Source organism: Lolium rigidum, chromosome 1 (genome assembly GCF_022539505.1).
Source record: "Lolium rigidum isolate FL_2022 chromosome 1, APGP_CSIRO_Lrig_0.1, whole genome shotgun sequence".
NCBI classification, from domain to species: Eukaryota; Viridiplantae; Streptophyta; class Magnoliopsida; order Poales; family Poaceae; genus Lolium; species Lolium rigidum.
Genome location: NC_061508.1, coordinates 105312964 through 105383378, shown reverse-complemented (window position 1 = coordinate 105383378; position 70415 = coordinate 105312964). Strand labels below are relative to the sequence as shown.

The following is a 70415-nucleotide window of genomic DNA, read 5'->3' as shown; positions in this document are numbered from 1 at the left end:
TCATACTATTTGTAAAGCATATGTAGTGAATGCAGCGATCAAAACAATGTATATGACATGGGTAAACAAGCTGAATCATAAAGCAAAGACTTTTCATGAATAGCACTTCAAGACAAGCATCAATAAGTCTTGCATAAGAGTTAACTCATAAAGTAATAATTCAAAGTAAAGGTATTGAAACAACACAAAGGAAGATGAAGTTTCAGCGGTTGCTTTCAACTTATAACATGTATATCTCATGGATAATTGTCAATGCAAAGCAATATAACAAATGCAATATGCAAATATGTAAGAATCAATGCACAGTTCACACAAGTGTTTGCTTCTTGAGGTGGAGAGAAATAGGTGAACTGACTCAACAATAAAAGTAAAAGAATGGTCCTTCAAAGAGAAAAGCATCGATTGCTATATTTGTGCTAGAGCTTTTATTTTGAAAACATGAAACAATTTTGTCAACGGTAGTAATAAAGCATATGAGTTATGTACATTATATCTTACAAGTTGCAAGTCTCATGCATAGTATACTAATAGTGCCCGCACCTTGTCCTAATTAACTTGGACTACCTGGATCTTTGCAATGCACATGTTTTGACCAAGTGTCACAATGGGGTACCTCCATGCCGCTCGTACAAAGGTCTAAGGAGAAAGCTCGCATTTTGGATTTCTCGCTTTTGATTATTCTCAACTTAGACATCCATACCGGGACAACATGGACAACAGATAATGGACTCCTCTTTTATGCATAAGCATGTGGCAACAATTATTATTCTCATATGAGATTGAGGATATGTGTCCAAACTGAAACTTCCACCATGAATCATGGCTTTAGTTAGCGGCCCAAAGTTCTTCTCTAACAATATGCATGCTCCAACCATGAAGGTGGTAGATCTCTCTTGCTTCGGACAAGACGGACATGCATAGCAACTCACATGATATCCAACAAAGAATAGTTGATGGCGTCCCCGAAACATGGTTACCGCTCAACAAGCAACTTAATAAGAGATAAAGTGCATAAGTACATATTCAATACTACAATAGTTTTTAAGCTATTTGTCCCATGAGCTATATATTGCAAAGGTGAATGATGGAATTTTAAAGGTAGCACTCAAGCAATTTACTTTGGAATGGCGGATAAATACCATGTAGTAGGTAGGTATGGTGGACACAAATGGCATAGTGGTTGGCTCAAGTATTTTGGATGCATGAGAAGTATTCCCTCTCGATACAAGGTTTAGGCTAGCAAGGCTTATTTGAAACAAACACAAGGATGAACCGGTGCAGCAAAACTCACATAAAAGACATATTGAAAACATTATAAGACTCTACACCGTCTTCCTTGTTGTTCAAAACTCAATACTAGAAATTATCTAGACTTTAGAGAGACCAATTATGCAAACCAAATTTTAGCATGCTCTATGTATTCTTCACTAATAGGTGCAAAGTATATGATGCAAGAGCTTAAACATGAGCACAACAATTGCCAAGTATCACATTACCCAAGACATTATAGCAATTACTACATGTATCATTTTCCAATTCCAACCATATAACAATTTAACGAAGAGGAAACTTCGCCATGAATATTATGAGCTAAGAACACATGTGTTCATATGAACCAGCGGAGCGTGTCTCTCTCCCACACAAGCATGATGTAATCCAATTTATTCAAACACAAACAAAAATAGAAACAAACAAACGGACGCTCCAAGTAAAGTACATAAGATGTGACCGAATAAAAATATAGGTTCAAGAGAAGGAACCTGATAATTTATCGATGAAGAAGGGGATGCCTTGGGCATCCCCAAGCTTAGACGCTTGAGTCTTCTTGATATATGCAGGGATGAACCACCGGGGCATCCCCAAGCTTAGAGCTTTCACTCTCCTTAATCATATTGCATCATACTCCTCTCTTGACCCTTGAAAACTTCCTCCACACCAAACTCGAAACAACTCATTAGAGGGTTAGTGCATAATAAAAATTCACATGTTCAGAGGTGACACAATCATTCTTAACACTTCCGGACATTGCATAAAGCTACTTGGACATTAATGGATCAAAGAAATTCATCCAACATAGCAAAAGAGGCAATGCGAAATAAAAGACAGAATCTGTCAAAACAGAACGATCCGTAAAGATGGATTTTATTAGGCTACCGAGACTTGCTCAAACGAAAATGCTCAAATTTAATGAAAGTTGCGTACATATCCGAGGATCACTCACGTAAATTGGCATAATTTTCTGAGTTACCTACGAGAGAATTAGACCCAGATTTGTGACGAGCAAAGAAATATGTTTCTGCGCAGTAATCCAAATCTAGTACTTACTTTACTATCAAAGACTTTACTTGGCACAACAAAACACAAAACTAAGATAAGGAGAGGTTGCTACAGTAGTAAACAACTTCCAAGACACAAATATAAAACAAAGTACTGTAGCAAAATAACACATGGGTTATCTCCCAAGAAGTTCTTTCTTTTTAGCCATTAAGATGGGCTCAGCAGTTTTAATGATGCACTCGCAAGAAATAGTATTTGAAGCAAAAGAGAGCATCAAGAGGCAAATTCAAAACACATTTAAGTCTAACATGCTTCCTATGCATAGGAATCTTGTAAATAAACAAGTTCATGAAGAGCAAAGTAACAAGCATAGGAAGATAAAACAAGTGTAGCTTCAAAAATTTCAGCACATAGAGAGGCATTTTAGTAACATGAAAATTTCTACAACCATATTTTCCTCTCTCATAATAACTTTCAGTAGCATCATGAGCAAACTCAACAATATAACTATCACATAAAGCATTCTTATCATGAGTCTCATGCATGAAATTATTACTCTCCACATAAGCATAATCGAATTTATTAGTTGTAGTGGGAGCAAATTCAACAAAGTAGCTATCATTATTATTCTCATCAAGTGTAGGAGGCATAGTATAATCACAACAAAATTTACTCTCCATAGTAGGTGGCACAAAAAGACCACTATCATTATCATCATCGAAATAGGAGGCAAAGTATCATCAAAGAAAATTTTCTCCTCAATGCTTGGGGGACTAAAAATATCATGAAAACCAGCTTCCCCAAGCTTAGAACTTTCTATATTATTGTCAACAATGGTGTTCAAAGCGTTCATACTAATATTACTACCAAGCATGCAAATAAGGTTCCATAGGTTTTTTAATTTTCGCATCAAACAATCCATGTTTTAAATCAGGAAATAGAATAAGAAGCTCACTCTTGTACATTATGCCAAACTAGTGTAAACAAGAAACAAAAAGATGCAATTGCAGGATCTAAAGGAAATAGCTTCGAGCACACACACAACGGCGCCGTAAAAATACTTTACCCGGAACCGTAGTATGAGAGCCTTTTACCTTTCCTCCTCAAGCAACGGCGCCGTGAAAAGTGCTTGATGTCTACGGGAGCTTCTATTCTTGTAGACAAGTGTTGGGCCTCCAAGAGCGAGAGGTTTGTAGAACAGCAGCAAGTTTTCCCTTAAGTGGATCACCCAAGGTTTATCGAACTCGGGGAGGAAGAGGTCAAAGATATCCCTCTCATGCAACCCCGCAACCACAAAGCAAGAAGTCTCTTGTGTCCCCAACACACCTAATAGGTGCACTAGTTCGGCGAAGAGATAGTGAAATACGAGTGGTATGAATAAGTAGTAGCAACGGCACCGAACGAGTGCTTTGCCCAGGACGAGTAAACAAACAAGTAGTAACGCAGCAAGTAGTAACGCATAGAAACGATAAACAAGCAGCGATAGCGATATTTAGGAACAAGGCCTAGGGATTACACTTTCACTAGTGGACACTCTCAACATTGATCACATAACAGAATAGATAAATGCATACTCTACACTTTTGTTGGATGATGAACACATTGCGTAGGATTACACGAACCCTCAATGCCGGAGTTAACAAGCTCCACAATAATGCTCATGTTTAAGTAACCTTATAGTGTAAGATAGATCAATAGACTAAACCAAGTACTAGCATAGCATGCACACCGTCACCTTCATGCATATGTAGGAGGAATAGATCAAATCAATATTATCATAGCAATAGTTAACTTCGCAATCTACAAGAGATCATGATCATAGCATAAACCAAGTACTAACACGGTGCACACACTGTCACCTTTGCACACGTGCAGGAGGAATAAAACTACTTTAATAACACATCACTAGAGTAGCACATAGATAAATTGTGATACAAACACATTGCAATCATAAAGAGATATAAGTAAGCACCTCACTATGCCATTCAACATTGAGTAAGTATTCTGTGAAATATGGCCTAAGAGACCCACACGGTGCACACACTGTCACCTTTACACACGTGGGACAAGGAGTCTCCGGAGATCACATAAGTAAAACTCACTTGACTAGCATAATGACATCTAGATTACAAGCATCATCATATGAATCTCAATCATGTAAGGCAGCTCATGAGATTATTGTATTGAAGCACATAGGAGAAAGATGAACCACATAGCTACCGGTACAGCCCCGAGCCTCGATGGAGAACTACTCCCTCCTCATGGGAGCAGCAGCGGTGATGAAGATGGCGGTGGAGATGGCAGCGGTGTCGATGGAGAAGCCTTCCGGGGGCACTTCCCCGCTCCGGCAGGGTGCCGGAACAGAGACTCCTGTCCCCCAGATCTTGGCTTCGCGATGGTGGCGGCTCTGGAAGGTTTTCCGTATCGTGGTTCTTCCTTTCAGGGTTTTCGATCCAGGGGCTTTATATAGGCGAAGAGGCGGCGCAGGAGGGCTGACAGGGGGGCCACACCATAGGGCGGCGCGCCCCCCCCCTTGGCCGCGCCGGGGAGTGGTGTGGTGGCCCTGCCCCCCTTCTCTGGCGGTTCTCGTGTGTTCTGGATGCTTCCGGGTAAAATAGGAACCTGGGCGTTGATTTCGTCCGATTCCGAGAATATTTCGTTACTAGGATTTCGAAACCAAAAACAGCAGTAAAACAAGAATCGGCACTTCGGCATCTTGTTAATAGGTTAGTTCCAGAAAATGCACGAATATGACATAAAGTGTGCATAAAACATGTAGATAACATCAATAATGTGGCACGGAACACAAGAAATTATCGATACGTTGGAGACGTATCAAGTCGATACTCCTGAGCATCCAAGGAAAACCTCTTGTTGAATGTATCTCTTCATTGGTGCCCTTAAATAGGCTCCCCAAACACTGCAATAACTGCCCTGCAAGGCTGCAAGACTTGTAGACAGTCTCGAGGCATGTCGACTCGGGTATGCACATATAGTCATCGGCTGCATCTGAAGAGCTTCGTCTACAAGACAGCGCATAGCAACCGTGCACTTATGAATTGATGAGAACCCCCATGAGCTAGTGCAGTCTTTCTTGCACATTTAGTAGTTAGCGCCAATTTCTGGGCGATTCTTCCACCCCCAATGCATGCACTCGATACTCCCAAGCATCCCAAATCTCTTGCTGCATTTTGTGTCAGGATCCAAGTTGTGTCTTCTTCATTTGGTGCCCTCAAATAGTCTGGCCCAAAGACTGCAACCACTACCATTTAAAACCTTTAGACAGTCTCGAAGCATGTCGACTCATCTATGCGCCGATAGTCATCGGCTGCATCTGGGGGAGCTTCGTAAGGAAGATGACGTATAGTAGCCGTGCACTTCTGAACTGATGAGAACCCCCATGAAGTCTTTCTTGCGCAGATTTAGGATGAACACAGATCTGTTCATGAAGATTGTGTTTGGTGCCGATTTATGGAAAAACAAATCGTGATGCTCTCTTTCAACCAATTCTAGTCTTCTTTGGCAAGTTGACAGCTTAATGTTTTGCGGCTATGAAATCCTGGTGGTTTCACATGGACACTCATGCTTAGCCATTTGAGAGGGGAATTTCACAAGCTGTATCCCCTAGGATGGGCCGTGTTAGCGTGGGCTGGCTTCAAGGCCCAAGTTAGCGCGGAGGGCAACTATAAAAGGGAACGAGATGTGCCAGGAAGCGACGAATAGAATTGAAGACTGAACTCTACTTCCCTGAATCCCTTACGTTTCCTCCCCAACCCCATTGTGTCTCCGAATTTTTTTGTGAGATTCCTTCCATCTATTTCCGAATCTAAGTTCCCCTCTCGAATCCTCCTTCATGTGTATCATGGCGACCAAGGATCGTGACATAGCGCTGCCTCTTGCCACTCGAAATTGCGCCGCCCGGGGCACGCCGAAATCATCTTTCTCGCTTCTGGGACGTTGCCTTCCCTCTCACGTATATTCTCTCCGTCACACCATCTCTCTCACAGACATCGCTCCAGAGAAGAAGCACTTACAAGTTCAGAAAAGCGAAGACAACACACACAGTCGCAATGCACATGTTTAGAGAAGTAAAAAACATCACACACGCACACAACTCTTTCATGCTCCATCTAGCAATCTGTACCCACTTCTAGGATAACACATCACTTGTTTGCCCCTTCACATAGTGCATACCCGCATAAACGTCAAAATGGTATAATCAAGTGTTTTAGGGTTAGTTACACTGTTACAATATGAAAATCTCACATGGCCACGTGTGTATTATAGAACACAAACCATTCCTAGCAAAACCACAGTTTCACAGCTGCCGCAACCAAACAACTTCCAGCATCATAATGGCTTTCCCACATCTCATAGTTGCGTTTTAGAATCCACACCAAAACCAAACATACACTAACATCATTTAGCCTATAACCATTCTAATAGTAAGTATGATAACGCTAACAGTAATAACTTGGAGATTTCATAGAGGCATCGCAACCCCGAACCCCAATCCTTCCTCCTCGGTGTCAGTTTGTCGGGCTTGAGGTATTGGATCGAATTTGCACTTTTAAATCAATGAGTATAATATCCTCCTGGATCAACATGTTTTTTTTGAACGGGGGAAGGGACGTGAGGTCCCATAAGTTGCATTATATTCCAGTGGTGGGTTTACATTTTACAGATAGGTCTAAAGAGAACATGAATTTACAAGGAACTACAAATTAGCACCAAGAATCCCGCAAAAAATCTAGAAAAAGCAATCGGGTCCTTCACCACCGCTCCGACGAGATCCACTTGACGTTTGTGCTAGCTTCGCCGCTGTCGTGGACGAACCACTTGGGGCAACACCATTGAGAAGTGCCAGACGAGTAGACAAAGATCATATGTAGTGGCATTGGGCCTGGAGGATCCACAATCATGTGGCTGAGAAGGGCCGCCTTTGATCGGTCATGAAAAGTAGGGGCGAGATGGCGACGGGTGTCGCGAGTTCCCTCCAGAGGAAATCCCGGGAACGCCCTGTTGCGGTCAGAAACCCACCGGCGGGCAGCGACGGGCAACACCGTAGAGCCGGGAGGCTCCCAGCACTGCGGCTGGCCCTGGTCCCTCCGAGCGACGGCCCGCAAAGACTCGGCACGCACGTCCGATGCTGATGCAAGGGCGTGCCACCCGACCTATACCTGGTCGGGAAGGTGTTGGATGATGCCTCGCTTAGTTTCCTGCATGGCATACACGTAAACATTAAATACGAGCCTCGATCGGCTCTCGAGTTGTCCCGTGAATCGGCTCAAGGAGCCGATCCACCCATGATCCGTACGAGGTGTACGATCGGATGGTGGTCCTGCTTGATCGAAACAAAGCTAAAACGACCTACTACGATTTAGGGTTTTCACCGCATAATCGGAACATCCTACTCGTGATTGAGCTCGGCGGCCACGTACGGTGATCGTAAACCGACCCTAGACAAGGCCTAAAAACCAACACGAAGTTGATCCTCGGAACATCCTGTCTAGGGCTAGCAAACTACACCCTACGCGCCACTCGGATCCTTCAACCCGTTTGTAAGGCCTAACCATGCAGATATTAAACTAATCCTTGAAGAATAAGGAGCAAACATAACGGATCGGATCTACTAAATAATGATCAAGCGGGGTGCCGCCCTTACACCCAAGATAGGTGTAAGGGCGGCTAGATGTCTAAGGGTCGCACGACGATAGCATATGATACGATGAACAGTGCTAACCCTAAAACATCTAAGATAACTACGTTGCTCGCCATAAAAAGGCTTCAAAGACGAGCAACGCATGAACAACGAATAAACGTGTATCGCCTAGATCGCAAGATGCGATCTAGGCAGCATGATGCTTACCCGGAAGAAACCCTCGAGACAAGGGAGTTGGCGATGCGCCTAGATTGGTTTGTGGTGAACGTGATTGTTGTTTATTTCATAAACCCTAGATACATATTTATAGTCCGTAGACTTTCTAACGTGGGAATAATCCCAACCGGGCACGAGCCCAAACTCTACCTAACCGACACGTATCCTACTATGTTACGTGATACACGGGCAAACTAGCCCAAACTTTGTATACAAGGCCGATTCATGTATTTCTTCCATGTATATTCTTCAAGCCCATCTCCAATCGCGGCCCACCTCTGATCCGGTCAAATTCTGGTGATAACACATGCCCCCCTGGTTTTGGAAATGACAATTCCAAAATCATTATGCTTTTCCTTCGTCGGGTCATGTCGTGGCAGAGTAGAACCGCTGCAGAGTCTTTCATCATGTCGCCTCGCCTCCTCAACTTCTCTGCGTGAATTGACAGATTCGGCATCATGTCCTCGAGAACCGTCATGGCATTAAATCTCCACTATACCCTCTTTTATTTAACCGCATCGAGTAATTTGCTTCTTCATCCTCTCCCTCAGTATCAGACACCGAAAAGCCCTCCCCCACCATGGACTCATCCTCCTCCTCTGCTGCATCGGCTATTTCCTTCCAATCCTCTTCCTCAAGCGAGCCGATGCCAGAACACAACCAATGGGAAGACCCGGAGTGGAACTTCGACTTCGTGCCCGACGGCCCACCTGAAGCCCTCGTCGGGTCAGATGGGGAATTGCCCCTGACCAATGGAGAGGACGATCTCCGGTTCTTGATTGACGGAGAACTGGTGGCGGAGAGTGAGGACGACCTCCTTTCTTGGGGTAACTCCGCTTCCTCCGGCGAAGGGGAAGAGGAGGGTGAAGAGGACGATACCTCCTCCGACGAGGAGGAAGAGGAAGGTGACACTTCCTCTGACGAGCCGCTGGCGAAGCGCTTTCGCGGCTGGGCCTGGTCAGATGACGACGAGGACGATGATGACGAGGAAGAAGCCCCCATCGAGGGCTACTGGCAGTAGCGACGAGGAGTTCGCCGACAGCCAGCACCGGCGGCGGCTACAATGGCGACGATGAGGACAGGCGACGGCCCCTAGAGCGAGGGCCAACTAGTATAGGACTAGTAGTAGCAGCAGATTAGGCATCGGATGATCCTTTTGAGAGTCATCGGCTCTTTCTTGTAAAGTCGTTCCTTTGAATCAATAAGAAATGTTCTCCCAATTCGACTCTCAGTTCATCCAATTTCAAGCCTTCCATTTGCCGCACCAAAAACCGATAGCAACGCATCGGACTTTTCGCCTCAAACGCCCATGAAGCCAGACTCAGATACCAATTTTAGACAGTCAATCAAGCACTTCTCAAATTCGGACTCGTAATTTGATATCTGACCGTAATACTTTGCAATTCTATAGCCGATGGCTGTTCATCGGCTGTTTTTTTTTATTTTTGAAAATCCAGACTCCTTCATCTTCTTGTAGCAACAGGAACGGCCCTGACCGTGTAGATGATAATGGCTTTCCCTTTCCAATTCCTTTCAGCAGCTCTAGTGGTCTTCTCTTGCAACAACTCACCATCTTGGAAGAGGGTTATGATGGCGGGCTAGCCGATGAAACCCCAATCGGCTTCTAAAAACAGATCATTCACCAAACCAGCTGCCCCCCGAGCCTCAGTCAAGGCGAGAACGGTGGTGAGGACACACAGTTCAGACAAATGGACCTATGCTCGCGCAAAACTGAGAAAACCACCAAACAGAAGGCCATCCGTGTCTTGAAGTGTAATTATACTAGAGTCGATGGCCGTGCATCGGCTTTGTTCCTTAGCTCTAAAGTCGATGTCCGGGCATCGGCTGTATATCATGAGAATTTTTTTTACGGGCCAATTTTTCTATCGGCCCCCAATGTTTCATTGCACATGTATCGCACATGTTCATCTGATTAGGTGCCCCCCGAGCCGATTCTGCCAGGTAACTGCTGATATCGGCTCTGTGGTTAACCAAGGCACTATATGTGAACGTCGGCTCTGTTAGGTCCAGTGTTGACTTCTTCCAGCTCATCAGCCGACGTAAACCCATTGCGCATTAGATCGACGTTGAACCTAGGCAGAATGCATGGTGAGGATAATTTTGGCCGATTGCTGGAATCGGCCTCCATGTTGACTGAATTGCTCAATGAAGGTTTTGCAATGTTCCTCCATAGATCCTTGGGGCCGATCACATGGATCGGCATCGCCACGTTTGTCCATAGATGTTGCTTTTGTTACACGGTCGAGGCCGGTGGATAAAACCAGCCTAACCCCGTCCTTCGTCACGTCGATGCGCTCGCGAGTCGTCCAAATTGATGCCCGAGAGTGGCTCTTGGCCCGATGTCTCCCAAACGTTCATGCCGGCCGTTGAAATCTCGGCTGAATCATCTGCGTGGACGACTTCCACTTCATATCCATCCCATCGTATTAGGCATTGGTGCATCGTGGATGGAATGCAACAGTTGGCGTGGATCCAATCTCTCCCTAGTAGGACAGACATAGGTGCTCTTGCTTGTCGATAATAAAGAACGTCGTAGGGACGGTTTTCCTTCCTACGGTCGGATCCACGTTCGAACACCTTGTGCGTCGGATGCTTGGCCGTTGAAATCGCTCAATGTCACATTGGTCTTGATCGGATCCGAGCTAGAGCGTCCCAACCGACGTAGCATGGAGTATGGCATAATGTTGATCGCCGCTCCGGTGTCCACCGAGCATCTTGTTGACGAGTGCTGCCCATTGATGTAGCCTCGCAAGTACGGGGCCTTCGGATGCTCGTAGCTTCTTTCTCGTGGCTTCTCAAAGATGACCGGCCGTGGGCCGCGATCAAGTTGTGCCACGGGTGCTTCGTCTAATCTCGGAGCACTAAACTCCGTTGGAAGGATGAACACCATGTTTGTGCCGCCCGATGTCTCATCATCGGCTTTCTTTTGTCCGGGGCGCCACTCTTTCCTTTGTGGCCGACCTTCTTCGTCCAGATGTTCGCTGAATTTTAGCGGCCATATCGGGCCGCGCCTTCCTCAACGTGTGCAGGTATAACCTTTCGGCTTCCTCCAACCCACGTAGTCGCCGAACCCTACGCTTTTGGGAACGGCTGAGCCCATCGAGGCACCACCTTGGCCGATGATACTTGTCTTCTTCATCATCGTCCTCTAGTTCCTCGAGATCTTCTACCCGAGCGGACTCGGCGTGCTTGTTCCGAGGCGGGAGAGGCCCTAGACGTTTGAACACGGACACGTTAGCCGCATCCTTCTTCTTTTGTCTACATTCTCGGACTAGTTGCCGATTGTAGGCAATCGGCTCATTCCTGAATCCCAGCAGTGTCTGAAGAAGGGGCAGTCCCAATGCCTATCCACGTCGTCTTGCTCTCTCGACTTTTCCTTGGCGTGGCGCTCATATCTCTCCTCGTCGAAATCATGCCGACGGTGTCTCCTGGCGTCCCTAGCCAGACGATCTCTTTCATCATCGTCGTTGTATCGCCGGCGTTGGTCGTATTGACCCACATACTTGTTGAGGAGGTGATCGGAGAGAGGTCGCCGATATCTTACGTTCCTCACTTCTCCCTCTCGTGATGTAGCGCTTGCCATCGTGACGGAGCCGATCGCGTGGAGCGGCTTCCTCTGTATCCTTGCTATGAGAGCAGCTGCCCTCATCTCCGTCCTTACCAGAGTGGTGCCCAGGTCCTACCATGTTGATATTGCACGAGAATCCTGGTTGGCAACTTCCATGGTAAGTGCACTCCACCATGTTAACGGCGGGGAAGGGGTGTGTGTCGACCTTCATGGCGTACTGGCTGAAAATTAGACGCCCTTGTTCTATCGCCATTTGGACCTGCTGACGCCACACCCTGCAGTCGTTGGTGGCGTGGGTGAACGTGTTATGCCACTTGCAGTATGGCTTTCCGTTCAACTCCTGAGCCGTGGGGATCTTGTGGCCTTCGGGTACCTTTAGCTGCTTCTCCTTGAGTAAGAGGTCGAAAATTTGTTCAGCCTTAGTGACATCGAAGTCAAACCCTCTTGGAGGACCTAGTGGCTTAACCCACTTGCAGGACACGGGGCTTGCCCCCCCGAGTCCATTCAGCTACTGCTACCTCTTGATCTCCCGCAGAGCCTTGATCTTCATCTTCCTCAACCAGGACCACCGCACGTTTGAATTTATCCTGGTATACATCTGGGTGGCGCCTGTTCATATGCCGATAGCCTTCGCACCATGTGCGCCGGTGAAGGGTAGTCTGCTTGGGAGGCCACGTCCTTGATCGGTGATGCGAGACCCACCACCGCCAACTCGATCTGCTTCTTTTTAGTCACATGAGCCGAATAGCATCGGTTCCTAACGGTCCCGAAGCGCCGGATGTATTCTCGAAACTGTTTCTCCGCGCTTCGTCGTACTTGTGCTAGATCGGCAATGCCGGACTCGGAAGCCTCCGAGTGATACCGCATGTGGAACCGCTCTTCCAAGCTGCTTCCAAGTCCGGATTGAATCGGTGGCAGCGATGTGTACCACCCGAAAGCCGATCCTGTGAGGGACTGTGCGAAGAACCTCACACGCAACTCATCTGATGCTGAGATCGTGCCCAGCTGTGCCAAATATCGGCTCACATGCTCGATGGAGCTTGGAACCATCTGATCCATTAAACTTGGAGAAAACAGGGAGCCGATATTTGGGTGGTAACGGGATCAACTCGTACTCATTGGGGTACGGCTTGGAATAGCCGATTGTCCTCCTTTTCGGCACCATGCCGAACTGGTCTTTTAATATGGTACTAATCTGATCCGCGGTGCTGGCTGTAGGAATCGAACTCTGAAGATTCGCCGGAGTGGCGTACTTAGCCAGCCATGCTTGCTTTTCCAAATCTGAGCCAACTGCAGGAGCTGAGCTCTGGAGGTTTGTCGGAGTGGCATACTTAGCTAGCCACGTCTGCTTCTCGAGATCTGTTCCCGAAGTTCCTCCTGCTGTTCCGGAAGTCCCTGCTGTTGCAGCCTGGTTCGAAAGTGCCCAGTTACTGCAGTCTGGCACGTATGTGCACGTGTATCCGCGAGGGATCTCCTTAGGCGCCTCATGCAAGAACTGGTAGTCACTAGGATCACCACCGATCTTGTAGACGACGTATGCCGGTGAGTTCGGCACTTCTGGTGCTGCCAACGTGAACGGCAGCGGTGGACGGGACTGGAGTGGCATCTCTCCTTGGTGAGTCCCCAGGGCTGGTCCTGACGGAGAATACTGATGGCTCATGATTTCCTGGATCACGCGCAGAGCGACACGCTCCAAAGTGTTCACCAGGCTCTCAGAATGGCGGTGCAGCGAATGAGCTACCATGAAGTTAATCTCCTGACGCAGAGACCGGGTGCGTTCTTCTGACGGGGCGGACAGGTCCACTCCATCGAGCGCGCCTTAAGGTGAGAACCCTTTCCACCTGATGCCATGTGAGCGGGTTCTGTGAAAAGAGCCGATGAGGTCGGCTTCGAGGACCGCTTTGATCTCGTCATGCTTCTTCTTGAGCTCCTCGGTCAGATCCTCGTACGTGACCGGAGTATCTTCCGCCATCTCAGATGTAGATGGCGATGTGGTTGATGTCGAAGATGGTCCCACCGGGCGTGCCGAATGTGTTGCGGTCGAAACCCACCGGCGGGCAGCGACGGGCAACACCGTAGAGCCGGGAGGCTCCCAGGATCGCGGCTGGCCCCTGGTCCCTCCGAGCGACGGCCCGCAAAGACTCGGCACGCACGTCCGATGCCGATGCAGGGCGTGCCACCCGACCTATACCCGGTCGGGAAAGTGTTGGATGATGCCTCGCTTAGTTTCCTGCATGGCACACACGTAAACATTAAGTACGAGCCTCGATCGGCTCTCGGGTTGTCCCGTGAATCGGCTCAAGGAGCCGATCCACCCATGATCCGTACGAGGTGTACGATCGGATGGTGGTCCTGCTTGATCAAAACAAAGCTAAAACGACCTACTACGATTTAGGGTTTTCACCGCATAATCGGAACATCCTACTCGTGATTGAGCTCGGCGGCCACGTACGGTGATCGTAAACCGACCCTAGACAAGGCCTAAAAACCAACACGAAGTTGATCCTCGGAACATCCTGTCTAGGGCTAGCAAACTACACCCTACGCGCCACTCGGATCCTTCAACCCGTTTGTAAGGCCTAACCATGCGAGATATTAAACTAATCCTTGAAGAACAAGGAGCAAACATAACGGATCGGATCTACTAAATAATGATCAAGCGGGGTGCCGCCCTTACACCCAAGATAGGTGTAAGGGCGGCTAGATGTCTAAGGGTCGCACGACGATAGCATATGATACGATGAACAGTGCTTACCCTAAAACATCTAAGATAACTACGTTGCTCGCCATCAAAAAGGCTTCAGCACGAGCAACGCATGAACAACGAATAAACGTGTACTGCCTAGATCGCAAGATGCGATCTAGGCAGCATGATGCTTACCCGGAAGAAACCCTCGAGACAAGGGAGTTGGCGATGCGCCTAGATTAGTTTGTGGTGAACGTGATTGTTGTTTATTTCATAAACCCTAGATACATATTTATAGTCCGTAGACTTTCTAACGTGGGAATAATCCCAACCGGGCACGAGCCCAAACTCTACCTAACCGACACGTATCCTACTATGTTACAGATACACGGGCAAACTAGCCCAAACTTTGTATACAAGGCCGATTCATGTATTTCTTCCATGTATATTCTTCAAGCCCATCTCCAATCGCGGCCCACCTCTGATCCGGTCAAATTCTGGTGATAACACGCCCGTAGCTCAAGCTCCACGCAACGCAGATGGGAGACAGGGCCACACCACCATCACCACGATGGCTACACATCAAAGCCTAGAAGACAAAATATGCCAGATCTAAGTTGCCATCGAGACTAACTGGAGGGGAGGCAGGGGTAGTGTCGCTACTGTCGCTACCTATCTCTAGCTACATCCTCGAAGCACCACGATGATACGTCTCAAACGTATCTATAATTTCATATGTTCCATGCTAGTTTTATGACAATACTCACATGTTTTATATACACTTTATATTATTTTGATGCATTTTCCGGCACTAACCTATTAACAAGATGCCGAAGCGCCAGTTCATGTTTTCTGCTGTTTTTGGTTTCAGAAATCCTACACAGGAAATATTCTCGGAATTGGACGAAACAAAAGCCCACGCTCTTATTTTCCACGGAGCCTTCCATAAGTCCGAAGAGGAGACGAAGAGGGGACGCGAGGTGGCCACACCCTAGGGGGGCGCGGCCCCACCCCTGGCCACGCTGCCCTATGGGGTGGGCCCCTCGGGCGCCCCCCCGACTTTGCCCCTTCGCCTATTTAATCTTTCCGTCGCGAAAACCCTATTACCGAGAGCCACGATACGAGAAAAGTTCCAGAGACGCCGCCGCCGCCAATCCCATCTCGGGGGATTCAGGAGATCGCCTCCGAAGACCCTGCCGGAGAGGGGAATCATCACCGGAGGGCTCTACATCACCATGCCCGCCTCCGGACCGATGCGTGAGTAGTTCATCCTTGGACTATGGGTCCATAGCAGTAGCTAGATGGTTGTCTTCTCCTCTTGTGCTATCATGTTTAGATCTTGTGAGCTGCCTATCATGATCAAAATCATCTATTTGTAATGCTACATGTTGTGTTTGTTGGGATCCGATGAATGGAATACTATGTCAAGTTGATTATTGATCTATCATATATGTGTTGTTTATGATCTTGCATGCTCTCCTTTGCTAGTAGAGGCTCTGGCCAAGTTGATACTTGTAACTCCAAGAAGGAGTATTTATGCTCGATAGTGGGTTAATGCCTCCATTGAATCTGGGACAGTGACAGAAAGTTCTAAGGTTATGGATGTGCTGTTGCCACTAGGGATAAAACATCAATGCTTTGTCGAAGGATATTTTTGTTGATTACATTACGCACAGTACTTAATGCAATTGTCTGTTGTTTGCAACTTAATACTGGAAGGGGTGCGGATGCTAACCCGAAGGTGGACTTTTTAGGCATAGATGCATGCTGGATAGCGGTCTATGTTCTTTGTCGTAATGCCCTAAATCTCATAGTAGTCATCATGATATGTATGTGCATTGTTATGACCTCTCTATTTGTCAATTGCCCAACTGTAATTTGTTCACCCAACATGCTATTTATCTTATTGGAGAGACACCACTAGTGAACTGTGGACCCCGGTCCATTCTTTTACATCTGAAATACAACCTACTGCAATCATTGTTCTCCGCTTTGCAAACAAACATCATTTTTCACACCATACGTTTAATCCTTTGTTTACAGCAAGCCGGTGAGATTGACAACCTCACTGTTAAGTTGGGGCAAAGTATTTTGATTGTGTTGTGCAGGTTCCACGTTGGCGCCGGAATCCTCGGTGTTGCGCCGCACTACACTCCTCCACCAACAACCTTCACGTGGCCTTCATCTCCTACCGATTCGATAACCTTGGTTTTTTCTCGAGGGAAAACTTGCCGCTGTGCGCATCACACCTTCCTCTTGGGGTTCCCAACGGACGTGTGCATCACGCGCCATCAAGACTGTTTTCTGGTGCCGTTGCCGGGGAGATCAAGACACGCTGCAAGGGGAGTCTCTCACATCAAATCTCTTTACTTTGTTTATTGTCTTGCTTTACTTTGTTTTATTTTCTGTATTGTTTGCTTTCTCTATATCAAAAACACAAAAAAAATAGTTACTTGTTTTACTTTAGTTAATTTAGTTTGCTTTACTTATTTTTATTACTGTTAAAATGAATACTCCTGAGAACACTAAATTGTGTGATTTCACTAGCACAAATAATAATGATTTTATATGCACACCTATTGCTCCACCTGCTACTACAGCAGAATTTTATGAAATTAAACCTGCTTTACTAAATGTTGTTATGAGAGAGCAATTTTCTGGTGTTAGTACTGATGATGCTGCTGCCCATCTAAATAATTTTGTTGAACTTTGTGAAATGCAAAAGTATAAGGATGTAGATGGGGACATTATAAAACTTAAATTGTTTCCTTTCTCCTTAAGAGGAAGAGCTAAAGATTGGTTGCTATCTTTGCCTAAGAATAGTATTGATTCATGGACTAAATGTAAATATGCTTTCATTGGTAGATATTATCCTCCTGCTAAAATTATATCTTTAAGAAGTAGCATAATGAATTTTAAGCAATTGGATAATGAACATGTTGCCCAAGCATGGGAAAGAATGAAATCTTTAGTAAAGAATTGCCCTACCCGTGGACTAACTACTTGGATGATCATCCAAACCTTCTATGCAGGATTAAAATTTTCTTCAAGGAACCTATTGGATTCAGCTGCTGGAGGTACTTTTATGTCCATCACTTTGGGTGCCGCAACAAAGCTTCTTGATGATATGATGATCAACTACTCTGAATGGCACACTGAAAGGACTCCACAAGGTAAGAAGGTAAATTCTGTTGAAGAAACCTCCTCCTTGAGTGATAAGATCGATGTTATTTTGTCTATGCTTGTTAATGGTAGATCTAATGTTGATCCTAATAATGTTCCTCTAGCTTCATTGGTTTCTCAAGAAGAGCATGTTGATGTGAACTTCATTAAAAGTAATAATTTCAACAACAATGCTTATAGGAATAATTTTGGTAACAACTATAGGCCATATCCTTCTAATAATAGTAATGGTTATGGTAATTCTTATGGTAATTCTTACAATAATAGTAGGAGTGTACCCTCTGGTCTTGAAGTCATGCTTAAAGAATTCATTAGTACACAAACTGTTTTTATAAATCTGTTGAAGAAAAGCTTGGTAAAATTGATGTTCTTGCTTCTAAGGTTGATAGTCTTGCTGCTGATGTTGATCTTTTAAAATTGAAAGTTATGCCTAATGAAGATAAAGATATCAAGTCATTTTCTACAGCAAATGCTATCCAAGTTCGAATTAATGACAATATTAGATTGATGGCTGAATTGCATGCTATGTGGGAAAGAGAAGAAAAACTAGCTAAAGAGAATAATGTAGCTAAAGTTTGGACTATTACCACCACTAGTAATGTTGATGCTTCACATGTTGCTAAACCTCCTACTATCAATGGTAAAATAATTGGTGTTAGCAATGTTTCTACTCCTAGTACAAAGCGTGCAAAATTGCCTGAAAGTGCTGAAACTGTTTGTGATAAAAGTGCTGAAATTTTTCAGAATATTGGGGACAATGATCCCATTGCTTTAGATCATAATAGTTTATATTTTGATAATTGTCATATCTCTGAAGTTATTAAGTTCTTGCAAAAGCTTGCTAGAAGTCCTAATGCTAGTGCTATAAATTTGGCCTTTACAAAACATATTACAAATGCTCTCATTAAAGGTAGAGAAGAGAAAATAAAACTTGAAACTTCTATTCCTAGGAAGTTGGAAGATGGTTGGGAGCCCATCATTAAAATGAAGGTAAATGATTTTGATTGTAATGCTTTATGTGATCTTGGTGCAAGTATTTCTTTTATGCCTAAGAAACTCTATGATATGCTTGACTTGCCACCGTTGAAATATTGTTATTTGGATGTTAATCTTGCTGATAATTCTATAAAGAAACCTTTCGGGAGGATTGATAATGTTCACATTACGGTTAACAATAACCATGTTGCCGTTGATTTTTTTTGTCTTGGATATTGAATGCAATGCATCTTGTCCTATTATTTTGGGAAGACCCTTTCTTCGAACTGTTGGTGCTATTATTGATATGAAAGAAGGAAATATTAAATATCAATTCCCTCTTAAGAAAGGTATGGAACACTTCCCTAGAAAGATAATGAAGTTGCCTTTTGATTCTATTATTAGAACAAATTATAATGTTAATGCTTCTTCTCTCGATATTACTTTATTTACACTTTCTGCGCCTAGCTGAAAGGCGTTAAAGAAAAGCGCTTATGGGAGACAACTCATTATTTTATTTCTGCAATTTTTGTTTTATATTTGTGTCTTGGAAGTTGTTACTACTGTAGAAACCTCTCCTTATCTTTACTTTATTGCATTGTTGTGCCAAGTAAAGTCTTTGATAGTAAGGTTGATACTAGATTTGGATTTCTGCGCAGAAACAGATTTCTAGCTGTCACGAATTTGAGTAGATCTCTCTGTAGGAAAATTAGAAAAATCTGCGAAAATTCATGAGTAATCCTCAGATATGTACGCAACTTTAATTCAATTTGAGCTTCTTCATCTGAGCATGTTAAGTGCCTCTAAAAAATTCGTCTTTACGGACTGTTCTGTTTTGACAGATTCTGCCTTTTATTTCACATTGCCTCTTTTATCGTGTTGAGTGGATTTCTTTGCTCCATTAACTTTCGGTAGCTTTGGGTAATGTCCGTAAGTGTTGGGAATGATTGTGCCCTCTCTGAACATGTGAATTTTTGATTATGCACTAACCCTCTAATGAGTTTGTTTTGAGTTTGGTGTGGAGGAAGTTTTCAAGGGTCAAGAGAGGAGGATGATATAATATGATCAAGAAGAGTGAAAAGTCTAAGCTTGGGATGCCCCCGTGGTTCATCCCTGCATATTTCAAGAAGACTCAAGCATCTAAGCTTGGGGATGCCCAATGCATCCCCTTCTTCATCGACAACTTATTAGGTCACCTCTAGTGAAACTATATTTTTATTCCGTCACATCTTATGTGCTTTACTTGGAGCGTCCGTATGCTTTTATTTTTGTTTTTGTTTGAATAAATTCGGATCCTAGCATTTCTTGTGTGGGAGAAAGACACGCTCCGCTGTTTCATATGAACACTGGTGTTCTTAGCTTTACTTTTAATGTTCATGGCGAAAGCTTAAAGCCGCTTCATTCATTGTTATTTGGTTGGAAACAGAAAATGCTCCATGTGGTAATTGGTATATTGTCTTGAATAATTTGATACTTGGCAATTGTTTTGAGTTCTCAATTAGATCATGTTTAAGCTCTTGCATCATGTAGTTTGAACCTATTAATGGAGAACTACCGTAGAGCTTGTTGAAATTTGGTTTGCATGATTGGTCTCTCTAAAGTCTAGATATATTCTGGTAAAGGTGTTTGAACAACAAGGAGACGAGTGTAGAGTCTTATAATGCTTGCAATATGTTCTTATGTAAGTTTTGTCTGTACTCGGTTCATACTTGTGTTTGCTTCAAACAACCTTGCTAGCCAAAGCCTTGTACTAAGAGGGAATGCTTCTCGTGCATCCAAAACCTTGAGCCAAAACTTATGCCATTTGTGTCCACCATAACTACCTATCATGTGGTATTTTTCTGCCATTCGAAGTAAATTGCTTGCGTGCTACCTTTAAAAATTTCATTCCTTGTCTTTGCAATACATAGCTCATGGGAAAGTAGCTTAAAAACTATTGTGGTATTGAATATGTCGCTTATGTATCTTATTTCTTATAAGTTGCTTGTTGAGCGGTAACCATGTTTCTGGGAACGCCATCAACCTGTTACACCTTTGTTGAATATCATGTGAGTTGCTATGCATGTTCGTCTTGTCTGAAGTAAGGGTGATTTATCATGATTAAATGATTTGAGTATGCATATTGTTAGAGAAGAACATTGGGCCGCCAACCAAAGCCATGTATCATGGTGGAAGTTTCAGCTTGGACACTAATCCTCAATCTCTTATGAGAATATTATCTCGTTGTTGAATGCTTAAGCATTAAAGAGGAGTCCATTATCTCGTTTTCTATGTTGTCCCAAGTATGGATGTCCTCAAGTTGAGATCTATCAAAATCGAGAAATCAAATGCGATTTATCTCCTTGGACCTTTGTACAGGTGACATAGAGGTACCCCTTTGTGACACTTGGTTGAAACATATGTAGTGCAATGATAATCCATGGAAATCCGAGCTAATTAGGTCAAGGTGCGGGCACTATTGGTATTCGATGCATGAGGCTTGCAACTTATAGGATGTTTTATGCATGACACATATGAATTATTATTACCGTTGACAAAATTGTTTTCATGTTTTCAAAATAAAAAGCTCTAACACATGAGTAATCCCTGCTTCCCTCTGCGAAGGACCCTTCTTTTACTTTATGTTGAGTTAGTTTACCTACTTCTTTCTATCTTAGAAGCAAACACTTGTGTTAACTGTGTGCATTGATTCTTACATACTTGCTTATTTGCATTCATCATATTACTTTGTGTTGACAATTATCCATGAGATATACATGTTGAAAGTTGAAAGCAACTGCTGAAACGTATATCTTCCTTTGTGTTGCTTCAAAACCTTCTATTAAGAATCTATTGCTTTATGAGTTAACTCTTATGCAAGACTTATTGATGCTTGTCTTGAAAGTACTATTCATGAAAAGTCTTTGCTATATGATTCAGTTGTTTAGTCATTATCTTTACCATTGCTTTGAATCACTTCATTCATCTCATATGCTTTACAATAGTATTGATCAAGATTATGATAGTAGCATGTCACTTCAGAAATTATCCTTGTTATCGTTTACCTACTCGAGGGCGAGTAGGAACTAAGCTTGGGGATGCATGATACGTCTCAAACGTATCTATAATTTCTTATGTTCCATGCTAGTTTTATGACAATACTCACATGTTTTATATACACTTTATATCATTTTGATGCATTTTCCGGCACTAACCTATTAACAAGATGCCGAAGCGCCAGCTCATGTTTTCTCGTCGTTTTTGGTTTCGGAAATCCTACACAGAAATATTCTCGGAATTGGACGAAACAAAAGCCCTCGGTCTTATTTTCCACGGAGCCTTCCAGAAGTCCGAAGAGGAGAGGAAGAGGGGACGCGAGGCGGCCACACCCTAGGGGGGCGCGGCCCCACCACTGGCTGCGCCGCCCTATGGGGTGGGCCCCTCGGGCGCCCCCCGACTCTGCCCCTTCGCCTATTTAATCTCTCCGTCGCGAAAACCCTATTACCGAGAGCCACGATACGAGAAAAGTTCCAGAGACGCCGCCGCCGCCAATCCCATCTCGGGGGATTCAGGAGATCGTCTATGGCACCCTGCCGGAGAGGGGAATCATCACCGGAGGGCTCTACATCACCATGCCCGCCTCCGGACTGATGCGTGAGTAGTTCATCCTTGGACTATGGGTCCATAGCAGTAGCTAGATGGTTGTCTTCTCCTCTTGTTCTATCATGTTTAGATCTTGTGAGCTGCCTATCATGATCAAAATCATCTATTTGTAATGCTACATGTTGTGTTTGTTGGGATCCGATGAATATGGAATACTATGTCAAGTTGATTATTGATCTATCATATATGTGTTGTTTATGATCTTGCATGCTCTCCGTTGCTAGTAGAGGCTCTGGCCAAGTTGATACTTGTAACTCCAAGAGGGAGTATTTATGCTCGATAGTGGGTTCATGCCTCCATTGAATCTGGGACAATGACAGAAAGTTCTAAGGTTATGGATGTGTTGTTGCCACTAGGGATAAAATATCAATGCTTTGTCTAAGGATATTTGTGTTGATTACATTACGCACGATACTTAATGCAATTGTTTGTTGTTTGCAACTTAATACCGGAAGGGGTGCGGATGCTAACCCGAAGGTGGACTTTTTAGGCATAGATGCATCGTCGGATAGCGGTCTATGTTCTTTGTCGTAATGCCCTAAGTAAATCTCATAGTAGTCATTATGATATGTATGTGCATTGTTATGCCCTCTCTATTTGTCAATTGCTCAACTGTAATTTGTTCACCCAACATGCTATTTATCTTATTGGAGAGACACCACTAGTGAATTGTGGACCCCGGTCCATTCTTTTACATCTGAAATACAACCTACCGCAATCATTGTTCTCTCGCTCGTTCTTTGCAAACAAACATGATTCTCCACACCATACGTTTAATCCTTTGTTTACAGCAAGCTGGTGAGATTGACAACCTCACTATTAAGTTGGGGCAAAGTATTTTGATTGTGTTGTGCAGGTTTCACGTTGGCGCCGGAATCCCTGGTGTTGCGCCGCACTACACTCCTCCACCAACAACCTTCACGTGGCCTTCATCTCCTACTGGTTCGATAACCTTGGTTTTTTTTTCTGAGGAAAAACTTGCTGCTGTGCGCATCACACCTTCCTCTTGGGGTTCCCAACGGACGTGTGCATCACGCGCCATCACACGACCATCAACATCAGCACGACCAAGCACCGGAGACCACTCATAAACACTGGAGATGAAATCCACATCAACATACCACCAGACACCACGAGAGCAAAGCCTAGACTAACACTAACCCTAGATTTACTACTACTACTATGCACACAAGGCTGACCCCCTCTCCCCCATCATCTCTGGCCGGCGATGCCGCCCGAGAAGCGGAGGAGAGGAGCCGACGGTGGTGGAGCCAATATCAAGGGCTAGAGGAGTGGGATAAGGTGAGAGAAAGAAAAAAAAGGAGGAAATGTGAGCCTTCCTTCGAGCTGTGGCATTTTGGATGCCGAGCTACATGTAGCTCTTTATTTTTAAAGACTCAAAATTCGTATTTGAAAATTTCAAAAAAATCTGAAACAAAATTCTAGAGGTAGCCAATGATGCATGCTACAATGGTGCAAAATATCAATGCAAACTGATTTATATTATAGACTACACGAAATCAACAAAATCTGACAAAATTAATGGTGTTGAAATATGTACTATTCACTATAAAATTTGTCAGAATTTGTTATTTTTGTGTAGCCTAGAATATAAAGTAGTTTGTATTGAGATTTTACACTATTTTAGTCTCTACAATTTTGATTCATATATTTTTAAGAACTTGTAATACAAATTTCGAGTGTTTGAAAATAAAGGACTACGTGTAGCTTGACCGTTTTCCGGTGCTTCGTCCAACGTCCCCATAAAAAATCAGATGAATGAATCAGCAGTTTTTTTGTTGTTGCTGGATCAGCATGCTGGATTGGGCTTCCATGCACGTCTGGGTTTGGTTTTGTTTTTATTTTGTCGTCCATGTCTGATTGACCGGACCGCGTCGGCCCTCGGATTTTTGAATGAATCGCATGATTTTCGGCGAGATGGACGGTTGAGCTCGCGAGCGGCGCCCAAGGAAAAAAAGAACTCGAGCGGTGAGAGAGAGAGACACACTGCCACTCTCCTCCATTTTCGCTCGCTCAGTCGCTCTTCCCCAGCCGACGGCGGCCGTCTCCACCGACCCCGGCGAACCGAACCCTCCATCTCCACTTCCCCGCCGCCGCCCTCCCGCCGCACCGGGCAACGGAGCGCCGCCCGAACCCCTAGGCGCGCGCCACAGCCGCGGGGCTCGGATCTCGTCCCATCTCCCCTCCCCCCCGCCAAGGCACCGGGCCACGGTCGATTCGCTACGCCGCCCCGGCTCAGTCCGCTCAGTCCGCCGCTTCTGTACGGAAACGCCGCATCCGGTCCTCTCCTCGCCGGAACTCCGGCATTCGAGGTACCGCCGCCCGCTCGCTCGCACGCGCGGATCTGCTGCTCCCCCGCGCTTCCTCGCCCGGCTTCCCCGCTGCCTCCCCAGATTCATCCGCCTGACTGCCAGATGGCGGGGAAGGAGGTGGAGGAGGCGCTGGGGTTCAGGGAGGACGACGCCATCCGGTTCATCTTCGGCGAGGGCGTGGCCGCCGCCGGGACGGAGGAGGGCGGCGCCTTCGACAGGTCGCTCCTGGAGCTCCAGGTCTTCAAGGACGTCTTCTCCTCCAGGGGCGGCCACCGCCGCTCGCCCGCCGCGCACGTGGGGGCTGCTGGGTTCATGGACGGCGGTGGCGGGGGTCGTTTCAAGGTGGCCGAGACGTCGCTGCTTCCCGGTGCCCACTTCGCCCCACAGCATGCGGATGCACCGCACGCGCAAGCGGAGGAGCCTCTGTGGTTCTGCGGCCAGCGCGTCGGGGCTGGCCAGGCGCATCGCGGAGCAGCAGGTCCCGGTGCGCATTCACATTCTCCAGGAGAGCAGAACGGGCGCGTGGATGTCAGAGTGGGTCTTGGTGTCGAGGGGCGTGCACATTGTCACAGCGGGCGAGACGGGAACCGTGATCATATGGATGTCGGTGTCCAGGAGCACGCACACTGTCGCAGCGGGGTCGACGGGTTGGCTCTCGAGCTGGATTCTGTGCTGCAGGGCTTCTTGGGATACTGGCCAGGTGAAGCCCCACGTGCAACCGGCGTGGCCGGGAGCTGCAACCAGCAGCAAGCCTTTGGCGCAGCGGCTGTTCAGAACAATGTGGATATGCGCATGCAGGCAATGGTTCAGGACGGCGCAGCTGGGGCGTGCGATGCGGCCGAGTTTGGTGGAAGCAGCAGCACCAGCGGAGTCGAAGATCCCATGCCGTCCTACGTCGACGCGCTGGCTGAGTTCTCGCAGTTTCAGAGTACCGCTTCTCTCTCTGATCCGTTTCTGTATCAGTGGCTACATGATCAGCAGCCGTTGCCAGACTGTCGCCGCCTCGTGCTTAAGTTATGATCAAGGACAGATGGTCGATGCTAGTCAGATGCTGTACACATTTAGCGGGGCAGATTTGTCTGAAAGTGGAGCCAGAGAAGAATACCCGCTCTTCAGCAGCAAGTCAGCCTATGATACTGCAGTGCCACCTTGCCTATCCCATGACTGTGTTGGTTCCGGGCAGTTTGTAGAACCTGAGCGCATTTGTGAGAAGGGCACGCCCGACGCAAATGTTAGTTCACTAGATGATGCTGATGTTGCTCAATGCAGCAGTCTACAGTCCGTTCCACCTGTTTATGCTTACAAGAAGACATCAAGCAGGGACCTCCCCGATCTGTTAGAAGCGCATGCACATTGCCTTTTCAAGGATGCTGGCTGGACCATCAAGCCACGGATAAGGAATGACAGGGCAAAGATTTCATCCTATTTCACAGCACCACATAGGGAAGTGGTCCTTAGCTCACTAACTCAGGCTTGGAAGTTCTGCGGTAACAAACTATATGAAGCTTCTGCAGGCTCTGAACGGGGAAAGTATCCAATGGAATGGTCAGATGTTGATATGTTCTGGAAGGACCTCACAGATACAATGGAGTATATCCAAAAGATACTTGTGAACCAACAAAATGCACTTACACTTCTTCAACGGTGGGAGCTTTTGGATCCTTTCATTGCTGTCGTGTTCGTCGGTAGGAAAATTACTGCTCTGCAACAATGTAAAACTATCCGAGCTGTTGATAGTTCAACCTTTGTCCTCGATGACAACAGGAATATGTCCTCAGAGAATAAAAGTGCGCAGAAAGCGAGTGATCTGTTAACCATCCACAAGGTTCAATCTACTCCTGTAATCATGGAAACTGGCTGCAGAAAACAAGCAATTGAGAGTTGCAGCAGGAGTCAGGCTGTACCGAGCTGTCATGATTTGGAAGGTGGCCTCAACAGAGATATTAACCAAAAAACTGGCCACACACAGAGTCAGAATAGCGGGGCAAGTGACCGAAAGGAGAATCATATCAATGAAAGCACTGAAACTCGGCAATTTTGCTCCACAGCAGCACTCATCAGTAATTCGGTGAAGAAAGCAAGGAAGAAGCCCAAAGTTATATCTGATATTGATGCAAATGGATTTGATGAGCTGTATTATCAGAGCTTTATGCAGCATACTATGGAGAATGTATTTAACCAGGAGAGCAATGTAGCGATTCTTGACTTTTCTAATCCAGAAAACATTAACTTCTCTAAGAAACATGGTATTTCTTCAGCTGCTGGCACATTGAAAAAACGTTTGAAGCCTAAATCCAGATCAGCAAAGGTAAATGGAAACTGCCAAAGTGATAAACCTGGCATGCTGTTGCCTTTAGAGGGCAGGAAAATGAGTATGTTAAGAGGTGAGGGTACTGTAAAAGAATCTACAGAGCATGCAGTCTCAGAACCTGATTCTAATGCAAGGCAGCCAGGTGCCAATGATACCGTCCCCATGGAAATGGTCCACAAGAAGTTACCTTCAGAGAGCAAGCATATGGATATCTTAAGAGGTGAGAGCACCATTAAAGAGCCGAGGGAACATACAGTTTCTGAACCTGATTCTAATGCAAGGGGGTTAGGTGCCATTGAAACTGTCCCTCTAGAAATGGTCCATAAGAAAGTGCCTTCAGAGAGCAAGCAGAGTATGTTAAGAGGTGAGGGTGCTGTTGAAGAACCTACAGAGCATACAGTTTCAAAACCTGATTCAAGTGCAAGGGAGTCGAGTGTCAATGAGATCGCCCCTGTAGAAATGGTCCACAAGGAGTTGCCGTCATTGAAGGAATCATCTCTTGGAATTCACCCTAAGGATTCACATAAGGTTTCAAACTGCACTGATGGTCCTGTTGAGTTATCCCATGAGTCTAGTGCTGCTTTCCTGGAAATTGATATATCTCACGAGTCACAAATCTGCAAGACAGTCACAGCTATAAGGAACCCGGAAGGTTGTTATAAACATGCCAAGAAGAGGCCCCGTGTGTTGCGTATCAACGACGATGACCTTCTGATTGCAGCTATTGTAAAAAACAGGGATGTTGCCTCCTACCACAAATTTGCTGCAAGCTCAGTTTTTTCGGGTGCAAAGTACAAAAAGCTTAAAAGCCAAAAGAGAGATACCAAAATGCTTGCTCGAACATCTGGGAAAGGAGGAACAAACCTATTGGGTGGGAAGAGAGTAAGTTTAGCGCGGAAAACTGTGCTGTGCTGGTTGATTGCAACCGGCTTTCTGACCGTAAAAGATGTTATTCAGTACCGAAATCTGAAGAGCAATGAAGTTATTAAGGATGGACAGATCACCTGGGAAGGCATTCTTTGCAAATGTTGCGCAAAAACCTTATCTGTATCAGACTTCAAGGCTCATGCTGGTTGCTGTCTGCCTAAGTCCTCATTAGGCCTCTTTCTGCAGTCTGGCAAGTCGTATACACTATGCCAGGTAGAGGCTTGGTCTGCTGAATTGATGAGCAGGAGAAGTGATGCATGTGGTAGGAAAGTCGAGGCGATGGATGAAAATGACGATACATGTGGTTTCTGTGGAGATGGCGGTGAATTACTTTGCTGTGACAATTGCCCATCAACATATCATGAAGCTTGCTTGTCTGCACAGGTATCAAGCTTCTCTACTGTGCCATTGGCTGTTTATCCATTATTGTTGCACTGATTTTGTTCCAGAAAATGTTTCTCTGTTGGAACTTTGAATCGACTACTTATATTGATGAAGCTAGGTTAATAATTTATTTTCTTCCTTTTACATCTGCAGGAGCTTCCTGAAGGCAGTTGGTACTGCCATACATGCACATGCCAGAATTGTGGGAATCCAGTTAGTGCAAAGGAGGTTTCAGCCTCAGATATCTTGAAATGTCTGCAGTGTGGAGATGCATGTAATGCTTACTATCCCTCCTCACTCGCCTTGTCATTTCCAGTACTTGTGCTATCATGTAAAGTAAATATTTAGGGATGCAGTAGTACTTAACTGGTGCATACTGTTCTTCAAACTCTTGTATTTATCTTTAAATTGGATAGAGCCCTTTTCACTTCTGTTGATCTAAGTCCCTATATTGAGGATCCATGTTCTCACTTAAGATCCCTCCTCATTTGCCTTGCCATTTGCATTGTTTTCTGCCATCATTTAAAATAAATATTTAGGATGCGGTACTTAATTTGTGCGTACTGTCCTTCCATTCTACTACCTCCATCCCAAGGCTTAAGGCTTATTTTTTTTAAAAGTCAAACCAAATAAAGTTTGGCCAAATCTGTAGAAGAATCTATCGACAAACATGATATTTTGTAGATACCATATGAAAAAATATTTCATTATCTATCTAATGATATTGATTTTGTATTTTGCATGTTGATGATTTTTGATAAAAACTTGGTCAAACTTGACATAGTTTGACTTTCTAAAAAATATAAGCCTTAAGCGTTGGGATGGAGGTAGTATTTATCTTTAAATTGGACAGGTACTTTCCTGTATAATCATCTTGCTGAATATACTAAGTCCCTGTTTGGTGGTAGTTTAGCTCCTCCCAGAAATCCTCAGAGTTTAATACTCTAACTCTAGTTGCACTGTGTTTGTCAGGGCTTAAGTTTTGTTGCCTTAGCTCAAGCTGACGTCACTTAGCCATCATTCATCTCATATAACTTAGTCAGTATTCATAAATCATAATTCATAACGGATGAAATTTATCTTCTAATGTTTATCCTCAACTTCAACTTCACATTTTCTTGTTTCTCACTGGCAGACCATGACACATGCATTAAGCATGAAATGCTGCCCTGTGATGCTAAAGGATCTGACACATGGTTTTGTGGGAGATACTGCAAGGAGGTAATATTTAATTTTATCTTTGTCTACCAGATGCTCAGTAGTACAGGTCTTGCGATGTATCACTTGTAGAAATTATGGTTGATTTTCTGCTCCTGGATTCTTCAGACAGTGGTATATCTCGGGGACTGACAAACACTAGTAAATCTTGGGTTGCTTATTTTCCATGCTCGTAAATAATGTGATTTAGGATATTCATGCAACTGTTGTTACTTTTATTGGTGCATCAATAAAAGGAAACAATTGCATAAAGCTCAGGGTGTGAAATCTTGGGTTGCTTATTTTCCATGCTTGTAATATGTTAAATTCAAATAATATGATCGAGGGTCAAATTGCTTGCTACTTCATGCAACTGTTGTTACTTTTTCACACCCTTTGTTTCCTTTTTCCAAGTTTTCACACCCTTCGTTTCCTTTTTCTGAAAGCATTTCTCTGCTATTGTTGCTAGCAGATATTTATTGGACTACATAGTCATGTTGGGATAGAGAATATTATTGACAATGAGCTTTCATGGAGTATATTGAAGTGCTGCAATGATGGTCAGAAGCTACATTCTCCCCGAAAGATTGCCCATATGACAGAATGTAATACAAAATTGGCGGTGGCTCTTACTTTATTGGAGGAATGTTTCATTCGTATGGTGGATCCTAGAACTGGTGTAGACATGATACCACATGTCTTGTACAATAAGGGGCAAGTTTCCTATTTACTTTGCTCATTATCCTCTGCACCATTGATTTGTCTTCGAAAATATTTGCGGTGCGTCATGTTTTTTGCACCTTCTGAATGATCAAGGTGTATATTGTGAATGTATTCTATTAATCATTTGCGGTATGGAAGTCTGTCAAGGCAAAACATTACAGCTAGTTGCCACATATTTCTTAAATTTAAGGACTAAGCATATTGCTGCAGTGATTCTTTCTTATGTACTCCCTCCGTTCTGAAATACTATACATTCTAGACCTAAAATTTGTTCTGAATTAATCTACATTTTAGCTTGTAATCAACAACACAGTAAACGAAGCAGTCCCACAATTTCTATTGGATGTCATTAATATTGATATAGTTTGGATTGGTTCTTCACATGTCAAACTAGTAATATTAAATGATTTACTAATCGGTCTTAAAATTTGTGGAATGTAGACTAAAAGAGAACGGAGGGAGTATGTCCACTAAAAGACTAAGCATCCCAAACATTTAACCAGTTTAGAATGGACGAATATCAGAGATATTAGACAGCTATTGTAAGTAATCGATCAGTTATATGATTTGTAAAGAAATTATAAGTTAAGTTTCTTATTATACTGGAAAATTTGGATCTGCACTGAGACCTGAGATCCATTGACGGTACTCCATGTGTATTTGGATACACACATATTTGGTATTTGGTTCAATGCTACTCCCACCGTTACTTAATGCTTGTCGCAAATTTGGTTGTATCTAGACATATTTTGTGAATAGATACATCCAAATCTGCGACAATAATTATGGAACGGAGGGAGTATTTGCTAGTTTCTAGTTATATATTTTTGGACCAACTATTTCTCCTGAAGTATGCTCCAGTACTTGCGCATTAACATTTTACCAAACTATTTTGGCACTTACTAACATGGAGCACATTTCGATCAGATCAAACTTCGCGCGCTTAGATTATCAGGGATTCTACACTGTAATCCTGGAGAAAGGTGATGAGATTTTATGTGTAGCATCTATCAGGTAAGTATTTGGCTGATCAAGCCTTCTCACTTTTTTCATTTCGAGAAAACACAAAAAAGCCTTTGTGTTTCATTTCATCGAAAAGGTAGACAGTTCAAGAGCGCACTGCTAAGAGGAAACAAGGTTACAAAACAGGATACATTCTCTAGGCGGTACACATTCATTTCGTTCTGAAGTATGTTTGTTCTTAGCCACTGGCTGCTGTCATAGTTGCTTTACATATTATATACTAAGCGACCATGGATGTGTATGCAACACTGTCCAGTCAATGGCTAACATATGGACTCTTCAATCTGTGAAATGCCTAGAGGCCCACCAGTCATCCACAGTTCTTATGTAGTTTCTACATCTACATCAGTGTTGTAAATTATGCAGAGACGTAATTTTCCCTTGGCTATGTTTCTTTTTGAAGTTAATTTTTTTAACATGTTCTGAAGAACACTTGTACTACGTACATCCATGCTTCTTGACTCTGGTCTTATTGGCTAATATTCTTAATCTGGTAGTGCAAACTTTTCATAAATAAATTTCTAGTATGGAATCCCGACTTGTTAATTCAGGGATTTCGTAAAATATCTTCATGCTGTGAAACTTTCACAGTTCCAACTGGTTCAAGACAGTCGTGAACATAGGTTAATTTTCTACAAAACTAATAATTTTCTAATTTTCATCTCATGAACTTAGCAGAATTTCCAAAAAGATGAAAATAATGTGTTGGAAAACTAATTGATAAACAAATATCATCTGTTGTGGGGGTTGTTTTCCTCATTTGCTGCACAATGTTTACAGAATTGCCTTTACTATCTTGTGCAGGCTACATGGGACCAAAGCAGCCGAGTTGCCTTTCATCGCTACTTGTCTAGATTATCGACGTCAAGGGATGTGCCGGAGACTGCTGGATATCATTGAAAAGGTATGTATACTAGAGTTCAGAAATCAGATACAAGTTCTGATGCAAAATATGGACTTCTCATGACGATGTACCACAATAACTTATTCACTAGAGTTTCAACTATACTATATACAGTATATTTTAGAATGATCTTCCTTCAAAAAAGACCTGTATTGTCCAGTGGGTCTTAATGTTAGTCAATCTTATTTGCATGCTTCAATATCTTGATTTAAACATGTGAATTTCATTTTCTTTTATTACAGATGCTGAGATCGTTCCACGTTGAGATGTTGGTCCTTTCTGCCATCCCAGAGTTGGTTAATACATGGATCTTGGGATTTGGTTTCAAACCTATCGAGGATGATGAGAAGAAACAACTTCGTAATGTTAATTTGATGTTTTTTCCTGGGACATCCTTGCTGACCAAAAGATTGGATGGGACTATAACTGCAAAGCCAGGTTAATTGTCTTATCCTACTGCCATCGCCATTTTATGCTTATAAATGTTATGCGTTTTGAGTCTGCAACTCTGCATCCTGCATTTCTTCGTTCTGTTCTTGCGCCTATAATACTCCTCAATTTTTGACTATGCAGAGAAGGAAAATGGCGCATGTAATGTTTCTGGATTAACTAATGGCAAGTGTTTACCTAATGAGAAATCACACGAGCATCTTGAACTCCATGAACCTGAACTGCTAGAGCAGTTGAATCCTGAACCTGCAACAAATGGTTCTTTCAGAACGCTGAAACGTGAATGTAGCCCTGCAGCTTGGTTCAGTTCCACCAAGGTTTGTTTGATCAGCAATGAGGTTTAAGCTTTTGTTGATGTGAAAACACACTACTGCCAAACATTATGGTTGTGATTTATAAGTAAGGTAGCCACAAGTTTTTATATAAAGAAACATCTTTAGATGATCATGAACAAATACACTATAATTCAATTGTAATGTCAAAATCATTTATTCAACCGGTAGTGCGTTCTTCCACAAGGAAGAAACCCAGATGAAGGCTGAGGATCAGGTTGTTGTGTGTGTAGCCTCAAGCATGATTTTTTGTTCTTCATTTGTAATCTTACCTGTTGCTCTTCAATATGCACAAGGTTGTATGTTCACAATGCTGACTGTTTTTCATTATACGCAGTAGAACTCATAGTGGCACCAAATATAATTTGCAGTCCAGCTCAAAAAAATAATATAATGATTTGCAATCAGTAGACACAAACTAGCAGACCATTTTGAGCCCATTTGCACGCAATCCACTTCCGTCAATAGTGATTGATCAAATCCTAATGTTTTGCAGTTAAAAAGCAGCAGCCATTTTGTTTATGTCCTCGAAATTTGCTGAAGATGTACTATCATAACCATAACTTAATGTTGCCTGATCTGTTCTTGTTGTTCTGCAGCTAGCTGTTGGGGAAGTGTGATCTTCTCACAGAATCAAATATATGTCCTCTATCCTTGGTGGTCGATCCGCGTTAGCCAATAGTCTTGCGGATCTACGACTGAACAATTATGTAGAAGCTTGTCGCTGTGGTCGTGCAACTATTTCCAGGTATAATCTAAGTACTTGTCTGAAGGAAACCTGTCATTTCAGAGCATTTTAGCTACCCTCGTTTCACGATTCTTGTGAACTTTGTGGGTGTAGGGGTAGGAAGCCATTAACACAAGAATAGGCAAATTGTTATTCTCTTCATAATTCATGGTAGTTCAATCTAAGGTACAACCTTTTCTGTACCAAAGAAAGTTGAAACTCTGAAGTAATGCCAATTGGGCAGCCTCATTAGTACTACGAAGTACTATTCTTCTTTTGCTTGTCATCTAAGATACAATCTCTTTAACCATTGCCTTTTCTCATTATATGTCTAAACAAGATATGTAATATGCGGTTATATACAAGTACTTTCGATGAGAATTCTGCCAGTCTCAGTTGTTTTTATGTATTGCTTTTGTTAGTTCAAAAGGTTGGCTCCATGCATTCTAGAATGGCAAGCAGAAAGATGGGAGCACTAATTCTAGATCTGTAACATACTGTTATTTCTACTTTACTGGCGTTCCTTTTTGTCTTAGCATTGTTTGGATGCCCTGCAGCCCAAATGCCGTGCCGTGGATGTTCACAAACATACCAACCAGGCAGCAACATTTTCTAAAGGCATCACCAGAGCTATCCAGTCAAAGGACATGCTCATCCGCGAAGGATTGTTGGACAGGAGAGAAGACAGTATAAGCATGTGTAAAACAGAAATGAAAACATAGCCGTTTGATCTCCTGAATCAACTGCTTTGCTCAGGGTGACAGACACGCGTTGGAATCCAGGACTCGAGCTGAAGTAACCTGTCATTTAAAGCAGGTGCAAGGTATGGATGCAAGCAAATTGTAGATACACTCAGGATGTTCCAGTTCGAGCCGTCAGCAAACGAGCAGTTGCAGTCTGGTCTTCATACGAGAACCTACGGCATCGCTGAAGTAAGCTTCCTCTCCAATGCGCACACTTGAATAATCAACTGATATAAGAACTATACTGAAGAAACATGCGCTTGATCTGTATCAGGAGAACTCTCGGGAGTCTTGCGTGAAAAATGCTGGTGAACTACTCGTCAGTATTCCATTGATCGGATGAACAGCGATATCTGTCAAGGCCGTCTCTTCCTGTTGGTGAGTGCAGTTCATTGGAAACATTGGAGGGAGTATGTGTTATAGTGGTATGTTATACGAAAATACATTTGTACACCCAAGCATGGGTGTGGATGCTTGTGGTAAACCATGAAAAATTCTACCATATTCTACCACAAGTCAATGTGTGGCGCCCATGGCATAGGCGCCACACTGCACTGTGTGGCGTCCATGGCTTCGGCGCCACACATGCCAATTTATGTCAACTTACATGTCGAAAACATCCAGGAGCTCCGGACGCTTAGTCCTTAGCTGTTTTGGCGAGCCTCTTTGTGTGGCGCCACACAGCCGACACTTCACTATGTGGCGCCAACGTCGGCGCCACACAAACAGGGTTGTCAAAATGGCTAAGTCCCTAGAGAATTGTCTTACAGTATGTTTTGTGCAAACATAACAGGATGTGTGGCGCCCTTGCCACGGGTGCCACAAAGTGTGGCGCCGGTGTGGACGGCGCCACACATCCTGCTACGTCAGTTTCGAGCACACCTCAGTGTCGAGGGCGCCACGTCGAATGGGAGTGTGGCGCCGGCCACACGAGCGCTCAGGTGCGGCGCCCATGGGAGGAGCGCCACACAAAAGGGTTAGATGGGTGAAATAGTTTGTTGAGAGGTCAGTCTGTGCTATAGTTTCAGAAAAGGGTTATATTTGTGTAAATCGCCGCCCCCACGACTGAACGTCGCAAGAGTACTACTGAATCCTCAGAGTCTAAGAAGGAAAACATGATCTTCTCTTAATCGTAAGAATTTTGCAAGGCATTTTGTTGTTCATTATCGTAGACAAAACAAAACCATACTAGTACATGAACATCTTTCACGCCAGTCGTAGTTGGTACTAAGACAGATTTCTTGCTAGGTGTTATAGGCCAAAAAGGAGTACAAAAATATTCCCGCTGTAATGTAACTACTGACTACTAAATCAGAAGAACACAGCTAAACCGGGTCTGAATTGCTAACTGATGAGTGATGACACTGTTGTCTCACAACCAAGAAATCAACGAGCCGCTGCTCTACCGCCTAGCTCCGCCTCCCACTCCTGAGTGGCTGAGCCCCGCCTCCGCCGGACCTGGCGTGCCCAAACGCTGTCCATCAGTCCATGCCTTCATGGGACACCTCCTCGAGCACGGGCGGCAGGCCAGCGCCAGCACCGGCAGGTTGAGCAGCGTGAGCGCATCGTCTACGTGCGCCGCAAATGCGGACAACGCGTGCTCCCTCGTCGCCTTCGCTTGGACGGCGGCATTTTTCTGACACCCTGCTCCTTCCAGCCCGCCGCGAAGGAGGCGGTGCAGCTCCACTGACAAAAGCAGCGCGACAGGGCCGAGCTCCCGCACGAGCTGCCCGGGACTGCACCCACCGCACCATGTACATTTCGCCGCCGAAGGTCTGCCAACTCATCAACGCGTCCACGTCTGCGCTGGATACCTCTTACTCTCCATCCGAGCACGCTTCTCTCTTTCAGCCACTACCAGTGGCTCTTCCATGACAGTAGCGGTGCTAACACAGCAGTCACTGTACATGTGCACAATCCTCTTCACGGCCACAGTCTCTCCGGTGGACAGCTCACGGGACCGCGACAGCCCGCCCGGTATCTCCCGGGCGAAGTTGTTGGTCGGGAGCAGTAGGTGCTGGAGGCTGGAAGACGACTCTGCCTTGTCGCGGTTGCACAGGTCGCCTGGGATGCTGCCTGTGAAGTTGTTGACGGAGAGCACGAGGAAGTTGGGAGAGCGCAGGTGAGCGCGTTGCAAGAGTGCATCGACCATGGCGTCGGTGGACGACCGCAGGTGCGGCGCCATGCCCGGCATAGAGAGGCCATCGGACACGGAGATCCCGTCGGCCATGGACAACCGGCAGCACCGCGGGAACAGAAGATATCGCGGCGGACAGGGAGAGCGCCGGGGAGGAGCTTGACGTGGAGAGCGCAGAGGAAGACGAGGCAACCGGCAGGGTGGCAGCGGGGAGCCCGGACGCGGCCATCGCGCGAGGAAGAGGCACAGCGACGGCGTGGTGGATTAGCCGCACAGCCGCTCTGGCGGCACAGTGGAGAGAGCGGAGAGAAGGAGCAGCCACCACGTCCGGGAAAAATCTTGAATCTTTGCCAGCGACAAGAGAAAGAGGAAAACTATAGGGAGACTCTTCTTGGATAATCAGCGGCAGGGCTAGGTCCCGACATGGAGGACAGAGCCAACCCTCATGCCCCGGGTCTCGCGGATAAAAGCCACAGGAAAAGGAGCACTGATGTGACGGAAATATTGCGTCAGGTGGAGAGAAAATGTCCAAGGGAAATAACCATGCACGAAGCTCCAAGTTGTAACAAGTGGTACACAAGACACCCACACCCATGCCTGGGTGTACAAAATCCGCACTCGTATGTTATAGTGTGAATTGTATTTGAGGATGGAGTGAATATGTGTTGTAGTGGTCTGTTCTGACGTTCTATGAACTGAAACAATGCTGTTTGTGTTTGTTTTCCTAGTTGTAAGTAGTATTATTTAGAACCTTCTAGGTATAGGTGGAACTAAGTAGTGAAAACTCACGAGGCCATAAATGTCCTAACTTCTAGCCATGAAGTCGGCCTATGACTACCATATCAATTAAATGAAATCTTGTGCTTTTAACTTAGATGTTGAATTATGTATTTACGTGTTAAGAATTTGACTAATATCTCAACGCTTTTCTACCTCGAGCAATATCTAGCCCCCACCCTGCCCTAGAGCCATATCTAGCCCACCATGTTGAAGTGGTTTCTTCATGTTAAAGTAGTTGATTTAACATTTGTGTTGTCTACGTTGTAAGTTGTAACAACAAGGTGGAGTTGTTCCTCCACAAATCGTGCGTTGCTTCAAGTGGTACCATAGCCTTGCTGCTCCATTTTATTTGTTCATGTTTCCTTAAGGAAGCTGCATCCAACAATGGAAGGGCCGAGAAAAATGAAGATCAAACACATTTAATGTGGCAAATTTAGCTCTTTATCATCCATAACAAGCACTCTATAAAGAAGGCCGAGTTCTTAACAACCAGGGGGATGATGAGGGCAATAGTGAAAATAAAGCAGAAGTGAAATCCAGTACTAGCTTCTATACACTTTTATATTCTAGATAATTTGGTCTTTTAGTCGTAAAAAACTGGATTTCACTTTTAGAGAATCAAAACAAGGTGACTAAGAAACCAGACATGAAGATCTGGAGGCTTCTCGATGTTGCCGTGGAGAGCACCTCGCTCTCTCGTCCCCGGCCACTGAGGACGCAGAGTTTGTCCCCGACCCCGGTGACGGAGCAAGGCCACCATTGTGCGGCCAAGTCGAGCGCGTGCAAGACCACCGTGCGAGAGCCCGCCACCCCCAAGCCACCGGCCGCATGTTCCTGTTTCTGGCCATCCGCGACATAAAGGACGTCCCCGACCTGGTGACGGAGAACATGGACCTCTCGCGGAGCAAGGCCGCTCGAACCGCCGCCACAGTTGCGCGGCCAAGTCGAGCATGTGCATGGCCACCGTGCTAGCCCCCGTCACACCTAAGCCGCCATCCCACTCGACCCTGAACAAGAACATCTGAAGCACCTACCCGGCGGGAAGGTCGAGTACGCTCCATGCAAGATTGTTATCCTGCCCACAGGATCCGGACACGGAAGTGCTTGCCGAGCTCCTTTCGTACGACGCGGGCGGGGCGGCCTCAGGGGACTCCCCAGCGTGAATATTGTTGGACATTGGCCGTGGGGGAGATGGAGAGGAAATTATGCAGGGGATATGGAGATATGGGAGAGAGGAAGGAAGAAGAGGAGGGGGACACGTTTGGTTTTAAGGTAGTGAGCCAACCTCAGAAAATACAAATGAAATACACAGAGTTAAAGATTGATACACCAAAATGTACAATCTAAATTTGGTGTTCGCGGTACAAATGTCAAACGGACTCCTTATGCACTTGATTTTTCTAAACATTTCAAACTTCCAAAGTGGGAGAAATAAAACATACCTCTCACAAGTGACTTCACAATTCTCTTCGTAATGATGTGTTCTTTCAAAACTCAAAAGTGATAATATTAAAGCAAAAAGGCAAATAGCTAGATTTGCTTGAACCTGCGCATCATAATGCGAACGTCCATCCTCGATAGCAGATCATTAGGTACAAGAGCTGTGATCAAGTGATTGGCTCCAGGTATAGGAGGAAAATATCTACTTGCCTCTTCCTAACCATGCCACAAGCATTAAGGGTAGCGAAACCGAGACAACGAACACCTACCAACGGTTGCAAGTTATCTATGTTGATATGGAGTGCTCTAGCAAGGACAATGATCAGTACTCCACAACAAATGGGATCACGGTTGTGATGAATTTGCTTGGTGATTTGTGAATTATAGTAGTGATTGGCTAGCGGGACGGCAGCACATGAGGAGAACAAAGTCTTATCTTTCAGGGTGAAAATCCAATGTCTTATCATAATTGTTTGGGCATGACAATAGCCTTGTTGAAGACATTGTTTTAAGAGCACGAACTTTCTCTACGATGAAAACCTAAAATTTATGATCGGACGACAACGATGTTTATGCACTTTTTCCTTGTGTGGACATCGCTTTTGAAGAATTTGTACTCCGGGGGTTATTTTGGAAGTGGTTTGTGTTGCAGTTACAAGACATTTGACTACTATAGCCGGAATGTTTGTTTTTTCTTCTTCTTTTTGTTCTAAGGCTGTGTGCATCCCTAATGTTTTTAGGATATTTTATTATTGCAGAGGCTGAATTTAATGGTATATTCACGATATTAATATATATTATTATCTCATTATTATTTCAATATTACATGCGTATGTAAATGTCCACACGCAATTCGCAAAAAAAAGAGTAAATGTTCATGACGATATCAGAGAAAACAAGTTGGAAACTTTTGACCTTTTAGCTGGGTCATCGAGAGATTGGTACGTATGGGATGACGGTCTGTTAGTTCCTTGCATCTTAAGGCTGCATGTCATTTTCATGTCTGAATTAATTCTTGCATCACCAGAATAATGCCAGTGCAAAGCTAATACGGTGTACACAATTCACGCATAGTATGTATGTACACCACCAATACGTATTCGTATATAATAAGTTAATAACTCGCAACAAAGTATTTGTACAAGAGATTGTACAGGTTTTGCGTACTATTACATAGTCACAGGTTCTCCTTCTGCTATGACGAAATTTATACAACTCAGCTTCATACACTACTACTTATAATCAATTACAGATCAGCAGGAACTGACGGCTCATCGAAATGACACAACCTGCAGCACTGCACACGATCACTTACCGTGTAAGCTAACTATAATATTGTTTCATCTTCTTCAGGCATCACCACTTGCATAATTGTATTGCACCTCATTAATAGATAGATGCTCATCTGCTATTCTGCTATTCACATGTTTCTGGAGATCCATGCCGGTAAGCACCCTAGAAAAGAGAGATCAACTGTGGGTTCAAATGACATACACATTTGCAGTTCTGAGATTACTCACTGCAATATGAGTGATTGCAATGTCAGTGAAAAATATGGTTTAACTTTTAGATAAACTCACATTTGGCTGGGAAACTGAAGCAGAGGGATGGCGCAGGAGCCGGCTGCTGCGGCTCGGCCACGAGGATGTAGAACAGGCCCATAACGCCGGTGTGCTGGCGGTCGCTGCTGTAGTTGGACACGACGGTCAGCACCTCGCCGTCGCTGACCTTGATGGAGCCTGGTTTAGGGTAGCATGTCGACATGCCGACGATGTAGTTCGCCTCGTTCCCTGCCTCCTGCCCTGTACCGTAGGTCGGAAGAGATTCGCATAGAAGGCGTCCGTCCTGCAGTAAGTCGAATGTAACTCACAAGTTAGGCTTCGCTTTGACAACCATTTTGACATCATAAAGAGAAGGTCTCACTCAGATTATGTGCGTTTTCAGATCGGTAGTAGAGACTGTTCTCCCTTAAAATCACATTGAGCAGTGGATAAGCACAATAGGTAAGAGATTAGGATACTAATCCTGTAATCCATTACCTGGCCATACAAAGAAGAACCGCTTCCACCAGAGTGCTGGTGCGCAGCACCGAACACGATATCTCCCCCACGCGGTAAGAGCGCTCTAGAAGTCTTAATATGGATGCAACAATCGTTGGCTCGGTTTACCGCGGTGCATTCCTCGACTTGATACTCGATCTGTACAATCAACGGCTTAAATCATAACCCAGCCTACTAGATATTTGAGGCGTTAATGATGTGCATTTGAAATAAAATAGTAGTATGAGAGTTCTCAAAATTTGAACAGCTGCCTGTTATGTGAAGTTTTACTTGCATACCTTGCAAGAATCAGTAGTTCCATCCAGCAGAGAGGTGTCGGTAACGTCAAATATGTAAATCTTGACAGGCACCACCGCATCAGTCCAGTCGAGCCACGTCACCTTGTACTGCAAGAACAGCTTCCGCACCTCGCCATTGAACCCTTGTTTCACCTCACACTGCGTCTGATCATAGCAGCAATACAACCCACCTGTGTAGTTCTTCGGGATCGTGCGCCCAAACTCATCAACTGTAACGTTGTAGAAGTCACACCTGCACTCGGCGCAGCTAGGTTTGTCGACTACGCCCCTCGTGTCGATGGCATGAATGTTGAGCAACCATTTCTGCTCATAACCTTCAGGCGCCTTCTCCGGATTGCCAACTTCTATCCCGTAAGGATCAGGAACCCATGTGGCGGTGCGGCGGGTCTCGGAACCAAGGCCGAAGAACTGGCCTAGTGTGGAGCACACTCCATCATTCCCTCCAGGTACCGCCTTTGGAAGCTTTTCCGAATCAGCACTATGACTGTTCTTCAAAGCATAGTATGGTTCCACAACCCAGTGATGCAGGTAAGTCTCATGGAGTGGGACGGAGACGCCGCTCTCATCGACAACCTCTGCATCAAAGCTCTTGATGGCAAGGTGACCTTGAGGGAAGTCCATGTCATAGTGGTACTTGTCTGAGACTGATCCAGGGGCCAGTAAGATTGGCGGAGAACGGAACGTCTTTGATTTCAATAGATGACCTTTTACATTATGGGCTTCAGAAGGTAGGGGGGCAATAGCAAATAGGAGCGTAATGAGCAGCACAACAGGCACGGACATTTTCATCTTGTTACCAGCTGCAAAAGTCGATCATCTATCAGAAGAATGAAATAGGATTGTCCAAAAAATAAGCTAACTAATAGATGTAGACTATTTTGTTATAGTATTTGATTGAAAAAAGTGAAAAGAGAACCATGATTAGTAGCCACATGCTCATATCTGAACCAAAATTATTCCATATCTTGGACGTGTGGTGCGAAATGTTGAAAAAGCTCCCAGGTATATTTCATTGATTTTTTTTGACAAAGAGTATATATTAATATCGCAAAGATACCAATTACACCCAGCCTCTACAACAACGTATTGCCCTATTGGCAATAAGGATGCACATAACAAAAAAGAAGAAGAATTATAATAAAAGAAAAGCCCCACTTAGAAAAACTAAAACGTTTAATAAGCAAGTTGGGAAAGATAGAATGGGCATGTGGAAAAGTCCAAACTGTTGCATAACATAACCATAATAAACAATTACATCAACTTCACAGATTACCTACATAAATACTGCTATTATTATTCAAGTAAGTATCAGGATGACTTATTGCCTACACATAAAAAATCACTAAACGGGGCAACTAGATATGTTCAGGCACCCTGACTCTCTGAACCTTTTCAACCACTAAAAAGAATACCAACAAATACGTGTAAGGTAATAAAAAGGATATAAGCAGAATAGTAGTAAGAAAGCAAAACTGAAATGTTCACTAAGCAAGTTGGGACAGATAGCATGGGCATGTGTAAAAAGTCCATACTGTTGCATAAGATGATCATAATTAACAATTACATCAACTTCATAGATTACCTACATAAATACTAGTATTATTATTCAAGTAAGCATCAGGATGACTTATTGCCTACACATAGATCATCACTAAACGGGGCAACAGGATATGTTCAGGCACCCTGACTCTCTGAACCTTTTCAACCACTAAAAAGAATACCAAAAAATTATGTGTAAGGTAATAAAAAGGATATAAGCAGGGGATGTCAGCTAAAAGCTGTGAGGCACAGCTCGCCCCAAACCTGGAACTAAAAACACCCCTCACAAAGAAAAGATAGTTTCTCTTATCTGAACAGTATGTACTGACCCATACGCGTTGATCGCAAAATATCAAGAAATAAGTACAAGAACAAAACGGATAGAAAGATTTTCCACGCGCCCTGATTCATGCGAGTTTTATCGGGTGAATCTAGATTAGCTTAGATAGCTGCTGAGTGGACTTGGGTGGCTGCTTAATTTCTTAAGCAAAATGTTGTTGTAATCTGATAAGAACCTTCTACTACTATATGCAATGAAAAACACTGCTTTTTCGTCAAAAAAAAACCGGATAGAACCAGAGAAGTTATGCTAAGAAGGGATCTAAGGACAATTTTGTTCCTGTACCGATGGATTGATTGAATGAAAGATACATCAGAGGCCGCACGCAGAGCAACCAATAATCCGCAGATCATAAATCAGAGGCTAATGATTTTGATGCACAAGATGCTGGGAGTTTCAATCTCTAAAAAAGCTATCCTAACAGATGACGGGCAGAGGGAGCAGAGCTAGGAGGGCAGAGAAAGAAGAGGAGGAGGACGACGCGTACCAGGACGAGGACGGATAGAAAGGGGACTGACGACTGGGCGGAGGAGGAGAGGAGCCGTGGGAGTACAGTTCGTGTGGCCGATTTTATAGGCGTGCGGGATGGCCCGACGTGGCGTCGGCCGCTTACGGCAGTGCTTTGGGTTTCTGCTGCGCGGTAGTATGGAGTGTGATTTGAGGGTGAGTGCTAAAAAGAAAATACCCCAGTGTGGTCCCGTCGGGCGGAAAACCCTAGCGCCGCCGCCTCTTCCTCTTCATCCTCCGGTCTCTGTCCTCCTTGCCGCCGCATGTGCGCGCTTGCAGGGCAAAGCCCGTAATGCTCTAGGCGCCGGCAGGTCGCCCTCTTGCATCGGGCGCGTAGAGGAGGCGCTGGATCGGCGGCGGTGACCACCGGCCGGTAGCAGGGCTGGCCTGGGGTCGGCATGATGGGGTCTAGGGCGGGATCCAGGGCAGCCGCCTCTGACGGTGGTTCTGCGGCGCGTCGCGCCTGGCGGCCTTGGCGAGGGCTGCGGCGGCCGGGTGATGGCTTGGCGATGCGGCTAGCGGCAGGGTTACCCCGACGGATGCAGATCCGGTGTCCATGGCGGCGAGGTCGTGCTTGTTGGTGGCCGGTGGATCATCTGCGCCCCTCCCTCCTGGCGGCTCACGGTGGTGGCCTACTTCGGTGCTGGGGGTGGCGGCGGACAACTTGTCGACGGGTATGTGGTTGGTGGAGGCCTCGTCTTTCGTCGATGAGTTCGATCGGGGGGCGGCGGCGTGGGGCATGCTGATCTTCCTAATAAAGGTGGTCGTCCTAGGGTTCCTCTTGTGTGAAGATGGAGACCTTCCTCGGGCCGGTCATTCTTGATCTGGCCGGACTGGTGAGTTTCGGAAGGTTGCGCCAGCGAATGTAAGAGTGCACCCTATGCCTGGAATTTGCTAGATCGGGTGGTATTCGGTCATCTGCACCCATACTTTTATTCTGACAGTTTGGTTCTGGAGGGAGCAGCGCGAAGCTTCGTTCTTTGTTGCCATCAGGAGATATTTTGGTCCATGGTGAAGTTGGAGGCAGAGAATATCATGAAGCCTGGATTGGACGACTAGCAATGGAGGTTCGAGTCCTTACGTTGTTGAGGGCTTGCTTGGTGTTTTGGGTTTTGCAACAACAGTATGCAGGTGGGGGCGGAAGCATAAGTGAAGTTCAGAGTGAGGGAAAAAAATCTAAGGCGTGGCCTTAATTGGTTGTGTCTACCAATAGCCTTGTTGAAGGCACTGTTTTGAGAGTGGGAACTATCTTCAGGGTGAAAACCTAAGATTTTTGATCGGACGACGATGGCGCTTGTGCACTGTTTCGTTCTTGGACGTGTCGCTTTTGGAGAACATGGAGTTCATGTGTTTTCTTGGTGGATGTATTGTTGCTGCTAGGGCTGGAATACCGTAGCATGGATTTTATTTTCTTATCTTCTTTTTCTTTACTTGTTGTGTGCATTCATACTGCCTTTAGGGTATTGTGTTGTTGCAGATGTTAGGTGTATTTGGTACCTCTCGATATTAATATATTTCCTTGATCAAAAAATGGAGTGTGATCTGATTCGGCACGGGCAAGACGATTTACACGACTTTTCTTTCGAGACTAGAAGTAGAAGGGGTGAGGCTCCATCGCGCGCGGCCTCCAGATCGAGTGTCGTCCCTTTGGCGATGATCGCGCGGTCCAAGTGTTGCCACGTCACCTCCAACCCGATCGAATACATCCTAGGTTTTAATGTTGCAACCGACTTGTACCACCGAGCAGGGTCATTTCGACATCGATGTCCTCGATAGGGGATTGGAGGAGAGCAAATGCGACGGTGGGGTGGGGGGGTGGGGAGGGGGGTTGAAAGGAACACTATAGGGGATTTTAGAAGAAAAAAAACCCAAATCTTCGCTCCTAGGGACTTGAACTTGGGCGATTGAGTTCTACATCTACTTCCCTAAATCATTTAGGATCACTTCTTATGGCGGGGCGTCGGTGATTTGCTGCACCAGGGGTCCACGCTAGCGAACCTAGTTGTTGCTGTGAGTTTCCTGCATGCTCTGCTCTAAGCTTGTATCATGTACTAGTTGTTCTATCCGTTTGCTGAAATCCGCTAGTACTTGTAGTAGCTGATGTTGCAGCCAGGACTTGTTCTAGGGCCAGTTTCCTCCATATGTTGACTTCAATGAATATGCTTTCTCAGCCACGGGCAACGATACATTCTAGTGCACCAATTCCCCACAATGTATACGCCAGTGTATCACTAGTAAAGACCGCAAGGTGTTCGTACAAGAGATTGTACAGCTTTTGATTACTATTACACGGACACTGATTTTGCTTCTGCTAATGACGAACTCATAAAGCTCGGCTTCTTCGGAGACAGATGGTACTCAACTACAGATCATCAGAAACTGATGGCTCAGCGAAATGACACAACCTGCCACTCACTGACTGCTGCGTATATACTAGTATTAGCTATACATGACAAAAACCCAGCCATCTTGTAATATTTTCCCCGTTAAAGGGCGATTTTATTGACTCAAAACGTCTGTCGCATCTCGTAAGCTAACTGTGATTGATCGATTGATTCTTCAGACATCACCATTTGCATAACTGAATTGCACTTCACCAGGAGATGATAGATGATCATCTTCTCTTCACATGTTGCTGGTGATCCATGCCGGTAAGCACCCTAGAAAAGAGAGATCAACAATGGGTTAATATGAAATGCAAATTTGCAGCTTTCAGAGTTCTCACTGCAGCAATATGAGTATGCTCTGGGGAAAGACATGGCCAAGTTCTAGAGGAACTCACATTTGGCTGGGAAGCTGAAGCACAGGGATGGCGCCAGAGCCGGCTGCTGGGGCTCGGCCACGAGGATGTAGAACAGGCCCATGACGCCTGTGTGCTGCCGGTCGCTGCTGTAGTTGGACACCACGGTCAGCACCTCGCTGTCGCTGACCTTGACGGACCCTGGCTTAGGGTAGCACGTTGACATGCCGACGATGTAGTTTGCCTCGTTCCCTGCCTCCTGTCCTGAGCCGTAGGTTGGAAGAGATTCGCATAGAAGGCGTCCGTCCTGAAGTAAAGCAAATGTACGTCACAAGTTAAGCTTCCATTTTCCCAAGAACATGTTGTGATGTTGCCATTTAGACATCATATATAGAAGGTCCCATTCAATTTGTGCAGAGTTTGAGAAATGTAGTATTGTATGTTTCCCCCGAAATAACACCAACCAGTGCACTAGCATCGCATGTAAGACACTAGAGTACTAATCCATTACCTGGCCATACAAAGAAGAACCGCTACCGCCAGAGTGCTGGTGTGCAACACCGAACACGATATCTCCTCCATGCGGTAACACTGCTCTAGAAGTCTTAACATGCGTACAATCATTGTTGGCTCGGTTTGCCGAGCTGCATTCATCGACCTGGTACTCAACCTGTACAATCAACGGGTTAAATAAAAAACAAATCTACTACAAAATACGATTGAGCATTTGAAGTAATTTGCAAGAAAAAAAAAGATTGAGCATTTGAAGCAATACGAGAGTTCTCAAAACCTGAAACAATTGCCTTTATGTGAAGTTCTATTTGCATACCTTGCAAGAATGTTCAGGAGTCCCATCTAGCAGAGCGGTGTCAGTAACGTCAAATATGTAAATCTTGACAGGCACCACCGCATCAGTCCAGTCGAGCCACGTCACCTTGTACTGCAAGAACAGCTTCCGCACCTCACCATTGAACCCTTCTTTGACCTGACACTGGGTCTGATCATAGCAGCAATTCAACCCGCCAGTATAGTTCTTTGGGATTGTGCGCCCATACTCATCTATTGTAACATTGTAGAAGCTACACTTGCACTCGGTGCAGCCAGGCTTGTCGGCCACACCCCTCGTGTCGATGGCGTGAATATTGAGCAACCATTTCTCCTCATAACCTTCAGGGGCCTTCTCCGGATTGCCTGCCTCTATTCCATAAGGATCAGGGACCCATGTGGCGGTGTGACGAGTCTCGGAACCAAGCCCAAAGTACTGGCCTAGTGTGGTCTTGCACACTCCATCATTCCTTTTAAGCACCCCCTTTGGAAGCTTCTGTGTGTCAGTGCTGTGATTACTGTTCTTCAAAGCGTAGTATGGTTCTGCAACCCAGTGATGCAGGTAAGTCTCGTGGAGCGGCACAGGGACGCCGTTCTCATCGACAACCTCTGCATCAAAGCTCTTGATGGCAATGTGTCCTTGAGGAAAGTCAATATCAGCGTAGAACTTGTTTGAGACTGATCCAGGAGCCAATAAGACGGGTGGAGAACGGAACGTCTTTGACTTCAGTAGATGACCTCTCACATTGAGGGCTTCAGAGGGCAGTGTGGCAATAGCAGATAGGAGCGATATGAACAGCACAACAGACACAGCCATTTTCATCTTGTTACCAGCTGCAAAAATGGATCATCCATCAGATATGATTGCCCAAAAAGAAGCTAAACAACCTATTACAGAATTAGTTACATTTGAGTGAAAAAAAAGCATTCTATAGCAATACAAGTAACTATATGAATCAGAAGAAAGTCAGTTTACACCTGATAAAACTATTTTGCGGAAATATACTTCATTTGTTGTCACATATCTGAACTGTTTCTGAGGAAACATGTGTCTATAACTGTTGAGCGTGAGCATATATCTTAACTGGCTTTGAAAAAGAAAACATATATGTCTATAACTGTAGAGTGTGAACATCTGTTCTTGAGTTCAGGTGCAACTTCTCTTGAAAGAGTATTGAACTGACTACACAATAATATAAGCCTACGTTCCTTCTCAAACTGATTCAAGACAACTATCCTACGTGGAGTATGAAAGGACGAAAGCTCCGAGGTATATTCCACCGAATAGCAAGAAAGCGCAACTGAAACGTTTACGAAGCAAGCATATCTGTACTTGAGCAACTTGGCAACAAAAAATCCAAACCCTTGCAGAAGACAAACCATAACAGACAATTACATCAACTTCGCGGTAGTTTCCCCTATGTCAATCCGGTCTGTAAAAAAGGTGGGATGTTTTATAGGTTACCTAAATAAACTAGTATTCAAGTGAGCATCAGGGATGACTTCTTGCCGAGACATAGATCATCACTAAACCGGGGAACTAAGCTAGATATGGTCAGGCGCTCCGGCTCTCTGAACCTTTTCAACCACTAATAAAATAAATCGAGAACACCACCACTAATAAAATAATAAAAAGATAAGCAGGAGGGGTGAAGGGCTAAATCAAGCGTGTGGGAAGCAACGAGCCCCCAAATCTGGAACCAGAAACATTCCCCACGAAGAGAATATGGTTTCTCTTATAAACAGGAAACAGTGTACTGTGCCATATGCGTGGATCGCAAATAGCAAGAAATGAGCACGAGAGCAGAAAAAAGGATGGCACAAGAGGAGCTTGGACACGACGGGATCTACCGACGGAATCTTCTCTCTACCGGCGGATTGACTGAATGAAATATAGCACAGAGCAGTCAATCAATACGGACTGTAAATCAGAGGATTCTTCATGACAGCTATCCTATCGGGTCATGGGCGGTGAGGGCGGAGCAGAGCTAGGAGGAGGGAGAGGAAGAGGAGGACGACGACGCGTACCTGGAAGGGGACTGACGACCATACGGAGGAGGAGCTGTGGGAGCTCAGTTCGTGCGGCCGGTTTTATAGGGTGTGGCGTCAGAACACGTGGCGGCGGTGCTTACGGCAGTGCTTGCGTTTCTGCTGCGTGTACGTGTAGTAGTATGTGGATTTGATCTGAACGCGGGGGAGGCAGTTCACACGGCCTCTTCTTTCTAGAAGCGGCAAGTTGGATTGTGTTGGATGTTTTCTTGGGGAGGAGTTCTGCCTTTAAAAATTTGCAAGTCTAGTGCTGAGGTAAATCAATATGAAAGTGTATGCAGTAAACCTAGTCCTGAGGTAAGATGTGGGGAAATTAAACAAAATGGTGGGTTAGTTAAGAATTACGTGCTTATTGGCCGGTGGTACGACCATATGAGCCGTAGACTTGGCGGCGAAGGCAGAAACATCAGGCTAATTATCGCGGTGAAGATGGTGCGGTCAAAGAAGTTGCCCACAAAATTCAAAATTTAAAATTATTTAAAATTGAAAAAAATTGCCCACCGTTGTGAATGAATTAGTAGATATAATGAGGGTTGGTTTTTTCCCGAGACGCTCCTTGAAAACCCTATATTTTTTCTAGAAGAAGGAGCAAGATAGTTCGCGCGACTTTTCTCTGTGGAAGGTGGCGAAGCTGTGGCAAGTTGTGTTGTGTTGCATACTTTCTTCGGCAGATTTCTTGCTTTAGAACGTTCTTTTTGTTTTTTTGGGGATGATGTTCAAGTTTTCACTACAAAAATGTGTGTATTAAGTCTAGTGTTGAGGTAAGATATGGCCAAATTGATCGAATCAAGGCGGAAAAACTCGCACTGTCGGCGAGCAACAGATGTGGTTTAGGGGGAGCATAAGGAGAAATTTTAAGTTCAATGTATCTCAATTTAGTGTTTGATGTGTATGTTAATTAAATTAATCAACGAAGTTGGATACTTTTTTCGTATAAAGATCATATGGAGTGATCTAATTGGTCATTGTTGCTAAGACACTCTATTTATTAACAACTACTCCGTAGCTGCATCTCATGTCAAAAAAAAAAAAACTAGCTGAGGCGTGTGGCTGGACCTGCACAATAATGGGAAAATCATGATGACGGGGAGCACGCACAAACCTTAGCTAAACACACATAGTAATGGCCATGCACTGTGTTTACGCGTTATGATGGAGCATATGTATCGCGTGGAACTCGTGTAGGGCAGATAGAACCTATGTACTGTAGGACAAAGAGAGAAGGAATATAAGTAAAAAAAAAAAAAAGTTAGGAATACTTGTTGACAGTGGGATTTGAACCCACGCCCTTTCGGACCAGAACCTTAATCTGGCGCCTTAGACCAACTCGGCCATATCAACTTCCCGATGCACAGCATCTACCGATGATCAATTTAAACGGGTTTGGTCCGCGGCAAGGTAACCCTAACACAAAGTCGACGAAAAGATGGATGCACGGCACGCTTATCACCCTATCATTTCGATTCGCTTGCACAAAAAGCTGTAACCTGCTATCTATTCCCGGACAAGTAGAAGCAGTGCACTTCTTTGACTCTCCATCCTCCACACAGCGACAATCTTCCACACGTCTGACGTCTCCATCCCCCAGTAATGCCGACGTGCTTGATTGGCTACACGTAATTGGAGCAAACAGCCAACGGAGTTACGGAGGTTCTGTATTGTCGATGTCTCAGTCCACCTGTTTCTCGCCGTCCCCACTGAAGATAGACTCGGCGCATCCTTTGCCACGATTCTGCCACAGAAGCTCCAGAGTTATCTATATAGTACAGCAGAGCCTTCTTCCATAGCCATTGAAAAATAAACTCATACATATATTACACTTACGTACAACAGACGTATAACTCACACGGACACTAGTTCTAAGGTCTCCGAGAGAGTAAATGAATCTATACCGATGGTACATGTAGATGGCAGAAATAATTGCGACAGCCTTATCGTCCAGCATTAGACTGTACGTGGTAGAACTGAAATGCGCCCCGATGTACAATGCCAGGGGAGAGGCATCTGGCTAAAGGAGGTCATCTCCCGGACATGAGGTTGACCAAGCCCGGGTTTTCGTAGAGGGCGTTCATGTCCCAGAACTCGCTGGTGGAAGACAGCGTCATCAGCGCGACGACCACGGATCTCATCGTGGGCCTCAGCTTGGGGTCCTCCTGTGTGCACGCGTTCGCGAGGTGTGTCATCTGCAAGCACAAGGTTAACAGATGTTTTATCCTGGCGTATATCTAACTGAACGACGCAAAGGTATGCGATGGAATTGCTCTGACTGAGCATGTTTCTCTAACCTTGAGAATGTTGTCGATGGAGTAATCGTCTCCCAGCTTTGGATCGACCAACTTCCGGAGGCCTTCCTTTGGATCCGGTGAGTTGAGAGCCTCCTCAAACTACAGATTTCAATATGGTAAGTCATCAAACAGGCAAGAAGGAACTTTACCATGGACCCAGAGCATGTATGTGTCTTGAAAAGCATAAAGTGATCGATAACAAAAGATGCTTGACTATCTATGACTTAGCTCCAGAAGGTCTGAATAATAGGACTTTGACATTATCATCTGTTATTTTAAAACAGATGATGAGGTCAACATCCTATTATTCAGACCTCCTTGAACTAACTGATGTCAATAAAACTAAAAAAGCAGATTGACACAGAGAACAGGTACCCTAGCAGTTTCAGCAAGCACTGGGAGCAGAAAGAAACCAGTTAGCTGAGCAGCATAATTACCAGATAAACTAATCCCTTTGAATCAGTAGCAGATTCAGCTGATCTGACAATGGCATCTTTCGCAGAAATAAGTTCGTACAGGACAACACCAAAGGCATAGACATCAACCTTGGGAGAAACATCACCGTATCGAGCATATCTGCAAATATCATTTTCCATGAATGTCAGCATTCATCACAAAACAGGGGGTACTCACAAAGTGACAATAACAAGTAAATGTTGCGGACACCTACTCTGGAGGCATGTAACCGAATGTACCAACAACACGTGTTTGCAATGATGTACCACCAACTTCAGTAAGTTTTGTGAGACCAAAATCTGCAACCTGGAAGATACACATAATTGTTACATGAAGTGGGGACAGAATACATAGAACACATGAATTCTCCTTGAATCATTCCTACCTTTGCACGTGTGTTCTTGTCTATCAAGATGTTTGCGGATTTGATATCCCGATGTATGTAGACTGGAACAGTATGCTCATGAATGTACTCAAGACCTCTAGCTGAATCTAGTGCAATCTGAACTCTTTCAGTCCAAGAAAGAGGCTCATAACCTATAAAAATGCGCCGACAGATTAATTTGCTGGAAGCAACAGAAAAGACCCAGCAAGTATTTTGAGAGGGAAAACATTACCAGTTCCACGCAAATGCTGGCTTAAGTTGCCATTCTCGATAAACTCATAGACAAGAAACAGAGAACCCTCTGTGCAATAACCAATCAAGCGCACCTGCATGAAATCAAACATTGAAATGGCAGTGAAAGGTTAATTTTAAGTTCACTAAAGATTAGTGGGAAATTACGAGATTCTATGGAAAATCCATATTATTATCCCGTTAAGAAACAGTATTATTTAGGTAAAATATAGAAGAATAACGAACCAGATTCAGATGATGAACATGTGTCAAAACCTTTAACTCAGCAAGAAACTCTTGAGTAGCCTGCATGTCCATTTTCTTTATGGCAGCTTTCTGAACAGTGGACAAAGCAAGACAAAGAGGCAAGTCATTTAAAACGAAGAACATATCATGATGTTGCATGATCAAAATGCATGGACCATCATAGAATTATGTTCTTACACCATTGTTCAAGCCCCTAGTTAGGTACATGTTTGTGGCATGTGGATTTCTGAAATGCAAATGAAAAAAAAACTAACCTCGCCTCTAAGCTCAGCATAATAGACAGCACCAAAACCACCTTGTCCGATTTTGTGAATCAAATTAAATCCTTCTGTAGCATTAAAAAGTTCTTCATATGAGAACTCCACTGATCTGTCAACTGTAATGCCAGCAGATGGTGAAGCTCCATCAGCTTGCGTGGCCGATGGTGTCACTTTTTGCATGGAGATTGTACTGGCTGGAACAAAATGAACAGTAATTCAGAAATAGTAGAAGCATAGAAGAAGTGAACAATGGAAGCATAATTCAAGGTTCTCTAACTTTCTCTGTTGTCTAAAACTAGACTTATAGGTACCTAAAATAGCTCATCGGTTAGACTTAAAGTCCCCCAAACTATTGCTCATGATCATAACCCTATCAGACCCTTTTTACTCACAATATTTCCAGGTTCACGAAGATAAAAAATAGTTGCTCGCAGGATAGATAAGCATTATTCAAACTAACGTCACTAAGATCAAAATAGTTCCTCACAGGATAGATAAGCATTCTTCAAACCACTCAGTGCTTGTAGCAGAACATTGTTGAGATGAATGATGGCACAAATTAGCTTGCAGTGGTGAAACTAGGGCATGCAAAAAAGTTTTTTACAGAAGCGCTACAAGAATAACAATCTGTTGCGGGGTCAAGGATACAGACAGAGATCCATAAAAAATATTATCGTTACCTAGCCGACTAGACTCTTCAGAAGATGGAAGCAGCGCACCCTGTTTCGCCTTTCTTCGCCTATAAAACAAGAATACCAAGATAGCCAGGACTAGTGCAGCTACACCACCCACAACACCTCCTGCTATTGCTCCTGCCGAAGCTCCTTTTCCTGGTCCGTGGAGTTGAAGATGAATAAACATCATAGTTCAAATCTCGCAAAAACCTCAATGGAGCAATAATTATCTCGCAAAAGGACAGAGGCTGCCTGTACTGCACAAGATGAGGATACTTATCAGCACAACTGCGTGAGAATAAACATAACATGGCCAACAGTAGTGCAGCTCTTACCCTGATGATTGCAGAGGAAGGTAACTTCCATTGGGATCTGGAAAAACAAACAAGCAGGATAAAATATGTTAGGAGGACGTGATGAATTCTACACAACATACAATTGATGGCAACTGCGCTCTTGAGGAAAAAAACATATGCATCAAACTGAGGGTATCATCAAATACACTAGGGCTTCACTCGAATTTGATTTTGCAAATTGATAATTATGCCAAGATAGTAACATGAACCATGGATGCAGAATTGACATGAACCATAATCAGTAACATAGAAAAATGGCAAATGAAGGAAGTAAACATGTTTAGTCAGCGCTGTAAGCAGAAACTATGATCAATTGGCTAATCGAAAACAATTCAATCAGTTCATTGGCTACTCACAAACATAATAACGTAGCTGAAACTATGATCAATTGCTAATCCGAGACAGTTCCTAGCACCCAATACAAAACCAACCCCATGACAAATTTTGCACCAAACAGCAACAATACTGCACAATTGAGCACGCAACTGCATAACCACTTTTGTATACAGCAATTAATATGTTCCCAATAGTGTTCCCCAGAATTCAAACCAAGTAGTAGTAGTAGCAGTACTAATTAAAATCGAATTCAGTGAATCACCTTGGACAGGGATGTAGACGATGCCGCTCCCGGTGACCCCGTCCATCCCCGGGTTATACCTCCTGATCATATCCAGCTGCCCCGGCGACGAGAAGCCATGGCTAGCCGCGACGGAGGCGAGCGTCTCGCCGCCCCTGAGCGGGTACGAGAGGAAGAGGCCGTAGGCGTGGGACACGTCCGGGTCGCCGCAGGAGCAGTTGACGGTGACGTTGACGGTGCCGCTGGCGGGGATCTGGTTGGGCGGGTAGGAGTTGGTGGCGGCGAGCCAGTCGACGGTGGTGAGGTTGTTGTACTGCGCGGCGATGCTGGTGTAGGTCTCCCCCGTGACGACCTGGTGCGGGAAGGAGCCGGCGAGGTAGGTGGCGGTGGCGTCGGCGGGCCGCGCGAGGCAGCGGCAGGGGAAGTAGACGTTGACGCGGTCCCCGACGCGGATGAAGTCCAGGTTGGGCTGCCCGGGGTTGTAGGGCTGGAGCAGGCGGTAGTTGTCGCCGAGGCCGAAGAGCTGGCCGATGTAGGTGGCGTTCTGGTCCGTGCCCACGAGGTAGGAGCCCAGCGCGAGGTCGCAGCCCGTGTTGACGGTGCAGCCGTCCCCCGCGGCCGCGGCGGTGCTGGAGCCCGCGGCTAGGAGGAGGAGCAGCAGGGGGAGGAGCGCAGGAGGGTCCATGGCGGCTTGGACCGGAACCCTAGGGGCGGAGGCTGCTTGGTGCCATTGGAGAAGCGGGGAGAGGTAGGGGAAGAAGACGGAGACGGAGACGCGTCGGGGGGTTTGACTCGCTGGCGGTTGCGGAACGGCGTTTCGCTGACAGGTGGGGCAGTGCGGGAGGGAATGGTCGTATATCGGCGGCTGCTGTGCTGCAGTCAAAGGAAGAGTACAAATTCTGGAGGCCCCGTTGGGCACGGAACGCTGTCCCCTCCGCGCCTCCTTACTGGACTGCTAATCGCGAGATTAGGTGCATTATGGTAATCATAATCTTACTCTTTGAAATTGCGAATGTGATTACATGTTTCTCTAGAGTCAAAACGTGATTATATTTTGATAAGAAAAATACTAGTAATATGTTGATACTAAGATGATACCGATCTCTGCAATAAATAATTACAGCAAAAAAAAATCAAAGAAGAAGAAGAAACAAAGACCCACCGAAGCAATCACATACTCCGAGTAAAAAGAGAACCAGCAGTGATGACGACACTACAATCCTAAAAGTTCTCCAAAACGACGTCTCTATGGAGGAAACGGTGCACAAACACGAAAACATTGTCATCATCTGGTCTAATCAGTATAATCAGATTCTGAGTTTTCAGAAAATACCTTCAACAAGGAAACGACTAAAAAGCCGAGACCGCCAAGTTTAACCACTGAATCTCACACCTAGGGTTTTCACCCCGAACAGTGAGGTCACCAAGAAACATGTAATCACATTCGCCGAACACTTCGGTGGTGAAGGCAGAGCAGGCGAATGAGCCCATCGCTTTGTCTATCACAGACACCGATTCGACGCCCACAGATACAAGCACGCGCGATTTTATGGTCTGTGTGCCCCGCCGAAGCAACCCCTATGGAATCTCTGTGTCGCCCAACTGGCGCGATGAACATGATGCAGGAGGCAAACCACTGCATACCGGGATCCCTACTTCGCATCCGGTGTCGGCTGTTAGAGGTTGCACAGGGCAACGGTGGCAGAAAACGCTAGGGCCAAGAGAAAGGAGCCGAAAAAGCACCAAGAGAACGGTTTTATTGGGAACACCCCACCGACGCTGTCCATCGACATACTCCGGCGACAATGGCATCGTGACGGAGCAGTAGAAACGGGCTTTTTCAAATGGCGATGGGCGCCTCCGGAGTCGCCCGAGAGGCCACCAACCGTGATTATATGCTTATTTTCTCCAGGAGTGTAATAATGTTCACAAGCAACTCTCAAGGTTGTGTATTTATTTAATTATTTATTTATTGACAGAAAGATTGTATATGTATATCAATATTATCGATGTATGCCGTGCCGTTTCCCTGGGCGGAACCTCGAACTTGGTCGCCTCCGATGACATTTGGCGCGATTAATTTTGCTCTCTCCGACAGGTACACGTCTGGCACTCGGGCAGACCTGCTCCCCATTGATCGGCAACCGACCTCCGGTGAGGCGGTTGACCTCATTTTTCCAGAATTGTTTGGGAAGCACTTGACCTGGAGACGCCGCCGGTTGTGTGGTAGTATGTACCTGTGTTGTGGAACTACCATCTGGAGCACAGCTGAGCGCCGGGCGTCCTTGGTTCGGGATTCGTCGGCTACACATAACACATTCTCCTCTAGCTAGTTATGTGGCGTATGGGACGGAGAGATTCGCTGTATTATTGCCGATGGGTGATGGAGACGGGTGCATGATCAGCCAAATCATAACTATCATCTGAGTGGTATTCAACAGATATGATGTTTCAATCGAACGCATGATTATTCAATATAAAAATATATTAGATGATGATTTTTTTTTTTTTGAGAATTACACCCTAAAAGGAGAAAAAGGTCAACACGGCCGGTACAATGCCAAGAAGGTTACAACTCCACGCATACACCACAATAGATGATGATCTTTGCTAGATGTCACTCGGCGGAGAGAATTCCGTATCGTCGGTTCAACCTTATTTCTCTTCAAAGAAAATTCATATGAATGCTTGGATGTCGTTGCCTATTCGACGGTACCTCGGAGGAGGGATCCTCACGAGGGGGAGAAGTAGTAGGGGCCATCGGGCGGAGAGTCATCGGGACGGTGGTACGCGATTTACCCAGCTTCGAAACACCTGCACGATGACAGAGTCTAGTGCTGCTTGCCTGGAATTATCTGGGCGCTTTCACGTTGTTACAATGAGTTGTGCTTGTTCCTCTAGGGTTCCCGGGATCCGGCTTATAAAGGCGCCAAGATCTAGGGTTTACACGGTGAGGTTGTTGTACTGGGCGGCGATGCTGGTGTAGGTCTGCCCCGTGACGACCTGGTGCGGGAAGGAGCCAGCGAGGTAGGTGGCGGCCGGGTCGGTGGGCCGCGCGAGGCAGCGGCAGGCGAAGGAGACGTTGACGCGGTCCCCGACGAGGATGTAGTCGAGGTTGGGCCGCCCGGGGTTGTAGGGTTGGAGAAGGCGGTAGTTGTCCCCGAGCCCGAAGAGCTGGCCGATGTAAGTGGCGTTCTGGTCCGTGCCCACGAGGTAGGAGCCCAGCGCGAGGTCGCAGCCCGTGCCCACGCTGCAGCCGTCCCCCGCGGCGGCGGCGGTGTTGGAGCCGGCGGGGAGGAGGAGGAGGAGGAAGAGCGGCGTGGGGAGGAGCGGAGGTCCCATGGCGGCTCGGCGCGGAACCCTAGGGGCGGAAGCTGCTTGGCACCATTCGAGTCGAGAAGCAGGGGTGGGAAGGGGAAGTGAGAGGGGACGAAGACGGAGACGCGTTGGGGGTTTGACTCACGGGCACCCGGCGGTTGCGGTAGGATGTGTCCATGACAGGTGGGGTCCAAAGGGCCTGTAACCAATGCGAGGCTCGTCGACATTGCGTGGTCATATATCGGCGGCTGTTGTGCTGGAGTCAAAGGAAGAGTACAAATTCTGGGCACGGGAATGTGTCCCATCCCAGAATGCACCTGTTGTACTCTACTAGTTACTCAGTTTTATTCACTTGATTTAATTATTATTGCTCTAGTTAAACTTTGCAAAGTTTATTGGATGGGAGAGCTCTCATTTCTTTCTCCACCCTCTGTCTCTTCAACAGCTTTGAGACTTGAGAGTCGTCGCTCCGGCTCACCTATTCCCCTCCTCCGATAGCCTTGTCACCTGGAGTGAGAGGGGAGGGGGGTTCTAGTGTGTTTTCCATGTGGAGTATGGTGTTATGTCTAAGGCGATCTGGACATCGGTGCACCTAAGCTGAATCTGGTGGCCGGCAGCAGCGCTGCTTCTTGCCATGGAGCTCCGGAGGTCGGAGCCGGAGATGAGAGGAGGTAGGCATGTGGCATTTCTTATAAATAAGCTCGAGGTGTTGCCTCCAGATCTGGAGGTGTGGGCTGCAGTGGAGGCGTCGACGTCATTGCATTCCCTTTCGGTCGACATCCATCGAGGAGATAGAGGCGAGAGGACGTGGGCTGATGCGCTGCCAAGTCCACGCGGCATGTAGCATCACCCCGCTCGTTCTCTCGGAGTTCACCAGCACAGGAACGATGTTGGCGGCGATCGATGTGCGTCTTGCGTCTACGTGTTTTGATTGAAAGGCGGCCCTCCCCAACCACAACTCGGTGGTCATTCTTCCTCGTGGCCTCATGTCGTTGTGGAGGATCTTCAGCTCCTATTGTTGGGCACCAACCAGGGGTGTTGGGCAAGTGGTTTGCCCGATCCCCAGCACCAGTGGCCTAGCCTGGCGGCGGAGCTCGTCTACGGGTTGCGTTCGAGAAGGACCCCCGAGGAGAGGATTGCGTTTCACAACTTCTTTTTGAGGTACTTGATATAAACATGAAGGTCGTGCTTGTAATTTTGTTTTTCTTGTTGGACTTCTCTATTACGAGTGTTAATTCGTTTGGGTCACGTCTAGAGGTATTCTTTAAATCACTTATTATACAATTTGGTATTCCTTAAATCACTTATTATATGGCCAAAACTCATGAAAGCATTACTTGGGTCCGTCGGTACCTGTCCGTGTTCAAATAAACTAAAATATCTAATGCAAATACATATAATATGATAATATATTTATGATGATTTGAATATAATTGATTGTGTATTGTAGATGTTGATATTTGGCTAAAATTTGACTTTGATCAAACCAAGAACACGAAGTAGTTCTGAACCGATATTTGGTGAAAATTGTAAGATCGGTACACTATCATACTCCTCTCTCTCTCTCTCTCTCTCTCTCTCTCTCTCTCTCTCTGTGAAAACTACCCTTCAGAAAATATCCACTATATGAACATTAGAAATATACATAGTCTTGTTAAATGTTTTTCTAGACGTGATTATATTGGGGATTTTAATTTACCACAGTTTTCTGTACACCTCTATTATTTGCCACTGACATGTGATGGTTACGTGACAAATAGTAGAGATTCAGAGAAGAGTATGACAAATTATAAAATCCCCAATTATATGCTTGTTGCTTCACACGAAACATTCGAAGTCAATTTTGTATGCTGTCTCCGGCGCTGAGCAAATCCTGTCAGTTGCGGCGATGACATTTGGCACGATTAATTTTGCACTCTCCGACAGGTGCACGTCTGGCAGTAGTCAATGCGTGACCTGCTTCGCCGTGCTTTGCTGCCGACCTCCGGTGAGGCAGTTGACCTCATTTTCTAGAGTAGAATTGTTCGGGGGAGCACTTGACTCTGGGGACGCCGCCGGTTGTGTGGCAGTACGTCCTTGTGCTGTGGAACTACCATCTGGAGCACAGCAGGGCGCTTGGCGTCCTTCGGGTTTGGGATTTGTCGATCGGCTAGTACAGTCTCCTCTAGCAAGCTAGCAAGTTATGTCGCGTATGGGACGGAGAGATTCTTTGTATTATTGGATGTGTGACGGAGACGCATGGATGAACAGCCAAATCATCAGAAATGTCATGAGTGGTATTCAACAGGTATATTAATATGTATACTCCACGTCTCCATTAGTCTAGAAGGTCGCCTTTTGATCATGCATTCTAGCAAAAATCTCAAATGTAGTCCGGGCTACATGTAGGCCCGTTTTGTTTTTCTTTTTAAAATACTTCAAAAAAATATTTTAAAGTTTTTTAAAAAAATGTAGATGTAGAGAATCTTGAAATGTATCGGTGTGTAAATTTTCAGATTGAAATACATCATATACATAGGCGGAGCTACTTGAGGACAAGGGTGTAGAAATGTACACCTATTATTTTTTACAAAAAAGTTTGAATAGCTATGGCTAGAGGAATACCTATTAAAAAATCTGAAAAATCATGTAAAAACGTGATATATTCGAGACCACGTACACCCATTCTCTAGCTCCTGCCTCCGCCCTTGATCATATATTGCCCTATGTAAAAAATAATAAAGTCTCATAAAATGACGAAATCTAGATTTTAGTGATTACTATTCACCAATGCTGAAATCAAGATTTATTATTTTTGCTGAGCCCAAATACAACATATTTCAATCTGAAAATTAAAACACCAAGAGATTTCAACATTCTCTACGTCTGCATATTTTTCGATTTTTTTAACATGTTTAAAATGAAATTTGCGTAGGTTCAAAAAGTAACATACATGTAGCCCAAGCTACAAAAGTCCATTCTCTACATTCTAGCGCATGCTTATTCAACGCAAAAATATAGCGCTCTACAATCCTCCATTCGAAACATAATAAGTGTCATGAATTTAGTTCAAAATTAAACTAAAACCATAACATTTCTTATGGATCGGAGAAAGTATTAGGTGCTGATTTTTTTAGATAGTATAGTCACTCGGCAGGAGAGAATTTCAGTATTGATGATTCGACCTTACAGATCTGATGAAATTGCATATGGATACAACACTTGGAGGACAAGAAGCCGCCTAGACATAAGATGGAGACATTTTCTATCTAATTCTATGCAGTATCTAACTATCAAAAACAAATCTGACATTTCCATAGTCGTAACAGTAGTGTGGTGAACGACATGAACTTCACATAAGGTCTGACTGGAGACAAACTAAACGCAGAAACCAACGGGCTGATATCTCCCCCCCCCCCCCTCTCATAGTCTCATGTAGTTGTGAAAGGAGCATCGACAACAAAATGGATCGTCACATATATGCCTTAACTGTAGAGGAATCTTACAAGGTGCTCAAGGGGAGGTGATACATGGTGATTTGTATTAGTACCAAGGTGCTCATCGGATCGTGATCACAAAACACGTCTAAATATAAATTTACTTCCGGAATCAAAACTCCGACAAGTAGGATCAAACCGTATTTGAAGTTTGATCTCATGGAAATTTTACTTTGTTTAACCTGAAATCTATTAGGTGCCTGGGCACGATCTTGGCTTACCCGGTGCCCCCTTTTTCCTCCATCGGATCTTCACGCAACTAGTCTTCTCTGTCATGGGGCTGCCGTGTGGGTTGGGGCCACCACACACGAGCGAGCTTATCTTCCCCACTAGACATTTTCCGTTCTTCCTTCTCGAGGGAGTACTAGTGTACTACCGCCATGGATCGATCTCTCGGCATGAGCGCGCTGCCGCCGGTCGCCCCGTCCACGAGTGCGCCGCCGCCGGCCATCACCTCCTCCAGCGCGCCGCCGCCGGTCGCCCCGTCCACGAGTGCGCCGCCGTCGGCCATCACCTCCTCCAGCGCGCCGCCGCCGGCCGCCACCTCAGCCAGCGCCGTCGCCCGTCGGGAAGGGAAGGGTCGTCGCCTCACCGTCGGGCGCGCCGTTGATCCCCTACTCACCTCGCCCCGTCGGGGAGGGCCTCGCCCCATCGCGAGCCGCTGGGCCTTCTCTCCCATGGTACAGCGCGCCGCTGGTATCCCCCTCCCCCACCGGCCACCACTCATCTTCCCGTTAATTCCAGCTCCTCCCAGGCTCCCTCTGTTCTAGTTCTACATCTAGATACATTCAAGGATGTAATAAAAATATGCTTCACATAGTTCTGGTTGTAATTTTTTTGAAGTTGGATCTATATTTCGGTTTTTTACATCCTGAATGATGCCAGTGGTTGATGTAATTTTTATTCCTTTTCTACATCTAGGATCTGGTTCACCCTAGTTTTGGATGTAAAAATAGTAGGCTCAACCCAGTTTTTTTACATCCCGAATGAAGTGTTTGATGTATTTTCTTTCTTTTTTATACATCCAGTGATCAAGAACGACAACCTTTTTTATACATCCAGTGATCAAGAACGACAACCTGTTTCGAACTTGAGGTAGAAAAGTGGATGACAGATGCTTTTTTCGCATGTATTTTGCGACCACCGATGTATTTATTTTTCTCGGTGGATCTTGTATTTGTTCTCTCGTCATGAACTTGGGACGGAGTCCCGAAATGATAAGTTGCTGATTTGTACGGCCCATGTTTCACATACAGCGGTCATCCTAGACGGAAAGAAGAAACGTGTGGGATTTGAACTTTCTATTTTTGGAATGTGAGAGATGTCTGATTAGTTTATTTCTATTTTTGGGTGGAGACTCTCTAAACTAATTGTCAGTCTTTAAGAGCGTATGCAGCAGAACGTCCTTTGTTTAACCCACAACTACCATCACTCCTATAGAACAATGGTTTTCTGATTTTATGTTTTTCTTGTGGCGTGACCAAACAAATTGTGTTGCACATTTCTGAGTTTTCCGGTCCTACCACATTACCATGCCATGATACCCAATTTTCTATTAAAAACTATTTTTGACGGACAAAATATGACTTACATTTTCTAACGGTATTGAAATCAACAATCAAGGTATATGGTCCAAACTCTCGGATGCATAGGTCCTACAGGATTGCTTCCGAGCATCAACAATAAGCATGATTGTTGGGAAGCAGCTCATCCTAAAGATCCAGATTCCATATTCAAGAACGTTATTGTCGCTAGTATCAGCCTATCAGGTGATTGATTGTATACGCGGTGTGTGCGTGCACGGTACATGTATCATGTATGATGGAATGATGCTAGCTTTAATGGTGGTAGTAAGGCAGCACGGTGTAGACGGTCTGCACGACGGTGAGGACGAGCAGGAGCACGGCGGCGGCGGCGGACATGCTCGTCCACGGGTTGCTGAAGTAGTCGTGCGCCAGCACTGCTCGGTGCCGGTTCCAGCTCCGTCCGCAGTACTCCCGGACGTCGCGGAACATGTCGGCGTAGCAGTTATTGGTGACTCCCGGCGTGCCGGCGCCGGCCCCGCCGCAGAGCTCGCCGAGGTGCGCGTAGAAGGCGGCCGTCTCCTCGTCCCCCTTCACGAACACGCCGGCGCGCTGCAGGATCTCGACGTCGCGGCGCCCGTGCGCGGCCACGGAGGCCATGAGCACCACGTAGCTCATGAGCCGCTGCAGCTCCCACCGGCCCCGGCTCTGCTCGTAGGCCAGCAGGTTGGCGAACACGGGGCGGTTCGTGTAGCTCTCGACGGCGGGGATCTCGAGCACGCCGTCGCGGGCGCGGAAGGTGACGTCGACGAGGCTCCGGGGCGACTTCTTGGCCCGGAACGTGACCCCGGCGTCCTCCAGCTCCGACGCCGACGGGAGCAGCCACGGCAGGCGCTCGTCCATCGGCTTCGCCAGCCACTCGTCGAACGCCTCGTCCTCGCCGACGACCTTGCGGTTACCTCCGGTGCCGCTGCCGGCGGGCTCCTCGGATGGGAGGAACCAGTGGTAGTGGAGGTGCAGCAGGTGGAGGGTCTCGCCGTCGGGAGGCCGCGCCGTGGCGGCGTCCTGCGGGGTCTCGATGGTGAGGTACTTGGCGAGGAGGGTGGTGAGCGCGATGTGGTCGCGGCCGTGGGTGGCGACGGCGTAGAGGCTCTCTAGGACGAAGAAGGGGAGCTGGTTCTCGAGGAGGAAGAGGTCGCTGTAGACGTTCTGCATGGCCCAGGCGGCGTCGATGAGCGCGTCGGCGGCGCCGTCCTCGCCCTTGAGGAAGAACTCGAGGATGAAGCAGCCGTCGAGGAGGAGCATCTCGGCGAATTCACGCGGCGGGAGCGACACGGGCTCGGCGTACCGGCGGCGCGCGCTTGGCTCGAGGGCCTGCGCCGCGCGCGCGTAGGAGGCGAGCGGCGCGTCGCCTCGATGGAGGAGGTCGCGGAGGTAGCGCCATTTGTGCTCCTCCATGGCGCTGAGGCGGGCGGCGCCGCGGTGGAATGGCCCGATGGAGATCATCTGCGGCTCGTAGAGGTGGCGGTTGCGGTCGCGCATGGGCCCAGACACCCGGAAGATGGTGAAGGGCTCGCTCTCGTGCGGCTTCCCTGGGAGCACGTCCAGGCGGCGCTGCATGCTGGCTGCCATCTCGGTGGCCTCACCATCCTCCTGCTCGTCGCCGGCACAGACCGAGGAAGCGCCGCTTCCTTCCAGCCGGTGCTGCATCGACACGGACATCTCATCTGCATCTGCGACATTGTAGTCAATGACTACACTCTCCTCGGCACCTATGCCCCCGTTGCCAGGAATGACGGTGGTGCACTCGCCGGACTCATCATCATGGTGCGCCGCGGCGAGCAGAGGCTGGGCTGCGTTGTCCATTTGTGGACTGCGGAGCACCCGTCGCCCCCGAAGCTGTTTCTGACGGCAATGGCAAAGTCCATGCACCACGCAGTGTTAAACATGCATCCCAGGTAGTTGAGGAGAACCGGAGCCACCTTACACGACTTGCAAACACGGGTTTGTGAGAAAAAATATTTGACTCTTCACAGCAGACGCCAGAAGTAGGTTTAAGGTTGAAAATTCAATAGCTTCGTTACAACTTTAAACTTAATCCTTAAGAAAGCCTACAGAGAGGTTTGCAACTGAGATAAGTAAATGATCAATGATGTCACTTTTACTATGATAAACCATTCCCAAAATGTATAGGTAAGATCTTGACAAGCGGTGCAGCAATGTAGCATGTAAGAAAGCAGAACTCTGCCTTGCAAATTGCATCAACGCCAGTATTGACTCAACTTAGGGCAACTGGAATATAGAAGTTCACCCTGTTCAGTCAACTGAACAACTTCGGTCATCTGTCTGGTGACGGTTCAAACTGTGAAACGATAATCACTCCTGATCATCTTGGGGACCGAGATGGCTGGGATACTTAAATTCAACATCGGTCCAGGTGCTTTGGCCCTCCGTCAGCTGTTTCACCACGGATGCCACCTCATTGATGCCCACCCTGACCTGCTGCTTGCTGTCCCTCTCTCGGATTGTCACCTCCGTTACAGAATCAACTGTTACCGCGAAAGGAACGCCGATCTCGTCTGTCCTTGCATACCTCCTCCCAATAGAAATAGCTGCAGAAAGCAAATAATAATGTGTTTCTGGAGTTAGCATAATACCATCCCATAATATTTGGACACTGTTCTGTTTTATATCACGTACCAGCCGTGTCAATAATGTGTGATATGCCTGCAGCTGTTAATTCTTTAGCAAGCACTTTGGCAGCAGCATCGAGCTCCGGAAGCTTTACCAGCGGGAACACGGTGCACTTGATAGGAGCCACGATAGGAGGGAACCGGAACACATTGAGCTGTTCCTCTTCGGACTTGCTAGGCCTTGTGTAGAACGAATGTTCAAACAGACAATAGATTATCCTCCCTATGCCAAATGAAGGTTCCACAACTGAAGGGGTAAAGACTCGCTGGTGCTCCATCTTCTTCTCCATACTGATCGATACCATTTTCTTGGTAATCACCACGTCCTTCCCAAGAGTGCATACTTGGAAGTTTGTCTCCCCCTTAGATTCCAATGCAGCTTTCATATCCATTGCTTCCTTCTCACTCATAGCCTATGCGTCCAAGAATAAAGTCAGCGACAGAGTTTCTGCTTCAGTTGACATGATAAACTTGCCAAAGGTAAAGACTGAGCACAAGATGTGTTACCTCCAATGCTTCAACCACCATCTTCTGATTGCCCTTGAAAGCAAGCCCTAGGTCTTTCTTTGAGGGCACTATAACAAGTTTCTGTAGCAGCAACAACAAGTGCACGCAAATACAAACACATTAATGCCAAAGTACAAGGACAAAGTCGACGTATCATGTCATCAAGCCATGGTTCTTGAACAGGATTTCGTAAGTAATATACTTCAAGATAGAAAAGAAAACATAACTAACTGCAAACATTGTTCATTGAATACATTCATTAATAATTCCTGTAAACATAACCAAATCCGATGGATAACTCACCTCAACTTCTTTAGGCTTTGTAAACTTTTCGTGGGCAACAAGTGTAACACCACTTTTCTCCTATGAAACAGCAATCAAGATTCAGGTAAGCGAGATCAATATTAGCTTTAAATAAACAACTTGAAATCCAATCACAAAACATCAGAAGGATTAAAACTACTGTCTGCAAAACTATTCATGGTATGTCATATGCTTACGGAGTGAGCTTTTAAATCATATGCAGATCTGTCTGCGATGCCTACACACTCTATCCATCCATAAGAGCACTCGATCTCTGCATCCCAGCAGTCAGCAGCATAGTGAGCCATCTCATTAGGTAGATGCTGCCTGAAGCGCAATCTGCTCTTATCAATTCCCAAACGAGTCAAGAAAAGGTAGACCCTTCCAATAAAGTAACCAAGTGTCTCATTATTAACAGTTCCCTGTAAGAAACAATCATACAAGTTTAAAAAATGAAAGCGAACCACCACCAATTCAAACAACAGATGAAGAAAAGAACTGGACAACGAGAAAAATAGCCATCATGTTCCAACCTTTGAAACTGCATCTGCAAGCTTCAGTAACTTGGCTGACTCCCCTGAGAGTTGCAGATCTCTCGGGAACATCAAAAACTCCAAATCAGCAACATCGGCAAATTTGGGATGTGATTTGTCCTCAGGATCTACAAAGTGCTCAATCTCAGCCAATGTGAATTCACGCACTCGTAAAAGACCTTGACGTGGAGAGATCTGATTGTCAAGCAATAAAAATAGTTAGATAAAAAGAACTCTTTCTGAGTAACTGTTACAAGCCAATTAACTCATCCTTGAATGCTTCTTAGAATCATAGTGTGTGCCAAATTTATGTTTAGGATGTTAGCAAGTCTAAATTTCTCCAAGCATGCAAGTCTGAATGAAACACGAGGTTCATACAGATGGAATAGCAACACATGCTTTAAATCAAGATGTTCACGCAGGTATTCAAACCTATCACATGAAGTGCAATGTTGCACAAAAATGAGGATCACCCATCAACCACTAAAAATCTTATTCTTAGCAACATGAGGATCACCCATCATCCACTAAAAATCATGATGCACAAAAATTCATAACACCAGCAGAAGTAAAAGTGTTCAACAGCACCATAATACATTCCCTATTAAAAAAAGGTCTAGAAGTATCTTTCGTCTTATTTTTGCAACATTAAGATTGCCGATAATTTATTCAGAATCATGTTCATAAATATTAAGAAAACAGTAGTCCAGGACAACAGCACAATGCATTCCATGAATAGTCTAGATTGAACATCTGAATAAATTCAGGAAGCAAACGTAATGTGCTGAATCATCATATAAAGTACAACAAGTTACTGAACCATACCGCAGTTACAAATATGCGAAGTATGTTACAAGCGAAATGACAGGTACTAACAACCCAATGAACGCCTAGAAGAATAGTGACATAAAACAGACCTCGTTACGGAATGCTTGACCGATTTGAGCTGCTGCAAAGGGGAGCTTTTGTCCATTGTAGTTGTACAAGTCCTTGAAGTTGACAAAAATACCTTGTGCAGTCTCTGGTCTCATATACCTGTGTGTTTACACAAACTTGAGCGTGTTTGGACAATCAACACGAAAAAACATGATTAGGTGGTGACTGCTAATATTCTTACCCCACACTAAGACCAGCAGGGCCAATAGATGTCTGGAACATAAGGTTGAATGGGTAGGGAGCAGAGAGTGGGTTTTTTGTATCAGGAGCAACAATGCCATATTCCTTGATCTTTGCACCGAGTTGCTCTGGAGAGAGGTCATCTAGTACAGCAAGGACATGCTTAAACTCAGCAGCCGTCTCAGGGGACAAGGTGAGATCTTTCTCAAGCTTGTCCTTGCAGAAATCTTTCAACAGGTGATCAGCGCGGTAGCATGTGCCTGTCTTCTCATCCTTAACCATGAGGTCAGTAAACTTCTCGACATGACCTGATGCCTTCAAAACAACCTCAGGGGTGACGCAGGGGCAGTCAACCTCCAGCATGTTCTCCTCCAAAACAAAATGCTGCAAAGCAAGAGATTGATTAAAACCCTCCCGAAGCAACATGACACAGATGGCGCATCTAATACAGCTCTATGAAAAATATTATCTGACTCGGTTAATGTCCAAAACAGGAATTAATTAAAGAGCATATAAATATTTGCACTACAAACTAGCAAATCAAAATTTTGAACACCATCCATTGTCTAACACTGGGAACGAATAAACAATGCTGTCATCTTTGAACTCCTAAATGGGAATGAAAATCAAGATTAAACTCGTATGAGAACATATTGTGCACCAAAATAAAAAATAGTTGGTCGTCCACATTTGCCAAGTAAACTGCAAATTGCCACAATCGCAATTCAAGTACTAGACAGAAAGAAAATGCACGGAAACTCTGTTCTTTGCTCTATATATCCAGATCCCAGATGCAAGTTTTCTATATCTAGTCAATAGCACCTAGTAACTGTGTTCTTTGCTCGATATATCCAGATCTCAGATGCAAGTTTGATATCGAATCAATAGCGTCTAGTATGGCGAAAAGCAAAGAAAGTGAGCGGTCACTAAAACAAAAGCAATTTCCTACAGATGAAGTCACGCACCAATGGGGGAACAATAGTTCTGCTTGATGGCCACATAACCCACAGTGCAAGCAGTACATCAGCGCTACTATTATATTAGTTGATACAAATTTTACCCGGAAAGAAGGTTGAAACCCCCGGACTCTGCATCAAGGTGATGCACACAGCCATACAAGCGCGATCTCCCATTTAAAACATATAAAATTAAATCACAGCATCCGTAGATGGGCTCGCGGCCTCACTGACTCACCTGCCTCCAGAAGGCGAGAATGTTGGACTTGACGGCGCACCCGGGCGGCCCGTAGTCGTAGAGGCCGGCGACGCCGCGGTAGATCTTGAAGGACGGTATGTAGAAGAGCTTGCGCTCGAGGGTGTTGGCCACCGCCTGGCGAAACTCCTCGCGCGCGCCGCCGCCGCCGCCGGAGCCGACAGCGGCCTGCAGCCTGCGCGCGGCCGCGCCGGCCTCTATCTTGAGCGCCTTGAGGGCCTCGACCGCCGCGTCCACGCCGGTCTTGACGCCAGAGGCCTTGAGCGACCGCACGGCCTCGGCCTGCGCGTCCACGGCCGCCTGCCTCTCCGCCAGCGCCCGGCGGAGCGCGTCCTCCGAGGGTGCTGCCCCGGCCATGGATGAGGAGGAGAGGGAGAGAGTCGAGGTGAGGGAGCGGCGGCGCGCGGCGGCGGCGGCGGCGGCGGCGGCGAGGGGTGGCGAGGCTAGGGTTCTGCTGGGTTTAGGGGCTCGGGAGAGGGAGGAGGCGATAAGCTGGGGGCGGAATCGCATAAACACCATCGACGGGGGATGCGAGAACCTGGTGGTTGTGCGTTCCCGTCCTCGTGGTTTGGACTTATTGCCGCTTGGTGGGGAGAGGCCCCACTCCAGCGCCTGGCTGGAAGTGTCTCGCGTGTGAATATTTAGATGTTGGAGGGATGTTTGTGAAAGAGTGGCATAGTGATAGGATGTGATCTGGACCGTTGGAGTGGTGGGATCGGACGGTGAGAAACTGCAGCACGGGGAAAATGCCGATGGAGGGGTCGCCGTCGGCGTTGCCTTCGCCGGGAATGAAAATGACCGGGACTGGTGGGCAAACGGGATGAGATCTGATTCCAATCCCATCGAATATTTTTGAGCGTGACTATTTCTTACTTACCTGAAAGCTAACTTCATTCTCAGTGAGATGATGCTATTAAATCTTAGTTGTAAGTCATGTTATAACTTATGATTAGCACGAACTATAATGTAAATAAAATAGTGTAAGATTTGAGTGAGCACGAATTTAGTTCTCAGCTAGCAGGGAACTAGCAAATTTCATTTTTTTTTCGTAGATGTAGCAATCTTTATTAAAGCGTCTCTAGCAAATATCTCATCCGGCCAAACCCCATAACGCGGATGGATTAACGAGGCTTCGAATTTTTTGGCAAGAAAAGTGTCGCGACGGAATAGATCTCGTAAGTAGTACTCGACAACCCAATATTCGGTGAAATGTTCAATCATATTCTTGTCTATTTCTTTTTCC

At 45.7% G+C, this 70415-nt stretch overlaps 6 protein-coding genes, 1 non-coding gene and 1 pseudogene across 8 annotated transcripts; 1 reads left to right on the top strand and 7 right to left on the bottom strand.

Annotated features, from left to right (window-relative positions):
• The first annotated feature begins 25068 nt into the window (after nt 1-25068).
• LOC124708148 lies at nt 25069-34713 on the top strand (annotated as a pseudogene).
• A 5006-nt stretch (nt 34714-39719) lies between these two features.
• LOC124708046 lies at nt 39720-43438 on the bottom strand. Its single transcript, XM_047239766.1, has 5 exons — nt 43367-43438; nt 40980-41800; nt 40681-40839; nt 40222-40486; nt 39720-40096 (listed from the first exon to the last, which is right to left on the bottom strand). The coding sequence occupies exons 2-5, from the start codon at nt 41787-41789 to the stop codon at nt 40062-40064; spliced, it is 1269 nt and encodes a 422-aa protein (XP_047095722.1). The 5' UTR covers nt 41790-41800; nt 43367-43438; the 3' UTR covers nt 39720-40061.
• Nucleotides 43439-45580: 2142 nt separating this feature from the next.
• Nucleotides 45581-49104, bottom strand: LOC124707915. Of its 2 annotated transcripts, XR_007005035.1 has the most exons (6): nt 48980-49104; nt 46956-47785; nt 46638-46796; nt 46169-46433; nt 45942-46046; nt 45581-45892 (listed from the first exon to the last, which is right to left on the bottom strand). XR_007005035.1 is itself a non-coding variant. In XM_047239632.1 (5 exons), the coding sequence occupies exons 1-5, from the start codon at nt 48999-49001 to the stop codon at nt 46012-46014; spliced, it is 1311 nt and encodes a 436-aa protein (XP_047095588.1). In that variant the 5' UTR covers nt 49002-49104; the 3' UTR covers nt 45581-46011. The 2 variants fall into 2 exon arrangements, 1 of the variants encoding a protein (XP_047095588.1); XM_047239632.1 differs by having other exon boundaries at nt 45581-46046.
• A 1156-nt stretch (nt 49105-50260) lies between these two features.
• On the bottom strand, nt 50261-50341 carry TRNAL-AAG. Its single transcript has one exon. It is a non-coding gene; the product is annotated as a tRNA-Leu (tRNA).
• A 449-nt stretch (nt 50342-50790) lies between these two features.
• LOC124707813 (chitin elicitor receptor kinase 1) lies at nt 50791-55191 on the bottom strand. Its single transcript, XM_047239541.1, has 11 exons — nt 54513-55191; nt 53894-53930; nt 53565-53713; nt 52879-53078; nt 52604-52693; nt 52359-52452; nt 52127-52278; nt 51956-52047; nt 51723-51861; nt 51286-51384; nt 50791-51183 (listed from the first exon to the last, which is right to left on the bottom strand). The coding sequence occupies exons 1-11, from the start codon at nt 55174-55176 to the stop codon at nt 51019-51021; spliced, it is 1881 nt and encodes a 626-aa protein (XP_047095497.1). The 5' UTR covers nt 55177-55191; the 3' UTR covers nt 50791-51018.
• Nucleotides 55192-57434: 2243 nt separating this feature from the next.
• On the bottom strand, nt 57435-57833 carry LOC124649739 (chitin elicitor receptor kinase 1-like). Its single transcript, XM_047189329.1, has one exon. The coding sequence runs from the start codon at nt 57831-57833 to the stop codon at nt 57435-57437; it is 399 nt and encodes a 132-aa protein (XP_047045285.1).
• Nucleotides 57834-63123: 5290 nt separating this feature from the next.
• Nucleotides 63124-64674, bottom strand: LOC124707731 (UPF0481 protein At3g47200-like). Its single transcript, XM_047239443.1, has one exon. It carries the CDS (start codon nt 64672-64674, stop codon nt 63124-63126), a length of 1551 nt encoding a protein of 516 aa, XP_047095399.1.
• A 175-nt stretch (nt 64675-64849) lies between these two features.
• LOC124707638 (glycine--tRNA ligase, mitochondrial 1-like) lies at nt 64850-69544 on the bottom strand. Its single transcript, XM_047239332.1, has 9 exons — nt 69155-69544; nt 67962-68344; nt 67762-67879; nt 66845-67039; nt 66509-66733; nt 66312-66371; nt 66009-66089; nt 65509-65914; nt 64850-65420 (listed from the first exon to the last, which is right to left on the bottom strand). Exons 1-9 carry the CDS (start codon nt 69527-69529, stop codon nt 65185-65187), a joined length of 2079 nt encoding a protein of 692 aa, XP_047095288.1. The 5' UTR covers nt 69530-69544; the 3' UTR covers nt 64850-65184.
• Between the last annotated feature and the right edge of the window lie 871 nt (nt 69545-70415).

Bases quoted from the DNA above. Each gene is read 5' to 3' on its own strand.
- LOC124708046 (XM_047239766.1), bottom strand. From the start codon at position 41,789: ATGAAAATGTCCGTGCCTGTTGTGCTGCTCATTACGCTCCTATTTGCT. The intron at 40,840-40,979 runs GTATGCAAGTAA...TTGATTGTACAG, and splicing joins GAACTACTGATTCTTGCAAG to ATCGAGTATCAAGTCGAGGA. The intron at 40,097-40,221 runs GTGAGTTTATCT...TCTCTTTTCTAG, and splicing joins CTTCAGTTTCCCAGCCAAAT to GGTGCTTACCGGCATGGATC.
- LOC124707915 (XM_047239632.1), bottom strand. From the start codon at position 49,001: ATGGTCGTCAGTCCCCTTCCAG. The intron at 46,797-46,955 runs GTATGCAAATAG...TTGATTGTACAG, and splicing joins CTCCTGAACATTCTTGCAAG to GTTGAGTACCAGGTCGATGA. The intron at 46,047-46,168 runs GTGAGTTCCTCT...TCTCTTTTCTAG, and splicing joins CTTCAGCTTCCCAGCCAAAT to GGTGCTTACCGGCATGGATC.
- LOC124707813 (XM_047239541.1), bottom strand. From the start codon at position 55,176: ATGGACCCTCCTGCGCTCCTCCCCCTGCTGCTCCTCCTCCTAGCCGCG. The intron at 52,279-52,358 runs GTAATGTTTTCC...GCATTTTTATAG, and splicing joins CCAGCATTTGCGTGGAACTG to GTTATGAGCCTCTTTCTTGG. The intron at 51,385-51,722 runs GTAATTATGCTG...TGAAATCTGTAG, and splicing joins CAAAGGGATTAGTTTATCTG to TTTGAGGAGGCTCTCAACTC.
- LOC124649739 (XM_047189329.1), bottom strand. From the start codon at position 57,833: ATGGGACCTCCGCTCCTCCCCACGCCGCTCTTCCTCCTCCTCCTCCTC.
- LOC124707731 (XM_047239443.1), bottom strand. From the start codon at position 64,674: ATGGACAACGCAGCCCAGCCTCTGCTCGCCGCGGCGCACCATGATGAT.
- LOC124707638 (XM_047239332.1), bottom strand. From the start codon at position 69,529: ATGGCCGGGGCAGCACCCTCGGAGGACGCGCTCCGCCGGGCGCTGGCG. The intron at 66,734-66,844 runs GTTGGAACATGA...TGTTTCTTACAG, and splicing joins TTGCAGATGCAGTTTCAAAG to GGAACTGTTAATAATGAGAC. The intron at 66,090-66,311 runs GTGAGTTATCCA...TTGCTGCTACAG, and splicing joins CAAAGCCTAAAGAAGTTGAG to AAACTTGTTATAGTGCCCTC.